Consider the following 72,089-nt stretch of genomic DNA (forward strand, 5'->3'; position numbering starts at 1 on the left):
AAATTATGACTTTTTATTATGTTCTCGGTAAAATACATATTTCAGATGTCGATAGCAAAATATGATATCATACAGAGGTACAGTTTAGTTTAAACATTTTATCGTAACAAAACTACATAACTGTATTATAAATAATAATAATAAAAAAAAGATTGGCCACTCAACATTAACGCTACTTCTACTTGTAAATAGACTTTTTCTGTAGCGCCTACACATGGGGGCAGTTGCCAGGTACTGACCGTAGGCCGGTGATTTTTCTCCGGGTACTCCGGCTTTCCTCCACCTCCAAAACCTGGCACGTCCTTAAATGACACTGGCTATTAACAGGACGTTAAACAAAAAACAAACAAAAACAAAAACAAAAACAAAAAAAACAACAAACAAAAAAACAAACAAACAAACAAACAAAAAAAACCCATAAAACAAAACAAAACAAAACCCAAGCAAACGGCAATATCCACAGTTTGATTTAAATTCGGTACCGACTCCGGTCGACATTATACACGTTCTTTACTCGCTGCGACTTGTCCATCACAATCATCCGCCTCCTTCTCATTACAAGGCATCCCATTGTTTTTCACTAATTGATTTAAAATATAGATATTAACTCGTGGCTTCCTCTGTAACCCTCTCCGGGTAAATGGCTTACTACTGTTATAGATAACATAAAACGTAAACAATTAACTTCCTTCTTAAAGAGATAGTGTGCTGCTGATCTTCACTGAGTCGTTCAGAAAAAGAATATAAAAAGAACGAAATAAAAAAAAAGTATGAAAATCGGTCAAGTGATTGCCGAGATATTAAAGATTGAATTCAGCTAATTCTAAAGGTATGTTTTTAATGGGTGTTACATTTATACCACATTTCTCAAAAACGTCACATCGCAAAAAAAAAATCTGCGTTTTCCAATATTTCAAATGGCATTTCAGTAACTTAATTTTAATTTTGCATCCATATTACACTACCTCTTTAAAAAATATCATAGTATTTTACGAAAAAAATCCTTTAGTGTCTTAACATGACAAATATATTCATTAATGCTATCTTATGGCACAGAGCTCTCGCTGCACATCTTCTCTCATTAAGATAATCTCAACTGAGGAATGCAATATTGCTTGATGCTGAAGTATTTACCACATAAAATGTGAAGTAATATTGCTTGTATATCAATATTTACTATGTTTGGACGCAAACGTAATTTTGTAGAAAGAATAAACACCTTCACACACCTATAAATTTGAGTCAAATTTGCCAAAATTTTCATTATTTGTCTAATGCATTAAAAAATCTCGTTCTTTGAAACAAAAATGATCAAAAGTAGATGATTTTGTATTCATAACAACAAAATGTTCCGTAATTTATTGTTTCAGATTGAAATTGGTTTGTGTTTATATTTTCCGCTGACAATGATGTAAAATATGCTTGAATGTACACATGTTTGACCTTTCAACCATGGCATCATGACCTTGTGAATACATTGCACCGATGATTAATGTAGCTTTAAAACAACTTAAGCAGTAATATACATGCACACCCGACATGAATCGCAATAAACAAAAAAGCATTTTAAGGTAAAGTCTGTGGTCCACGGCGAAGTACTGGTAAGCTGCATAGTAAGAAACATGTTATGTGTAATGGCCAAAACAGGTAGTCTGTCACAGGTAATGCACGGACCCCATTGTCCAGTCGGTGCCGTCATACACATTATGCTAATTAGGGGTTAATATCCGGATCTGGCTGGACGGTATTGTGCATACATTTAGATACTTCTGCATTGTGAGGTAGGACGCCCAGAGAGGAGGAACTCTGTAGTGAATTAGGAAGATCGGCACCAGAGTTGGAACAACGTATATACAGGTATGTACTAATATCATATTTACTTATTGTAGACATTTAACTATTAACATTAGCTGTAATTTTATTTTTGAGGATCCATTCACTTAATTAATAAAACTTTTTATCAAAGAAATACGTTATTACAATATCCTGCTGATTAATTCATGATTCTACCACGACATATTTCCTGATAAATACTTAAATCATATTTCTACAACTACACGATTTTTAAAGTAAAGATTATTCCTGCTATAGTCGTATTATTATTTGTTTTATTAAGATTTGTTTTCCGAAAATTCGGTATCTGTAAAATTGGATATATCTTATGGATATAGAGCCCGTTATTTTTATTTATTTAATTATTTTTTGTTTTGTTTTTGTTTTAATTATTTTTTTATTTATGAATTTATTTTTTTTGGTAAATTCTACAAAATATTTGCGATATATTAAAACACAAGTCGCATAATTAAAATTCAAGTTGATAAATAGTGAGAGAGAATGAATATTATTTGTCTTTTGAAATATGGTGTTTTCATTTGTTCATTTTCCTGGTGGCAAAAACAGACTGTGAGAAACTGAGAACTGGATTATAGTGGTTTTTTTTTTTTTTTTTACATATAATTGACAATCGATAGATTATATCTAATTACATATGTTAAAAGTAATATTTGTTATCAGACCTCGGAAGCTATCAATAAATATACATAAATAAGAAGACCTAAATGTATGTATGTATTGTAGATATATTGATTGTGGTAAATAAATGCTATCGTAACTTGTTTTAATAATGACGTCATTATCGGAGTCTACAGCATAATCATAAACATCTACATTTTTTTATTGACTTGGCCATGAATATGTTTACGTTATGTACAAAAAAAACGTTACATCAGTATATTTTAACATATGTTACTCTATAGACGTTTGATCGGAGATTTAAAATAAAAACGTTATATGCAGAAAACATGTTACAACCAGAACGTTATAAACATATTTTACTGTATAATCCTATGTAATAAAATGCGTATACAGCTGTATATACCACTTTATTTTAGTTATTAATGGTTTAAGTTTTAACGCAAAACAAATAATCGTAAAATATGGCAATATCCAGTAAATATTAATGGACTTATATTTTCTATACTGGTACAGACTTATAGATAAACTTAGATTTTATGTTTCACTATCGTCCGCATTTCAACTGACTTGACAATAAACTCTGTATAACTTCAGCTGAATAAGTATTACATTATAATTATATCTCAAAATTTGTTCTTTAAAATTGATGGCCAAACAATCGTCTAGATGGAAGAGCGGTGGCCGAGTGGTTAAGGTGTTCCGACACTTTATCACTAGCCCTCCACCTCTGGGTTGCGAGTTCGAAACCTACGTGGGGCAGTAGCCAGGTACTGACTGTAGGCCGGTGGTTTTTCTCCGGATACTCCGGCTTTCCTCCACCTCCAAAACCTGGCACGTCCTTAAATGACCCTGGCTGTTAATAGGACGTTAAACAAAAGCAAAAACCAAAGAGATTTAGAACTGAGAGGAGTAGCCGAGTAGACTTAGTCTTCTCAGCTCTAAAGATAGTTTAGTATCACTTAGTCATTGCTCTGCAATAAAACTTTATTTATTTAACACCGATTGGGAAAAAGAGTTATATAAACTTAATTAAATCACGTTTACTGGTCCATATTGAAGGCCGACAAGTGTTTTAATTTGAGAGGACCCGGGAGTACCCGTGGAAGCCCACGTGGTCGGGCAGGTGACCCTATACCTTTTCACGTCCGATCGGGGAATCGAACCCCGATCGCATAGGTAAACGACAAGCGCATTACCGCTGTGTCACCCGACCAACCCATTGCTCTGTTTAAATTTCTTCGCTGTATCTTTCCTCCCCAGATTAGATTTACTGACGCAAGATGCAGTTTTACGTACCGGTTCTTTTCCTGGTCCTCACTGTCCTCTGTCGCCCGACAGTTTCTGATCACGACAGCGGTGAGATAGATTTCGAGGACAGCGACACCAGTTTCTACAACCCGTATGAACACTACAGCCAAAGTAAGTCTTAATTAAGTCTTTAAATTAAAAACTGCAGCTGAAATAAACATTTTTTTCTAGACACATGTCTCTTTTTCTTAAAAAAAAACAACCGAAGAAATTTGCTTCTAAGATTTTTTCGAAGAATTTTACCTAAAATAAATAATTTACAAGATATCATTTTCTTCCATTATGAACAACACAGCAAATCTATTATTTAGAAGTATCGTGTTGATATATCAAAAATACAAGGTTTACGAGACACCCTTCTGATCAAACAGGCATTAGATTTTTCACCATTATGAACGATATCGGGTCAAGTTGGCGAAAATTTCAATAATTCGACACAGTGTGAACGCGACCATGAAAATAGAAAACAATCTATCTTTGGTGATATGCTGCATGCAATGAACTATAATGACAAAAACAGTCACCTTCGTCTCATTTTACGTTAAAATGTATTATTTTAAGATAAATGAAATGAAGATAAAAAGAATACCTGTTATTTTCGTTTGACTAACATCTTAAAACAAAATTAGATTATGTATAAAAAAGATATATTAAATTTTTATCTGATTGATCGCAAGACAATGAAAGAAAACAAATATAACTTTATATACTGAAATATGAAATAATGACGCATTTCACTAAAATAAAGCTGTTTTCACAACAACAACAAAACAACAACAAAAAAAGAAGAAACAAATCGCCAGAGGATCAGTTGTATTTATAAGCGACGCTTTAGTTGAATTGGTAAAAAACAAAATCAGTTAAAATCTGCTTCAGTGAATATTTTCGTCAGAACCTCCACTGACATGTTGTTATAGATTATTCAGGTAAACTAATAATGGGATACTTTGTAGATATTATGATTAACATTTGAAAAACAATGTTTTCCTGGGTTTTTTTTTCTCACCATTACTGTTTATTTTGATGTTTGTTTTAATGTCTTGTTAATATACTAATTACCTCCCATTAAATGTAGCTTAAGTTGTCTAATACAGTGGATGGTGTGTGATTGATATTCGGCTTTATATACTATGTTGTTAATATGTTTATCTGGTATTATTTTAAAGAAAAACATATTCTCCGCTGTAAAACGACACTGTTAGCTCTATAAAGGATGGTTAAAATCTTGAATTTATGACACAGATTTTCTACAATTAAATATCCTTGAAAATAAGCCGTCTCAGAAATAAGGAATGAAATTCCTAGAAAAAGAGTAACATCCGGGCTTATTTTCAAGATTTTAGGGCATACCGCTTATATTAATTAGTAAGTACATACATTTGTTATTTATTCAACTGATATTGGAAAAAGACAAAAAATGAGATTTATGTAACAACGATAGTTGAAAATGTGAATAGATATTATTGATCTGATAACATCTCCATTTACCTGTATTGCATACGTCATCATTACCACTAATTACAGGTGTACAGGTAACCCACACAGGTGTGTACGTAATCTGACATACGATAATTATTTTATGTTCCTAGATTCCTAGCAATGGTTATCTTTTATATATGTCATGACCTTGCGTTTACAGGTAAATTGACCGGTGGTCAGATGGGTGGTAGGACGATAAGCCCGAGTAGTGGTCAGTTCGTGGGTCAGTCTGATGATAAAGAAGATGTTCAATATGTCTACGTCAGTCCGTCCGGTGGTCAAATGATTGGTCAGAATACTGGCCAATTTAATAGTCAAACTTTAGGTAGCCCAGGGGGTCAGATAGTAAATAAGCAAGACGATTTAGATGACCAGTTCGTAACTATTGTCCAGCCAAATGGTCAAACGGGATGGCAAGTTAAGGGCAATACAGGGAAAACGGTATATACACCATCAGGGTTATTTACTAACCAGGACGGTAATCAGTTTGTCACTCAAACTGGTGGTCAATTACAAAGTCAGTCTGCTGGTCAGTTTGGAGTCCAGAACGTCCAGAACGTCCAGGCCTTTACTCATCCTGCTAATATGGCCGTAGCGATGGACAGTGACCAGTATGTACCGACAGGTCACATGGCCAGTCAGCATGCCAGTAGAAGTGTCATTCAGGCCACTAGTTTAAAATCTGGACACCCACAAAGCCAATCAGTTGGCGGTTTGGGTGGTAAGACTGCTGATGACCAATATGTATTTGTTGGTCAACAGACTGGTCAGAATATAGGTGTTTTCAATGGCAAACCGACTGGTCAGAATACTATATCTTATACTGTTCAAACAAGTGGCCAGTCAAACGATAAAAATGACGTAAACGATGACAGATATTTACCGGTTGGTTTGTTGGGTGGTCAAGCTGGCCTTGCTAATGGTCAGCCAGTAAGTCAGAATACTGTGTCATACACAATTCAGTCAACTAGTCCGTCAAAAGATAGAAATGTCTATAATGGCGAAAAATACGTCACTGTTGACCAGTTGAATCTTATGAATGGGCGGTCTGCTGGTCAAAATAATGTGCCACATTCAATTCAGTCAGCCGGTCTGTCAAACGATCAAAACGACAAGAGCGATGACAATTATTTAACTGCTGGTAATGTAGGTGGTCAAGCGGGTCTTTTCAATGGTCAGTTTTCAGGTCAGTTCGCTAGTTCAAATGTTATGCCGTATACCATTCAGACAAACGGTCAGACAATGGATAAAACGGACAAGAATGATGACAATTATTTAACTGCTGGTAATGTAGGTGGTCAAGCGGGTCTTTTCAATGGTCAGTTGAATGGTCCGTTTGCTAGTCCAAATGCTGTTCCGTATACCATTCAGACAAACGGTCAGACAATGGATAAAACCGACAAGAATGATGACAATTATCTTACTGCTAGTAATGTAGGTGGTCAAGCGGGTCTTTTCAATGGTCAGTTAAATGGTCCGTTTGCTAGTCCAAATGCTGTTCCGTACACCATTCAGACAAACGGTCAGACAATGGATAAAACCGACAAGAATGATGACAATTATCTTACTGCTAGTAATGTAGGTGGTCAAGCGGGTCTTTTCAATGGTCAGTTAAATGGTCCGTTTGCTAGTCCAAATGCTGTTCCGTACACCATTCAGACAAACGGTCAGACAATGGATAAAACCGACAAGAATGATGACAATTATCTTACTGCTAGTAATGTAGGTGGTCAAGCGGGTCTTTTCAATGGTCAGTTAAATGGTCAGTTTGCTAGTCCAAATGTTGTGCATACCATTCAGACAAACGGCCAGACAATGGCTAAAACGGACAAGAACGATGACAATTACTTGATTGCTAGTAATGTAGGTGGTCAAGCAGGTCTTTTCAATGGTCAGTTGAATGGCCAGTTTGCTAGTCCAAATGTTGTTCCGCATGCAATTCAAACAAACGGTCAGTCCAGTAGCAAAGTCGACCAGAATGATGACAACTACTTAATTGCTTCTAATGTAGGAAGTCAAACTGGTGTTTTCAATGGTCAGTTTTCCGGACAGAATGTAGTGCCGTATACCATTCAAACATCAGGTCAATCTGACGACATAAATGATGACCGCTTTGTATTTACCGGTCAATCTTTTACACAAACATCAGGTAATCCCGTTATATCTATAAATAGTGACGATGACGACGATGACGACGATGATGATGACGATTTCGTACGATTTGGTCAGTTAGGGGGACAGGTAGGTGGTCAGTTTTCTGGTCCATTAATTTCTCGGGGAGGTGGGAATCTACTTCCACAACAAAGCATTGTTCCTGCAACTGTGCATATTAGCGGAAGTAGCGGACAAAATGTTGTGCAGACGGTTGGTCAAAATCACCGGCACATTGTTGACCAACCTGTTGTTCAATCGGTGATACAAACATCTGGTCAGTTTGTATCTGGAGGCCGCGACAACTACCCTGTTAAGCCTGGTAGACTTTCTATTGGTCAGTATTCTGGACAACGAGATGACCATCCGGATTCAATGACCACATTCCCAACGCCTAGTTATCAGGAGAAAGACGGTACTACCGTAGTCCATAGCTGTGTACCCAATTATATATATATATATAGTGTTAGTATTGACGGTACTACAATATTACATAGATGTGTACCCAATTATATATATATATATATATATAGTGTTAGTATTGACGGTACTACAATAGTACATAGATGTGTACCCAATTATATATATATATTTATTTATATATATAGTGTTAGTATTGACGGTACTACCATAGTACATAGATATATATTTATAGCATATAAGAAAAAGAAATCTGTCCTTGCGAAGGTGAATGTATAAAAAATAACAAAACAAAAAACCAAGACTTTGCCGCAAGGCCCTTCTGCTCTCTCAGGCTTCTTCGGGCAAAACAAAAGTTCAGTCCGCCTGAAGAAGCCTGAGAAGGCAAAAGGGCCTTGCGGCAAAGTATTGTTTTTGGTTATTTTTTTTATATATTTATATATATAGTGTTAGTATTGACGGTACTATCCTAGTTCATAGCTGTGTACCTAATTATATATAGTGTTAGTATATAGAAACTGAAGAGGGTTGATATAACAAGAATACAAGTAGCATCATTCATCACCATTTGCCCAGTTGCTATTTTCTGTGTTGGTTGGTAGTAAAGAATGATACTTCTACACCAAACCTCATTAAAAGAAAACAAAATCGGAACCGTCCTGAATTTAGAATTGCGACTTGTTTTAAATAATCATAACGATTGGGTTGAAATAATTTATGAACCCTTCTCAATTGCATGCGCCTGCAGTAGCGTATACAAACTCAATATTTATTTGTAGAAATGTAGAATACAGGTTTCTCTTTCAATATGTACCCCCATTCTAAGATTTCTTCAGGTATATTTTAATAACCCACTTTGACACTGTTCCGTTTCAATATCTAACCCCATTCTAAGATCTCTCCAGGCATATTTTGATTACTGCCTTTGACCCTTTTCCCTTCCAATATGTACCCCGTTCTAAGGTCTCTCCAGGTGTATTTTGATCACCCCCTTTGATCCTTTCCCTTTACAATATGAACCCCCAACTCTCCAGGTATATTTTGATCACTGTCTTTAATCATTTCCCCTTTCAATCTGTACCTCCAATCTAAGATCCCTCCAGGTGTGTTTTGACCACTTTAATCCCTTTCTCTGTCGATATGTACTTCCGTTTAGGATCTCTTTAGTTGTGTTTTGATCACTGTCGTTGGTCATTTTGCTAGCTGTTTAAGTTCCAATATAACGTTTACACTGTAATTTGATGTTTATCTCTGATCAATCTATTACTACCTGTTTCTGGTTTTTGGTTAATTTCTTCTCCACCTTTGTGGTTTCCCCTCTGAGGATACGACTCAATATTTGTACACTGACGCTATCTTCACTGATGATACTATATTTATAAATACCCATGCCTCGTCTTCTCACTGATTCCACACCAATTGTTTTATTGGTTGAGTAATTTTTTTTATGTTTCCAGATTCTTTCTTTACGAATTTGTCACGGTTTTTGTTCTAAAATGTCATTTTCATTCCAGCGGCTTGTGATCCTTACAGGACAATATATATCGGTTATATATATAAAGATTTATATATTTAGCTGTATATTATAATGATATTTAGTGTAATCGTACGTAGCATATAATCATGCATGAATAAATGACATCATTATCGTACTCGTAGAAGCATGTAACATTTATATTTATATGTACATGTATATACTCCCCGAAATCAGCAAGTGTGATATTATCTATGTAGGTATGATTCAGTTTATTACAAAGACATACCGTGCAAATATTTTAACATAATCATATATGCGCTAAGAGATATATATATTAAGTAAGGAATATGCTTCAATTTGTGTTTACAAGTGATTCTTATTCTGTAGATTAAAACGATAATTATTCAATAAACTATTAAATATATAATATTGTATGGTCTGAAGGTAAGGAACGCAAACGAAATCTGCCAACTCATAAGGGTATGCCAAAACAGGGAGATAATAACCAATGACGTACACAAGCTTCTTTAAAACAAGTGTCCCTCTCTTTCTTGAATAAGTCCTGTATTTTGTTGTTTTACATGATATAGTTGATGCCGGAGGAATGTGTGACAACTACAAGACAAAGGGTGGCTGGGCATACCGACCAATCTATGGCTCGTGTAACCAATACCTCCAATGTAACAGCGATCACATGGCTTCGCTTCTGACATGCGCAGCCGGAACCTTCTATGACGGCACATCCTGTCGGCATTCAGCGGAAGTCTTCTGTCCATACGGTAATGTAGCATTGACGTTAACTTTCAAGTACTGATTAAACAGTTAAATATAGCTTTGTAGTTACTCAATTCTACTACATGTGTTTTTTGGAGGATCAAATTTTCGCGGTTAAAAAGTAGAGGCATTAGGTTTAAGGTGGACTATCTCTTTCCTATTTGATTTTTATTTTGCTTCTTGTCTTTTTTTCGCATGCCAATATCGCGAAAAAACTATTTTCTATATATAGTTTTATGGATAACTATTTAAAATCTGGTCTGTAGCTCTAGTTTGTAACACTGCGAAGATGTAAATACCACGAATAAGACCTTACATATAATCACTCTGTATCATGCTTCTGGGCGGATCTTCACCAGGAACTTAGTGATCCTCGCTCTAGCTAACATCATCTTTATTTTGGTTATCTTTAGGTCTATGGATTATCTTATAGTCATATCTAGTAGAGGGGACCATCCCTTCTTCTTTATGGTCCTCATCTTCATGGCTCCAATCATGTTTTCTTGTTAATTCTCTCCGTCACAACAAAGTGGCAATGCCTATTTGTTTTAATGAATTTGGTGATGTTTTATGCAGATCCGTGCCAGGCACGTGAACCAGGATTTAAGTACACGGACGGCCAGAGTTGCTATGGTTACTATAAATGCGTGAATGGCAAGTCTCGTTATCACACGTGTCCGGACGGCTTCTATTTCAACTCTCACAAACAGATCTGCATCTCGGACGATACCTGCCAGAAAAACAACCTCATCCACCGTAAGTATAATTACATTTAAGTATTATTTTCTCCAATGAATGAATTGGAATCGTACGACCAGAACACTGAATTGTCATTATGTTTTCTGAGGGCAACATAACTATAGAACTGCATATATTGCAAATATTTTTTCAAAAATGTTGAATTCATACAATAATACCAATAATTAAATTACTCAATTTTGAAAAAAAAATCAATTTCTTTAGAATTTCTATGACTCTCTAATATTGCTTTAACTGAATCTAGTGTTGCTTCATTAAAGTTATTTTTATGCTAGACAACATTGTGTTACAGAAAACTTTGTATATCTTTGTAGTTACTATGTTTTGACTATTTTCAAATTCTCATTAACTTCGTTAGAATACATATTAATGAAAAATGTCAAGCAATGCAACATAATTACGTTCTTTCACATAGCATGCTCCTATGGTACAACCTACCCATTCCCTGGACGTCCCGAGATGTTCTACCTTTACGATGGCAGGGAGGTCTTCTACCCCATGAAATGTCCCAGGGGATTATGGTATCGCCCAGATATCTGTACCTGTGATTGGATAGTCCCAGGCATCAGCAGTCACGAAGGTAAGGATGAGCCTCGCTTTGAGTCTCCCAATAGTGACTTGTCACTCTCTACCAGCCGTCACGATCACTACGATTGGAGACAGGTTCTCTGTTATGCGTTCCAAACAGTTGTACTAAGACTTGTGGTAACCGGTGCTTTTGAAATGTAGCGGCCACTTTGTGGAACAGTTTACCAACTGTTGACAGGAAGACGACGAAAACCCTGGCCAAATTCAAGGAGGATAAAACTCAACCGTTTACGGCTGCTTTTTAGAGTATCCCGTAGACGTCCTTTATAAATCACTAATTGCGCGAGTCGATATATGTTATGTAAATTGTGTAACACTTGAAATAAAATGTATCATTTTATCATGTAATGTGAAGCGCATTATAATTATAATTATTATTAGTGTTTAATAACTTAATAGTTCAATTTCTGTAACGTAAGTTGTTTATTACCTTCAGAGTGTAACGCCTTCTCACTATGTTCAGATAATGTCATTTGGGACCATTTGTAAAATGGTATATATTCCTATCCATCATGTCCATGTATTATGGTATTACAGTACAAGTTCCGTTTCTGCAATGTACCTTAGTTCATTGTTTGTTTGCCGAAGTTATTGTTGAATGATTTGCCATTTACGTGTTAAAATACAATGTTTACCTTTTTCATCTTCTTTGATGCATATGTGCATGTATTGTCCAATGCAATCACCGAATAAATTGTCGTTTTAGGATGCAAACCGATGTACCATTTCCAGTACAATGGAAACTTTCTTGAAGCTTACAACAGGATCCAACAGGTACCTAACACCGGGGTTGCTATCTACCGGAAGTCAGCACTCTTTAGCGAAGGAGGACAAATAATGGTATGGGCCATGAATAATATGAATCTGGACAAGGAGTTCGCGTTCTGCTTCGAGTTTATGGCAAAGGTCTACAACGGAGAAGTGGCGCTGCTGTCTAATGGCTACAAGGACCATGATTTCACGTACAAGATCACCTACATGCCAGCCCAGGCACTTGTCAAAGCCTATATTGAATTAGATGATGGTACCACGGCGCATCTTGTCGTCAATGGCGTGGTAAGTAATGTATGGTCGTGTTGATACCTTGGAATACACTTTACCGATATCTTGTACAAGAAATGTTTGCCTTCGTAATTCTTCGGTTATAGCTTTATTCTCTTAATATTGCAATTTTCAGTTTAAGGAAAAGCTCTATAAGACATGTAAACATATTAACAATCACATCAATCACGGACGTTTATCTTATTCATAAATATTTTTCGACAGTGATATGATTGATGCCTTTGTACGGTTGAGCTTTATAGCCGTTCTGATGTTGAATAATTCTGTCCATTTTAAGATCCCCCTCAAACCTCATTTTGTTCGTCTGGCTAAGTATGGCAGTAAGATCAAGCTTCGTATCGACAACCTCAAGGCGACCAGGGTGAAGACACGTACGTATCATATATTTATAAATCTCTAATTCACAATCTACTTTGTCACACCGTGTTGTATTGTTATGTGATGTTAGCGGACACACAGTAAGTGTTAACCTGTTCAGGAGCGAATGGAACATCCAATGTCTTCTGTTTAGAGGATAAAGGAAATACGCTTAAGCAACTCTGCTGTATTCACTGCAACATGTTGATTTGATATGAACGTACTTTATTGTTTAGACACAATTGGATTTGGCAAACATTTTTAGCAACTCTCCACAAAATTATTATATTACAAAGATTATGATAGCGACACAGTATTACTTATAATGATTTTAAAGAAAGAAAAGCAAAGAATGACAGGAAGAAAGACAGATATAGAGATATAAGAGTGAGATGAATGTTGCTACATTAGGATATATACAAATTAAGGTTCATTAACGATGTACACAATATATATATTTAGATACACTTAATTAAAACTAATTAAAAACTAATGCATGACACATTCTAGCTACACATCCAATACACGTTATTTATCGTTTGTCCACAAAAACACATTCCTTAAATCCTTCATCGGGTCACTCTTGAACTTTATAGGTTTCTTATTCATATGCCTTGCGTTAGAGGTTCATAATAAACTGTAAATGATATGCCTTCTATATGAACCAATCACAATATTATAATCAACAAATTGGTTTTGCTTATGGCTACCATTTTCTTCAGTCAAAGACCACTAACGTCAATCAAAAACTATTAGTAAATATTCAGTATATACACATTAAAAAATTGAGTAAAGTTCAAATGTTTAGAAATCACAAGAACCATTCAAACTAAAACTGGTACATAGGTTAACATTGTTTGCAAATCTGATCTTTTATTTGGGCAAAAACATGATATTGTTGTGGATTTGGAGAATCGGCGATAACCTATATAAAAAATGCGGTGCAGTAAATTTTGGACTTTTTTCATCATCATTGATTCTTTAAAAAATGCGGTCATGTTTTACGGGAGAAATCGCATTATAAGTTTTGAACTTATGTCTGATATCATTTGTATATTTACAAATAAAATATGTTTTAACCAAGGATATTCAAATTAATCGCTTTACGGACTAAAATTATTCACTGGAATTCTTTTGATGTTATTTCTAAAGTTTAGGGTTGGTAGGCTTATCTAGCGGTTAAATAACGAATTTCAAGAAAAAGATCAATTTCAAAATGTTTCTCTACTAGTTATCAAATAGTGAAAAAGAAGAACAAAAATATATAATCCTAAATGACTGAAATAGCCACGGATTCCGTCAACCCTCACGAGCTCTAGGAACATAAGGCCAAAATATGGGTTATTGAATTAACTGCTTTATAAATTTGTACTCCCTGAAATTACTTGAGCTTATATGCTAAACAGACCTTATTGCAGAGACACAACTCTAGTATAAATATAAAGCCGACTATTAAAACAAAGAAAGATAACTCATATTTTACTTACATCTAAAATATACACGACTGTTTACATATTTAATAAATGTATTATTCATTTGACGCTTTATATAACCTTCATGAATTATTTGCTGATAGTACGCCGTGTTTCTGATTTTTGTTATACTATCACACTCAGAAGATATGCATTCGCGAATTATTATTCTCTGTAATTCTTATGCTCGATCCTATTTCTCAGTAAATCGACTTCTAGATATAAACAATTTAAAAGTGATTAAGAAAGTTCTACGTTACAATATGAGCCAGATCGTGTATTCCCACAGTCAACATCGACTAACTACCCTCAATCCTATAAATTACTTGTAATTATCCTACAAGAACAGACAGCAATTAACACACATGTTTATGGGTAATTAATGAAATAGATACAAGGTGCCGCTTGTGACCTCGGTGACTACGGCGTGTGTTGACCTTTGGCCTCGGGCTAATGACAGGTCACCTTGTCATCGCTAATTATTATTTCCTGTTTCGGGCATATGAATATGTTCCTGTTATTAATTCCCAAGTCCCGTCATGCTGCACAGTCATTAGTACTTAGTGTTCAGTAGTTCACGTGCTAGACTACAAAGCGGTTAACGATAGGTTATAAACAGGGGACATGTTTGATAACTACAATATGCTTTTAAATACAATATACCCATATGATATCTTGTACCATTGTTATAACAAAAAACGTAGAGCTGTTACTTAGGATCTCAAAATAAAGTTTAGAAATTGTAAAACTGTATCTCCATGAATGAGTCATTTACGAATACAAAAGGACAAAAAAACGTGATAAAATTGAAAATTGATTACTTTTAAGGTGTAATTTATGGTATTATTGTTTGGGCTTATATAAACTAGTATATTTTATGCAATGATTGTTTAGACTTTTGTGTTATATGTATGTAATTAGAGTTGTTTAGACTTTTTTGTTATATATATTTAGTTATGATTGTTAGACTTTATGTAATATATATATAACTGTAATTGCTTAGACTTTTGTGTTATATATATATATCTACAATTGTTTAGACTTTTGTGTTATACATATATAACTACAATTGTTTAGACTTTTGTGTTATATATATAACTGTAATTGCTTAGACTTTTGTGTTATATATATATAACTGTAATTGCTTAGACTTTTGTGTTATATATATATAACTACAATTGTTTAGACTTTTGTGTTATATATATATAACTACAATTGTTTAGACTTTTGTGTTATATATATATAACTACAATTGTTTAGACTTTTGTGTTATATATATATAACTACAATTGTTTAGACTTTTGTGTTATACATATATAACTACAATTGTTTAGACTTATGTGTTATATATATATAACTACAATTGTTTAGACTTTTGTGTTATATATATAACTACAATTGTTTAGACTTTTGTGTTATATATATAACTGTAATTGCTTAGACTTTTGTGTTATATATATATAACTACAATTGTTTAGACTTTTGTGTTATATATATAACTACAATTGTTTAGACTTTTGTGTTATATATATAACTACAATTGTTTAGACTTTTGTGTTATATATATAACTACAATTGTTTAGACTTTTGTGTTATATATATATATAACTACAATTGTTTAGACTTTTGTGTTATATATATAACTACAATTGTTTAGACTTTTGTGTTATACATATATTACTATATCTGTTTCGACTTTTGTTGTATTTATCATACTACATTTATTTACCCGGTAGACATTTATATTTCATTTTATGCTAGTAATATCTATATTTCTTTATAACTTTATACTACCTACTGTCAAACCCTTACCAATTTTAACTTTATACTATCTACTCTCCAACCCTTACTTATTTTAACTTTACATTACCTATTTTACCCTACAGATGCCAACGTACAGACCTCTAATAGTCCTCTAGTAATAGGAGCCGCCAACGGCTGTAAAGGATTTGTCGGTCACTTCGACGAGGTTAGTAAGATAGTTTTACGACAAAGAGTAACATAAACAATGACTTATTGTTATTCTTGTATATAACAATAAAATGTATTATTACATATCGAATTGTTCAATTTTATATGATCCAATATAAATGAGTGATTTATATGGAATTGATTTCCTTAACAAATTGTTACAATTATATAAAAACGTTGATAATATTTTAGAACCATCCTCTCACAAAATCCTAATTTGATTACTGTAATTATTTGTTTCATTATTATTTCTTCATGTTGCAGTTCAAGTTCTTTAAGTGCGTACCAAATGACTTCTTCAATGACTATGCTGAAAAGAAGAAATGAATATCATCAAGCTTTGGCTAGACATTGATTTTTTTCTGCTTGAAATTGTGCCTATGTCTACAAACGGCGACGTTAATACACGTCCGGACACAAACGGACAATAGGGTACTTAAACGCACGGGTCGTTCACCAACAATTATAGCCAGTTTCTGAGAGGCTTCAAATTGGGCGCCGACCTTGTATTTATTCATTTGACCTTCATTCGATGTATTAAGATTGATGTAAAGTATTGACTTAAATCACGAACTATTTTTGTTATGTAATGTATAAAGTCCGATTTATGTATCTATAATAAGCCATGTTAAGTTTCTGTGCAGCATGTTAGTTTTCCTATTTTTTGCCAAAGAAACATTTAAAATTATTATTGGCAGAATTTGCTGGTACATGCTGATAATCATGTAAGTCATTTTATATTCAATAACATAATAGACAAAAAAAATGGAAATGAGTATACTTTTATTCATAGGGATTTTACCAATCACATTATCATGTTAAAATATACTTTGTACGTATATCACTTTAAATATGTTAATTTATATAAATGTATGTGTAGGTTTAGGACTGTGTCTCACGAAATGAGAGAGAGAGAGAGAGAGAGAGGGAGAGAGAGAGAGAGAGAGAGAGAGAGATGTTTACATTTATTTGTATGTTGAAGTATATTAAATATTGTCTTTTTTCCATGATGCAATAAAATTTCCAATTCACCTACTGCTACTTGATTTTTTTATGTTATTAATATTCAACAGTTAATATCGTATGAAACAATGTCGCATAAAACCACAAAACAGGAAAACAGTCAAAGAAGGGTTTTATTTACATTTTTAGATAAGAAGTTTTACATATGGTGATAACAATAAGTAATAAGTACACATTTTTATTTTCTACCTGTGAAAATGAAACTGGCAAATGTAAAAGTGTCATTTCATGTAAATGCAAATCGTATAGCTAGTATATATTATGAAAATATGGACGAATATGAAGACATTTTAACACCAGGGGAATGAAATAAAGATGCTACACCACAGACACTGTTTAACTGTATATCATACAAATACATCAATTGGCATACACCGTATAGAAATATAATTTACAAATAAATAAATAAATAAAGTAAATCGATAAAAAATAGTACCCTAAAATGAGCGCCTATCAGACCGAAAGATACATACTAAATATCGAGGCAGACAAAATTTATGCGGAATGCAATTAATTATTTATTCGTTTTAATTAAAAAGATAGAAAAAAATGTTTGTGTGATAATCTAATTAAATATGTAACTTCAGCAATGTATAAGATATACACCAACTTAAGTTTATTTTCAGTTTATCTTAATTATTTTAGTCGGAGATGTAGCACCTAGAAATCAACATCATAAAGAACCTTGACACTTACACAGATTACCTACACATATAATATTTATATCATGTATGATGATCTACAGGTGATTTGCATATTTGACTTTTTTTCTATCTTAATTATATTTGACAATTAATGAATTGAAAAGAAACAGAAACAAAGTTCGTGTTTACAATGACAACTTCGTGCAATGCTCTCCTCATTCTGATTTCAAGATGGCGGAGTTATTTACTTGTCTATGTAAGAAGTGAAACTAAGTTCATTCCGTTTAAATACTAGATAAGATTCCTGATTAATGAAACCATTTAATAAATCAATTAAAGAATTTGTTTCAAAATACAGATCTGCATCATTAGGTTTCAATCCTAATTATAGTTACACTACGACATCATGTCAACCGTATGTCCCGAAATTTATACAACATCAGACGACAGAGCTACAGACCTATTTACATATGTGACTAGTTCAGGGAAATATACAGATGATTGTCATCAGAGACCTGAAGAGCCCGAATAATGTTATTATTATATGAGTATACAATGAATGATACACATTTTACAATGTTTAACTCTATTGTAATAACGGTGTCAATATTCCCAATCAGGTTAGGTTAATCGTTCTGCTTTATTCATTTCAACATTCATAAAATGTTGCGTTACAAACATGAGCTATCACGTGACCAGTAATTTCTCCAATCAAATTCATCGGAGAAAATGCATAACCCATCCATGATACACCTGTTTCTCCGTTAACAGATCTAGAGCGACAGTCCGAGATAAGATTGCTTTCTCACAACTAAGTAAGCAGCATGAACATCCATTGTTCTTTAAATCATTGTAAACAAGCATTTACAGGTCGGGACTTAATAAAGTGGAATGTTTTTGCACAAGAAAATATACATTAAGAACAAATCAGCTCTGCGTGATGTAGACAGATGTCTCTTCGTAAATCACACCGAATTTCTCCACACTTAAATTTCCATTAATATTCGCTTTGTAATATTGAGATCATTGGATTATGCTATCACAAATGACACATTGAACGAAAGATGAAATGATGACGTCACCATATTCTGACATAGTAACGCTGTAAAAAGTGATGACGCGATGCGATTTTGAAGTAGTGATATTTTCTGTATTAATGTGCAGGTCATTTGCTTTTATCTAGATATGTAAGCAAAATGATATTAACAACATCAACAATTCATGGAAGAATAAGGGTTCTTTTTGTCCAATAGCATCAAGGCTGTACTAAAATATACTACAATGTCTCTCTCTCTCTCTCTCTCTCTCTCTCTCTCTCTCTCTCTCTCTCTCTCTCTCTCTCTCTCTCTCTCTCTACTTTTTTTATTTTTATTTTTTTGAAGTTTTCTAGTTGTTCATATATACTCACAATCACATTCTTTCTGCAAAATATGTCGAATTACCATTTGTTTCAGTTTTATGTAGTCTAATGTTATATCAGGCCAGAGGGACGTCTCACCGTTAGAAATGGTAGTCGTTAATGTACCGTTAGACGTTCTATTCCTGGCGACAGTAGACGAACCATTCACGCCATTTGTGACCAGTTCGGCGCGCGACTGTTTCTTAGCAACTCCATATCGCTTGGCTTCAAGTTTCGGTTTGTATCGATATAAATAGAATTCGAAGGCCAAACAGATGAGAGCGAGGCCCGTTCCCACGGCAATCACAAGGAACACGCCACCAATATTTTTGATGCTGATACCTTCACTCTCATCTTCAATATTTGGACATTCGATCTTTTCGGGATTGTCCGTCCACCATCGTGCCTTCAGCATTTCCAGGAAGCGTTCATTCAACAATTGTAAAATTCTGCAAAAATAACATGTTGCAGTAAATCAGAAATCGAAATGAATAAAGAAATAAATAAAAAATACATATCCCGTCAGCAAAAACTATCTAAGAAATATTAGAAGAGTATCATTTAACTGAAATTATTCTACTAATAACTGAACCATAAAGTCAGCTGATCAGTAACATAGTAGTAATACATAAACATCATTTGCTTCCTACGTCCTATGTCAAAGACTTATGGCCGCTACATTTTATCAAAACAGAAAAAATATCCTACGCGTTACTGATCTCGCTCCGGAGAGGTGAACCGTCCTGTACAGCAAAGGCGAAAGGTTTCCGACTAAACTCCTCCCCCACCGCCTCCACTTCACAGTTTGTCAGCGTCTGGTATTTGTTCTCTGCCGCGTCACCTTGTAAACAAATCATACAAACTCTCGTTTAAATAAATGTCTTCTATCATGATTAGGATGATATCTAGATTGATATTTTTTACCAAGAAATGTAACTTGCATTTCTTACTTATGTTTTGAACACCTAGGTAATTAATATGTATATCCTGCTATTTGATGAATTGTCAACATCATTAGCGATAATTAACTGTGTACTGACAACGGAGATATATGTAAACAATTTTGAAACTGGTGAAAAAAAATCGCATCGCATAGGTTGCCTTTTTAACATTGCTCCAAAGATGAGAGAATTCAACATCATGTCAAAAGACATTCCTAAGTAAGGAATCTGAAATTTGAAGTCGTAATAGCACTGTAGCACTCGAGCCAAATTATATTTCGTAGTTCTTCTCATATACAGACGTTTGATAATTTAAACCTGAATTTCACTGTACATAGGTATTGATTTACCTATATAAGCATATTCCCCTGACATGACTTGTTCGATGGATTCCTCGAGTGTGTTGGAAAAGCCATGCCCTTTCATCGTCTCCCAAAGCTTCGTATACTTGTTGCTGACTGGATAGTCCCACACAGCTAGTTTGGCGCGCTCCACGGCGTCCAGGCTGTCGTTCAGACTCATCTGCTTCCATATACTGAATTCACATAATTTGTATCATACATTTATGGCTTCAGAAGCTTTACCTCAGTAAATATTTATTATACAGACAGGAGGGTTACGCGTTTTTATTTTAATCTTTAAACCAGCCTTGGTGTTATCACAAATAATATTGTTTCCGTTTTTATTTTAGAAGTTTATGTTCATATATTATTTTATGGTAATTAAATCAGGATTATATGCAAAAGTGGTGATCATAGTCGGTCTTGTTATTTGATCTTAACATTTATTATAATTGCTATTATATCAGTAAACTAATTTGTATAGCATATTTGTCAATGTGACGGCTTCAAATAAGAGCGTACTCTTGTTGCCAGATCCCTGAACTTGAATTGTTGTATATAATGACCCATATGTTGTAAATATTTTGGTCATGAAATACTGTTTAAACGAAAGAAAAGTGAGTTGAGGGTAGGTATATATATCATACGGATTCATTGTTGATTTTAGTTGAAAGATAAATTGTATCGTTCAAATTGTCATTTTGACTGCAGTTTCAGTATAAGAGTATCTTAAACCAGCAAGATGCCTGTCCATATCCCCGCTACCTCCATCTCACCTGTAGAAACGTTCCTCAATTTCTGCCATCCGTTTGAAATAAACCATAGCAGCACTTCCGTTCCGTGGTCCATACTTGACCTTGTATTGAGCAGAAAGGTCATCCAGAGATTTGATCAACGTCTCCATCCGGGATACTGTAAGATGTGCCGCTAAGTTGGCAGTATACGTCGCGATGATGATAAACCCAAACAGCCACCAGGTGGCAGCTATCAATCGTCCTGACAACGCACGTGGAGCCTCACCACCACCTATGACAAGAAGTTAAAACATTAAAACATGAAACATGAAAGTTAATACATTTTATGTTGCATAAACAAAACAGTTATTTGAGTAACATATCCATTATCAATCTAAAGACTATTGGGAGCAATATTTTTCGTTGGTTTAAATTTTTGCGGCTTTATCAAAATTTGAGGTGAAAAAGATACATTTTCGCGGAAATTCTAATTGTCATATTTTTCTTAATTAGTTTTATTTTCAGTGTATCTGTTTTCCAGATTTTACTCTGTTTTCGAAAATACCGATTGAGAAAGTAGAAACACTAATAATAACAATACAGTAACATTTGATTGTGATATTTTAACGTCACAATAAAATGATGTCATTAGCATGTTTCCTGTTTGATGCATATTATGATAAAATGTTAATTTTCACGTTTTTCTCTCTATTTTACCTACAATAAAAAATTTCATTAGTAGCTCTTCTCATATCATATAATTTCTTTATGTAACAAACAACTTGGAAAAGCACTGGCATATGTTCTTCTAGGAATGGTATTTATCTGCAATCGTGTGCATGTCCGTTCAAATAATTCTTATGGAAATGTGACACTTTCTAAATACAGACTTACCTTGTGGTGTAAGGGACATCATGCAAAACCAGACACCTTCCTTTAACGTGAATATCCGGGGTTCCGGTCCGTGGCCTTTCCACAACTTTAAATTGTTCTGGTAACTGAATGGACTGAGTTTATCAAAAGCACACAAGAGGACACTAAAGAGAAAGTAGGCCGCGATGATACAGAGCCACACCTGGGGATGAAGTACTATCAGGAATTTAAACAGGAAGTATTCAAATTTCGGTTTCTTCATGAGGATGGTAAGTCCCACTAAATCGTAATACGGAACTGTAAAGTCGACCACGTTTTCTCGCTCCGCCATAACTGATATAGGTCCTACAGCTATATCGGCTCTCTGTGAAAAAACACAAATATTGATCACATAGCAGGTCTATTATCTAGTGAATTCGACCATGCAATAGTTTTGCATATGTCACTAGTGTAATATACCCCGTAGAAGTTTTCATTGGCTGTAGCAATCAAAAATAAATTGTGATGTCATAAAATGAAAATGATGTGACGTCATGGATATGGAAAGGCACAAAAATACCTATCCCCCTTTTAAATAGGCCATCCACATTTTGACTTTAAGACCTTTCAAAACGAAATTCGTTTGTGATGCTAAGGGCAAAACGTTTATAAATAATGGGAATCAAAATACATTTTGTAAGTCTAAATAAATGTTTAGGCATAGAAGGGTCGGTGCACTAACTCCATACTTCAATTGATTTCGTCAAGTTTGGACGTTGTATTATTTCCATTAAGTCCATACAGATTGTATTTAAGACATAAATATGATTACGTGTGTATAAAGATGACGAGGAATTTAAAATATAATTTAGTGTAATGGAAAACCAAAGGGTTTAACAGTTTACAAAGAAATTAAAAAAGTAAGTTGTAGGGAATATAACACGGGTTCTCATACTAAGTTGCATTAGTTCAGCGACGTTTATTAAAGTCTTTTGAATCGTACCTTTTTCAAAGTTTAATAAATTCCTTTGAAACAAACCGCTTTCAACATTTATTAAGTTCTTATATTTACAATTTCAACCGTTTCCGAATCGGAAATAAAAGTGGGTGCAACTGTTTATTTCTCAATAACTAGTTAGTGTTAGATAAAATTTGAAATAGACACTGAGAAGCATGCAGGCAAATATATTGTCAATGTTAAACATCTATCTAGTGGCGATCAACTTCTGACAATAGCGTGACGTCACATACATTTTATAGAGCTGTAATACCTAAAGTCCCGTAAACGATTGTTTTATATGATAACATGTAACAATATAGTCTACCTATAATCGGTAACTTTCACGGAAAGTAAGGTCCTAATTTGATCTTAGATTAAAGTCATGATTTGATCTTAGATTAAGGTCATGATTTGATCTTAGATTCCTGGTTTGATGTTAGATTAAGGTCCTGATTTGATCTTAGATTGAGGTACTGATTTGATCTTAGATTAAGGTCATGATTTGATCTTAGATTAAAGTCATGATTTGATCTTAGATTAAGATCATGATTTGATCTTAGATTAAGGTACTGCTTTGATCTTAGATCAAGGTTCTAGTTTGATCTTAGATTCCTGGTTTGATCGTAGATTAAGGTCCTAATTTGATCTTAGATTGAGGTACTGATTTGATCTTAGATTGAGGTCCTGATTTGATCTTAGATTATGTCCCCTACCTTTTGGATGAGTTCATTTATGACCCCATTCCAAGTACCATCGTCGGCCATAGCTCCTATTAGCCCATCAGGAGCCTCGTAAATGGTGTAATCGAAGCCGACAATTTTGGCGATCCTGTTGAGCAGGTCCAGGCAGTAGCCAGTGTACTTGGTGTCACTACTGTTTTTATTCTCGTACACAAACGGTGGGTACTACAGGTAAAAAACAAAATATCTTAGGTTAAGGTGTCAAAAAGGTAAGATAACAATATTTACTGAAGGTTAATTAACATTAATTATTTTAGTTTATCAAACGTACTAACATCTTAAAAAAACACACAAAAAACCCCCAAAAACCGCGAATATATCTTCATCGTTCGAGTATCTCATTAAACATCGTCTGTGTCAATTCTGGAGCAATACAATTGCTTACATAAACAACACACTAACAAAAGATAACTTTTCTATTATAAAGGAGAAGCAAAGCTCTTCGGGATTCGGATTCATTAAAAATATATGTACATGTATTTACCTACGTAGCCACTTAATAGCCCTGGAGACTCATTTGTCAATGTTAAAAGTAGGTAGTAATTTTAATGATACAGTAATTTTAATGATGTAATGATTTTAATGATGTAGTAATTTTAATGATGTTATAATTTTAATGATAGAGTAATTGTAATGATGTTGTAATTTTTTTTATCTATTTCCTTCTGACTTCTCTATGATATATAAATGAAAATTAAAAACTTAAATAAAAATATAATAAATGTTTACCTTTCCTGCGATGACGACTCTGAGGGTTCGCTTTGTCTGACTCTCAATAAGAGACTTCACTTTCAGTACAAGGCCGTTAGACTCTGTCCAGTTACCAAGCTTGTAATGTAAAAACAATATCAAGTCAGATTTTTTTGATATTTCCCCTTCCGTCCTCACACTTGTTCCCATATTTTCACACAAAATATGGAACACGATGAATGAAAATTTTATTACTGTACTCGAAATGTAGTAGGTAACACACCGTTTTTTCTACCTAAGAAACTAATTCATGGACACGTGAATGTCTATTAGATGGTTCCAGGAGATTCATGACAAAAGGAAATCTTCAATGATGAATGTTTTATTGTTTATTTTAAAATGTTTTTTTGAAAAATCAATACTCACACAATATCATTAAGCACCAGGCTTTCGGTACCATATACTATATTGACTGATATTTCTCAGTATCCATGTGTTTTGTTTGCCCCCCCCCCCCCCCACCCCCCAAAAAAACAAAAAAACAAAAAAAAAACAAAAACAAAAAAAACAAAAAAAAACAAACAAACAACAAAAACATAGGTTTTGTTGTTATTTACCTGATTTTCATTATTTCCCTTGTAATTTGAAAGCGTATTTTGCAATGGTGATCTTAACTCTTAAATCTAAAAGCTAAACATTCAGGTAAGCTGAGTTTGTTTTCCCCGAATATTTTCGGTAATCGTTTGAATTCCGATATTTGTTACCGGCGTGCCTCCCTGGGACTGTCCGTCCCTGAACGTCACGCGCTGGAGGGTTAACACCAACTTCTGTCGAAGCGAACCATTGGCGAAGGCTATCTCGCCGTACAAACCGTCTCTAGTTATCTAAAAATGTTTAATAAAAATATAATCAAATATGAGTATCAATCCACAAAGACATTGTTTATGAAGACAGGCTTCTAATATTAACGGTTTAATAACACAGTAAATACTAATGCCCACGTTGGCCATTATTATTTCCACGCGTTACAAAATTCGAAATGAGATATATACTGTACTTCAGAAAATATTAAGCAACACCTGAAGTGTCTAGTGAACACTGTTAATTACATTTTTATCAGTGAAATAAAAAATTACTAATTCTATAAAATTGAGATTTTTCACTATGTTTACTTTTTCTGATTTAACAAATCAAAGCACTGCTTACAAACAATGGAAGAACTTAAAGCTGCCCCGGTAGATTTTGCTAAAAAATGTAATAACAGAATATCTAACAGTAACTTCTGAAGTAGCAGAGTACAATAGCAACAAATTAATTAGATTTTTATCAAATTAGCAATATATATAAGTAAAAGAAATCTGTCCTTACGAAGATGAATGTATAAGAAATAATGAAAAACAAGACTTTGCCGCAAGGCCTTTCTGCCCTCTCAGGCTTCTTCAGGCGCCTGAAGAAGCCTGAGAGGGCAGAAAGGCCTTGCGGCAAAGTCTTGTGTTTTTTGTTATTACATATAATAATAAGCACCTCTTTGAAGGCAGCGATAATTCGCTTGCTCTGCTGGTACATTGCGTCTGTGGAGTTGCCGATGTTGTAGCAATCATCTTTCGGTACAGACACTGTTTCTGCCGGCTCTATTCTCTTCAGAACCTCGCCAAGCAGCATTTGAAAGTCATAGTAAAACACATTGTCCAGCTTGCAAAATAAACGAAGTCATAGTAAGCTAAATAATCCAGCTAGCAAAATGGAAAATCTTTCTCAGAACCACACCAGTATAATATGCCTGTCAATAACAAAAACAAACTTCGAAGTGATTTGTCGATGCTTAAAAATATCTTATGTTCTGTACAATGTGCATGTCAATAAATTATTAAAAAAAAAATTACAAGAAAGTATTTTGCGATTGTTGAAAGTTTCATGATCTGTCAAAAATACTTTTAAAGTTTCTCTTAGAAAATAATTTAATTCTCCCTCAAACATAGTGAGCTAAAAATGTCGACAATTTATTAGTGACTTGCTGGGGAAAATACATACATCGAAAACAGTTTGTCATTGAATTGGTATTGATCCCTCTACATCAGTTCCGTATTCCATAACGCTTAATGATTTAGTAACTATCTCCATTGTAAAGAGCTCAAAAGGTGTCAGGAGACTGACGTGAATGTATGAAGCTTTTATATTAAAAGTAAAAAAATATATATGGTGTAGGTTCATTTTTACAAGCTAGTGTTATGAAGACGCTTATTTTTCGAACTAAAAGCCAAAGTTATCGTGACGTTATGAATAGAAATCTTGAAATATACACATGTCTCCGACCTCTAAGCAATGGTCTAAATGAATGTTCTATGCAATTTTTATTTAATTCATAATTTATCAATTTTTTTTTCTTTCCAACAGTATGAGATACGGTTGTTTTCCATAAAATGTCCATTTTGGTACGATTCTCTTTATAATAGGGACACATGAAGAAATTATTTTTAGAATTTTACGTTGTTTTTAATCTACAAAATAGCCAATTATTACCAATAAGATACTGAATGTCAGCGAATTGACGGATTGGTACTCGTAAAATACAATTAAATACTTTGTGAAAATTACCTCAATGTTTTGCAGGTTATTTCCGATGGCCTGGATATAGTGTGCCCACTTCTCAAAATTATGCTGGCCATTGATCCGTATGACACTTCCGGTTTTACACTTATAACAGTTGAGACTGGATCTCTGTAATAAGTAGAAAATATGAGAGATATTTAGATTGATATGGGAAGATAGGCTCGATCTCTGTAAGGAGTAGAGAATATGATAGATATTTAGTTTTCTATGGGAAGATATGATGGATATCTTTATAGAGAGCGGTTAGGAGCGACAGAAAACATAAAACCTTATTTATGAAAATTGCGATACAATCGATACTAATCATTCTTCTGTCCGGGGATCCTACTGTGGAAGGAAACTGGAGTACCCGGGGGAAACCCACGTGGTGGGTCATGTGACCCACCTACCTTTTCACGCCTGATTGGAAGGCGAGTGTGATATCACTGCGCCGTCTGACCGTCCAAATATCGTATGGGACGATTAACTGGATCTTTGTATTGACGAGGGATTTAGACATTTAGTTTATTTTGATAGGTGTATGTGGAATCAGAGGCTTAGTAAAGGAATTGTTACACTAAGCTGGGACATTGCTCAGAGAAAGGATATTGTAGGCAAACAGGTCAAAGAGTACGATGAGACAGGTAGGGTGTTTCTATAGAAACATTGTATAGATTCCGGTGAGGCTGGTTGACTCTCTCTATAGGCCATTTGTACACCTCGGTGAGACATAGTTTGTCTATAGAGACATTTGTACACCCCGGTAAGCCAGATAGTGTGTCTCTATAGGCCATTTGTACACCTCGGTGAGACATAGTTTGTCTATAGAGACATTTGTACACATCGGTGAGACATAGTTTGTTTATAGAGACGTTTGTACACCCCGGTAAGCCAGATAGTGTGTCGATAGGACATTTGTACACCTCGGTGAGACATAGTTTGTCTATAGAGACATTTGTTCACCTCGGTGAGACATAGTTTGTCTATAGAGACATCTGTACACCTCGGTGAGACATAGTTTGTCTATAGAGACATTTGTACACCTCGGTAAGCCAGATAAAGTGTCTCTATAGGACATTTGTACACCCCGGTGAGACATAGTTTGTCTATAGAGACATTTGTACACCTCGATGAGACATAGTGTGTCTCTATAGGACATTTGTACACCTCGGTGAGACATAGTTTGTCTATAGAGACATTTGTACACCTCGGTGAGACATAGTTTGTCTATAGAGACATTTGTACACCTCGGTGAGACATAGTTTGTCTATAGAGACATTTGTACACCTCGGTGAGACATAGTTTGTCTATAGAGACATTTGTACACCTCGGTGAGACATAGTTTGTCTATAGAGACATTTGTACACCTCGGTGAGACATAGTTTGTCTATAGAGACATCTGTACACATCGGTGAGACATAGTTTGTCTATAGAGACATTTGTACACCCCGGTAAGCCAGATAGTGTGTCTCTATAGGACATTTGTACACCTCGGTGAGACATAGTTTGTCTATAGAGACATTTGTACACCTCGGTGAGACATAATTTGTCTATAGAGACATTTATACACCTCGGTGAGACATAGTTTGTCTATAGAGACATTTGTACACCTCGGTGAGACATAGTTTGTCTATAGAGACATTTGTACACCTCGGTGAGACATAGTTTGTCTATAGAGACATTTGTACACCTCGGTGAGACATAGTTTGTCTATAGAGACATTTGTACACCTCGGTGAGACATAGTTTGTCTATAGAGACATTTGTACACCTCGGTGAGACATAGTTTGTCTATAGAGACATTTGTACACCTCGGTAAGCCAGATAGTGTGTCTCTATAGGACATTTGTACACCTCGGTGAGACATAGTTTGTCTTTAGGACATTTGTACACCTCGGTGAGACATAGTTTGTCTATAGAGACATTTGTACACCCCGGTAAGCCAGATAAAGTGTCTCTATAGAGACATTGTTTACATTCTGGCGTGATAACAAACAAAGTAAATACAAACAATAATCTCCAATCCAGGGTATTCACATCAGCTCATATTTGTTCATGTACTGTTGGCATTCATTCAATGTGAGTGGAAGTATGACCTGAATCCCCCTCGGTACGGGTCAACTGAAGTGGAATAAATACAGTAACATTCTGACATGTGACACAACACCCTGACATGTGACACAACACCCTGACATGTGACACAACATCCTGACATGTGACACAACACCCTGACATGTGACACAACACCCTGACATGTCACACTGGACACAACACCCTGACATGTCACACTGGACACAACACCCTGACATGTCACACTGGACACAACACCCTGACATGTGACACAACACCCTGACATGTGACACAACACCCTGACATGTGACACTGGACACAACACCCTGACATGTGACACTGGACACAACACCCTGACATGTGACACAACACCCTGACATGTGACACTGGACACAACACCCTGACATGTGACACTGGACACAACACCCTGACATGTGACACAACACCCTGACATGTCACACAACACCCTGACATGTCACACAACACCCTGACATGTCACACTGGACACAACACCCTGACATGTCACACAACACCCTGACATGTGACACTGGACACAACACTCTGACATGTGACACAACACCCTGACATGTCACACTGGACACAACACCCTGACATGTCACACTGGACACAACACCCTGACATGTGACACAACACCCTGACATGTGACACAACACCCTGACATGTAACACAACATCCTGACATGTGACACAACACCCTGACATGTGACACAACAACCTGACATGTGACACAACAACCTGACATGTGAACACTGGACACAACACCCTGACATGTGACACTGGACACAACACCCTGACATGTGACACTGGACACAACACCCTGACATGTGACACAACACCCTGACATGTGACACTGGACACAACACCCTGACATGTGAACACTGGACACAACACCCTGGCATGTGACACTGGACACAACACCCTGACATGTGACACTGGACACAACACCCTGACATGTGAACACTGGACACAACACCCTGACATGTGACACTGGACACAACACCCTGACATGTGACACAACACCCTGACATGTGACACTGGACACAACACCCTGACATGTGACACTGGACACAACACCCTGACATGTGACACAACACCCTGACATGTGACACTGGACACAACACCCTGACATGTGAACACTGGACACAACACCCTGACATGTGACACTGGACACAACACCCTGACATGTGACACTGGACACAACACCCTGACATGTGACACAACACCCTGACATGTGACACGGGACACAACATCCTGACATGTGACACTGGACACAACACCCTGACATGTGAACACTGGACACAACACCCTGACATGTGACACTGGACACAACACCCTGACATGTGACACAACACCCTGACATGTGACACTGGACACAACAACCTGACATGTGACACTGGACACAACACCCTGACATGTGACACCGGACACAACACCCTGACATGTGACACTGGACACAACACCCTGACATGTGACACTGGACACAACACCCTGACATGTGACACAACATCCTGACATGTGACACTGGACACAACACCCTGACATGTGACACTGGACACAACACCCTGACATATGAGCACTGGACACAACACCCTGACATGTGACACTGGACACAACACCCTGACATGTGACACTGTACACAACACCCTGACATGTGACACAACACCCTGACATGTGACACTGGACACAACACCCTGACATGTGAACACTAGACACAACACCCTGGCATGTGGCACTCGACACAACACCCTGACATGTGAACACTGGACACAACACCCTGACATGTGACACTAGACACAACACCCTGACATATGAACACTTGACACAACACCCTGACATGTGACACTGGACACAACACCCTGACATGTGACACAACACCCTGACATGTGACACTGGACACAACACCCTGACATGTGACACAACACTCTGACATGTGACACTGGACACAACACCCTGACATGTGACACAACACCCTGACATGTAACACAACATCCTGACATGTGACACAACACCCTGACATGTGACACAACACCCTGACATGTGACACAACACCCTGACATGTGACACTGGACACAACACCCTGACATGTGACACTGGACACAACACCCTGACATGTGACACAACACCCTGACATGTGACACTGGACACAACACCCTGACATGTGAACACTGGACACAACACCCTGACATGTGACACTGGACACAACACCCTGACATGTGAACACTGGACACAACACCCTGACATGTGACACTGGACACAACACCCTGACATGTGACACTGGACACAACACCCTGACATGTGACACAACACCCTGACATGTGACACTGGACACAACACCCTGACATGTGACACTGGACACAACACCCTGACATGTGACACTGGACACAACACCCTGACATGTGACACTGGACACAACACCCTGACATGTGACACAACACCCTGACATGTGACACTGGACACAACACCCTGACATGTGAACACTGGACACAACACCCTGACATGTGACACTGGACACAACACCCTGACATGTGAACACTGGACACAACACCCTGACATGTGACACTGGACACAACACCCTGACATGTGACACTGGACACAACACCCTGACATGTGACACAACACCCTGACATGTGACACTGGACACAACACCCTGACATGTGACACAACACCCTGACATGTGACACTGGACACAACACCCTGACATGTAACATAACACCCTGACATGTGACACTGGACACAACACCCTGACATGTGACACTGGACACAACACCCTGACATGTGACACAACACCCTGACATGTGACACTGGACACAACACCCTGACATGTGACACTGGACACAACACCCTGACATGTGAGCACTGGACACAACACCCTGACATGTGACACTGGACACAACACCCTGACATATGAACACTGGACACAACACCCTGACATGTGACACTGGCCACAACACCCTGACATGTGACACTGGACACAACACCCTGACATGTGACACTGGCCACAACACCCTGACATGTGACACAACACCCTGACATGTGACACTGGACACAACACCCTGACATGTGACCACTGGACACAACACCCTGACATATGACACTGGACACAACACCCTGACATGTGACACTGGCCACAACACCCTGACATGTGACACTGGACACAACACCCTGACATGTGACACTGGACACAACACCCTGACATGTGACACTGGACACAACACCCTGACATGTGACACTGGACACAACACCATGACATGTGAACACTGGACAGTTCAGATACACAGCGCGGAGAATACTCAGTTTATGACTAATATTGGGATCGTGGAATACTCGGTTATAACTAATTCTCGACCACATCATTTTGAAGCATGCGATCCTTTTTTCCAGAGCTTATCTGGAATGTTCAAAGCGAAATCTAATACAATATGACAATCTACAACAATGAAAATTTAACGATTAATAGAAAATTTTAAAACCATAATGGAATAGTTAATAGAAATTTGACAGATGTAAAAAACAAAGTGAAATGTTGTATAATAAAACACTCTACAACAATGGAACTTTAATGATTAATAGAAATTTTCACTAACATGAAAGAAAACTGAAAAGAAATTTGACAATTGAAAAAACAAAGAGAATGTACTGCTATGAGGTCCGATGAGTTCAATTGATACGGTTGAATTGGTGTATGGAAAGGTTTATAAATAATATACGTCTTGAGAGACCTCATCGCTGGTGGATGTATTACTATAATTGTTTGGATACAGATCCACGTGACATTTAATATGTACATCTCCACATCAACGTGTCATGGGGGAAATGGCTGGTTGACGCAAGTATATGTTGAAGACGAGTTTATAACTACACACATATTGATTTTTATATTGCAAATATTACTAAATACTTCAAACTTGATTGTAAATTAAAATATCGATGAACATTTCAAACAAATGAAACGGCTGGTTTTGAGAATGATTGACATTGTTGATAAACCTGTCCTATTGATGAGAAAATCGATATTTTACAGACAAAAATGAAACCCATATTTAAACATTATTACTAGATTAAGCTAAGTTGTACAGCTATTTTGTCTTGCTGTGTCTCATCACGATGTACAGGACTAAACATATGGAAATTCATCAGGGGGGAAAAAACCAAAAACCCACAAAAAAGAAAAAAAGAAAAAAAAAAGAAAAGAAAAAAAAAAAGAGAGAAAAAAAACCTGTCAATAACCTATACATGTTGAAGGGATTAATAACCTTTTAAAATCAATTTCGGAATTGTTCGATCTTGTTTGTTTTAAAGCATACATGATTTACAAAACACGTTGCATTTTTAAATATGAATTAGTAATAAATACAGTTCAAGCCGAATAATGGATTCTGAAACGGTACCACTATTTTAAATAATTTAGATTTAGTCTGGAAAATTATAAACCACGTTACCGTGTCATCAGGTATATATATACATGTATATATAGACCCAGCCACACTGAGCGGCCATTGTGTGACGTCATTGATTCTATCTGGTTGGCGTTAACACCGTAGTGATTTACAACATATAGCCCAACCTTGTCCAAACAAACACATCCAAACACACACACACACCCTACCCGATTTCTTATTTTACCAATCGTTCGCCGGGGTTCACTTTAAATGTCGATAATGAACGTACTCTGACGCTTCGTGTTAATTTCAGATCGTGCTCTACTACACGGGTGTTTTGATTGATTTCAATAGTATGCTCAGACCACGGTTGTGAATGCTGTTCATTGATTCATACACGGTGTTACACTGTCGCCCTAGCTACTAGTCATAATACGTTATTCGGGTTCAGAGACTGTCAGTGTTAAGTACTTAGTGACCATGATAATCATCGGCCAGCTTTTATAACTGTCTAAATTCTTGTTCTAAGCACAAAATTGAAAAAAAAACAAAAAAAAAACAACAACAAAAATCAAAACAAAACAAGAGCAAAAAAAAAAAAAAATAATAATAAAAAAAAAAAAAAAAAATAAAATAAAATAAAATAAACTTTTGTTTCTACTGATGAAATATACCATAACTTATCAGTTCGATAAGCACTTCAGATATACGACATGTACTACTTTTATCTCCCGTAAAAACGTGGTGTCAGAGGTAATGTAATGCTAGTAGTAGCATATCATACTCTACTAAGATCAAACAAGTGTTTTATGACAACATAATGCTACTTATCACATACTTGGCATGTAGTCTAGTTTATCCACCCATGTTATATATTTGCATATGTCACTAGTATAATATACAATCGAACGTTTAAACGTCGATAGTTTAGAGTACATGCCCAATAAACCAGAAACTTATCCACGTCATAACTTTCATACGCTACCAACATCAAGAACAAGACCAGGTGGTCCGACAGAGTTAGCGTCTTCTGCTTCATTATCGACTGTTCAAGGCTAAGTCAAATATGGGTCAGGTTTAATGCTCAAAATGGGATCTAGAATGGTGACAAATAAACGACTAGTCATTACAAAAGTATCAAACAAGTCTGGCTTCTATCGCAAAAAAAAAAAAAAAAAAAAAAAAATCAAAAATCAAATGAAGTTAGGATGTAAACCATCAATCTTTCTCATGGTATTCTGCAATTAGCAGTGTTTAAGACTTTGCATTGCAATTCCATTGATTAAAGAAAATAAAATAATATACAAAGATTAAGCAGAAAAGAAAACTTTTCATAAGACATTGTTTTAAAGTGGTTACAAGCACAATATATATATAATTACATGGGTGTGACGTCATACCTTGCTGAGGATGAACCAGTTATACTTTTCCTCGAACATATTCAGGGAATGGACCTGCAACATAAACCGCCAAAATTTGAAATTCCAATATGCGTCATTTCAAAAATCAAAACAATTAACGAAAAGACCGAACATGAAACATGATTAAATATGTATTGATTTTTTTTTTTAAATTGATAGAAAGTGTTATCTAGCCAAATAACCAAAACTGAAAGGGAAAAATGCATTATAAGCCAATTTCATTGTTTTTACTGCAATGTATTTATATACAACCGCTGTTGTTCTGCACCAGTCTATAATGACCTAGAGATAACACTCTTAAGTTCATGAATATTCTACCATGTCAGCGATGTAACGACGTCTTTCATTGGTTGGTAACCATAGGGAAATACAGCATATGTATGGATTGTAAGTATCGAGCTCTTCTCAATTCCTCCCTCGAATTGCATTTGAAAAAGAGTTGTGCAAAACTACATCAAATTCAGCAATATCTTTTGAAATGAATTCTTGTACTCTTACTTGCGAGCCTGTGTCTATGTAAAATAATCTATATATCTACTTTATGTTTATTCCAATGATGTTATTTCAATGATTTCATGTAATATACTTGTATGTTGGGAGAGGGCGTCCATCAGTTGAAAAAAAAACTTGTGCCTAATTATTTGTCACAATTAAATTGGCAATAAAATATGTTTAAAATCAAACACACATGCTCTCTCTTAAACAAACTTTTGATGCGAATTAGTGAAGGTGTATATCTCTATATGTATAAGTTCAATCCATTACCGATGCTATAATGTCAATAAATTATTACATTGTGACACTGGAGAACTCCTTGACAAATATTGTACAAGCAAAGGAAAATCGTTATTAACATACAATGTAGTATGGCGGTCTGTGCCCCGCTGCCTTATGGGAAATGAATAAAAAAGAAAGTAAAGTCTTTGTTATTCTAGAGAATGGATTCACCACAAAACGGGAGAAATTATTAACTAAAAGCCCACCATCAGTTGTTATTTCCCCTCTTTATTCGATTTTTTAAGTGCTTTATTTTACTTTTTTAATGTTCGATCAGCAGACAACATGCCATCCAATAACGTTATCAGATAGCATTTTTGAGCGATGGCTCATTTCAAGTTAACAAAAATGCTTGTAAACATATGCATATGTCCATTACCGTGCCAAGCAGTGCTGTGATCGTGGTTGAATCACTAAGCACAAAGAAGACTTTGATTTCAAGGTCTTTTAGACGCTTTAACTGGGAAAACAGTGCGTCTTCGTCGCTGGAAATCTCTTGATACAAATGTTGAGTGGGTACTCCCGTCAAAATCCTTTTCGGCATCACGTGTAGGTCTGTGGATGTAGATATATAGATATATTGGTGTCATTTAATAATATATAGCACAGATTAAAATCAATAAACGTCTAACTCTCCTATGGGGAATGTCGATATCGAACGGAACGAAATTAATCATTCACAGTGAAACTTGATGTTTGCATTACTGCAGTCAGAGACCATATATAGAATTAATAGTTACCCAACCCCTACAACAAACTGTATGAAATGTGATACGCCCTGTACATTCAATAATCTATATTGAATATAATTAATTTACCTTATGCACAGAGCTGATATTTACACTTGTATGTTAACAGTATACTAGTTGTGAGGAAAACACATACCCCATTCAGATATTACATATAATATATCGTGTTCGCGTTCCCTGATGTACATCGGCCTGAATATTTAAGTAGTTGAAATGCAGTGTGTTATCTATAGACGAAATTGAATCTAACCAGCTGTGACGTGTCACCAGGCTGGCGCATCCTACGTGAAGTAAATTATGCATTTAGTAAATGTATCGTTTTTAAAATAAATAACGGATTCGTCTTACAGAATGGCTAGTCATAACACACATACTTTATCATGTATGTTATGCATTTGCAGGATTGAATAATATTTCCATACAAATTCAGAGTCAAATACAGTTGGGATAAAAATGAATTACTGCTGTTTCGTTCTTCTATGACTCCTTAGGGGATCATATTGCGTAAAGTGTTGATAGATAGGCGACTACAGAAGAAAAGAAATAAAATAGGTCAAAGACTATATAAAAAAACTAGATAAGTCGGTGCAATAACACCATTATTCATAAATGGCGCCAAATATATACTTATATACATGATTTTAAAATTACGGAAGGATTTGACACCTAAAAACACTAGATTATAGTGTTGATATGAAGCTGGTTTTTATATTTATCCAGTGACTAGACACACAATAGAGAACTAAAGCACATATTCTCTATTATGTAGATTTTTGTGTACTTTAAAATATGTAGATAATTTTATGATTACCGAAAGATTCGTCATACAAAATGGCGACTTTCGTGAGATTTTCGTGCTTGACGATGTCTGGTATGATATGGAACATGGTGGACCCGGGAGGTTCTACCGCCAGATGGAGCTCTGGATGGAAATCCACCGGAAGTAGCGTTGATTGGTCAACCAATGTGACGTAGGCCATGCCGAGTGTCCGAGCAAATGAGCGAATGAGAGGACCGACGGCCGGAGCAGTAGCATCCATCATGGCGATCCCGCCAGTATTCATAACCTTACAAACTGTGAAATATAAAAGATATTTCGACATGATAAATTGTTATTGAAAACAGGCATAGACTGGCTTTAACTCATCCAGAAAATGTAATTCTGTCAAATACAAATTAATGGTGAAACGCTCTAATGCATCTTCTTGTTATGCCTATTAAATATTCAAAAGGTTCTATTTTTCACTGAGGATATATGTTTACACACAGAGCCATGTGTATGGTCGGGTGGCACAGTGGCAACACACTTGTCTTTCACCTAGGCGGCCGGGGTAAGATTTCCCGATCGGACGGGAAAAAATATTGGGTCCGACCACGTGGTTTTTCTCCGGGTACTCCGGTTTCCTCCCACAGTAAGATCCGTCGGGCACTTTCATCCGGGCCAACATGAGTGATTAATATAAATCGATATAACCGAATTCGTAAATGTTGGGGAATAAACAAAGTCTAGATTTACACATAGAATAAAATCGCTGAAAAATAATTACCAATTTATAGTTTCTGATTTTAAAGATAAAGTTCGAAAGGCGGGGGAAATGCAATTTCTGACTATAGCTGACTGTACGATGTATTTCTGAGAATAGTGACACTTGGAATCGTTTTACATGAAAGCGGATAAAAAGACATGCGTATACTGTGAATTTGACCTCTCCCCTCCCGAAAATATCATATTTATTTAACAGTGTCACAATAATAGATACAGTAGCAATCTTAGTGGTCGGGTATCACATTGATAACACACCTGCCTTTCACCTAGGCGGCCGGGGTTCGATTCCCCGATCGGACGTGAAAAGGTATGGGGTCACCGGCCCGACCACGTGGGTTTTCCCCGGGTACTCTGGATTCCTGCCAAAGTAAGACCCCTCCGCGCACTTCCATCCGGGCCAACAAGCATGATTAATATAAGTTAATGATATAATTTATTTCGCAATTGTTTTAAAATAAATAAAGTTTACAACTCTCCCAGACCATTCTCTAAATTTATAATTTCTCGCGCCACTGTTTGGATAGTAAATACGTAACTTTTAAGGACCATTTAATATGTGTTTACATTATAAATCGGTATCATTGTCCATACATAACTTAAAACTTGATATTAAGAGACGTGGCAAACCTCCTAGACATAAATGGACCTAAATGAACACAACTGAGACCAAAACCGTGGTTTTAACCCAAAAGCTATATATAACTTTAATTAAGGCCCGAATAATTAAAATATTGTAATTAAATTTAATCCATCATTAACATAGATTTATGATTAAATCGTAGTATCAGCGTTGTCATGTTGGACATATAATTGATTTATTGACAATGACATGATTGGAAACTCATTAATTTATAAAATGATGATGCGTCCTACGGCTCACCTTGGTCCAGTGTGTCTATGGAGTTGTTATTATCGGCTGGGATCACAGTGACGTCATAGGTGGGGTTCTCCAGGGGGATCCGTGAATTCAGTATAGAATTCACTACTGGGTTGTCTTTCTCTTTGTCAATGACAGCCACTACAATTAGACATTAAATAAACCATGTAACAACACGCCATTGTTCTTGGTTCACATTTCCCAACTGTTAAATATCCATTCTTCCCTTACCTAAGATGTTCACATTTCCCCATCTTTACAACATCCTACTTCCCTTACCTATGGTTTCACATTTCCCAATTGTTACTCATCCATACTTCTCTTACCTATTGGATTCACATTTCCCAATCGTTACAACATTCATACTTCCTTTAATGATTTGATTTACCACAAAAAAAAATATAAAAAAACAAAACAAAAAACAAAACAAAAAAACACAAAAAACAACAACAAAAACAACAAAAAACAAAACAAAAACAAAACAAAAAACAACAACAAAAAACAACAACAAAAAACAATATTTTCACAAAAAGACGACCTGACCTTAAACATGATGAAGTTGAAATAACTTGAGTGGAAATCCACATTGAGTCACATAAATATCTTCTATCTTGTCTGTATCGACCAGAATCACCAGTTAGGTATTGGGACATTTTAGAATCCTTACCCATAAAATCCACATATCCCAATTGATTCGGTATTCAAGGAGTTGTTCTAATTACCGGGGGTATGTTGATTTTTGTGACAGATGGCGAATACTGATAAATTAAGATAAAACACAGATTTTCGAGAGATCATGCCTGATAAAGACCACGGGCAATTATTTGAATGACATCATGATTTCAGAGGGAAATTGTCTATTTCCTTAAGTCAGACGTGTGTGATGTTTGTTGATATACCTGGTGGTTCCGTTATCACCATCATAGTCTCTCATTTGACGATGTGACGTAACCCCTATCTGACCTAGATTTACACGTGTTTTCAATGAAGTAGAGACGCTTGCCCTCATGGAACCCCTGGTCTTATTTGCCTTATACGTCTTCTAGGGACACCATGTATATTCCGTTCGTGTTTACCTCTCTTTTTAATTTAAGTTTTTAGCTTTAATGTTGGTATTTTTTGTAAAACAAACAAACAAACCGAAACGAATCATCTGAGGACGGTTTATGTCTGTCGAGGAAATGGCCTGATTAATGGGAAAACCAAACAACGTCTATGATTGAAAATAACGAATCCAAGTGATTATTTTTCATTGTTGATCTTTTATATCTAATCCAATGTCTGATTGCTGCTCGTAATGTCCTCGTTTATGCCTGATCCATTACGGAGGACCAGAACAAACTAGCTGGCCGACCGTATATATATAACGAAATGGATAAAATCTCAACCATCAAGACATCAAACGAGACCGGCATTAAAACGTTCGTTATCAAACAATCGATAACCGGGTACATCAGACTTAATTGGCAGACATGCTTTTCTTATTTCATGTTGTGCTTGTATTGCAAATAGCGGATTCAACCGAGAAATCAATTTTGTCGAAGTGAAATGGTAAACAAATTATATAACTGTGTCGACACGCAAAATATTACTATATAAAATAGCATTTCCGCTGCAACGTCATTTGTTACGTCAAAATGACGTGCATGTAATTGGTGATATCAACCATGTTACTATATTTAGAAATAGAAAGTAGATGTTTTATAACGCATTTTCATTTCTGATGTCACAATGTCAAATATAATTCTTAGGGATTCTTAGGTTCTATTTTGTTAATAATGGAAATGATATGCTTTTATATCTAATAAAAATAAAACACAATGTATGTGGTTCTATATAAACCACTTAACATCAATATACAACTTACAATACAACCAACATATTCATATAGAAAGGCAAGCTATGAATTATAAATTTGACATTTTTTGATAACATAGACTTGTTATAAGATAGATTTGTCAGAAGTCGTCTGTTAATTTGACCTACTCTTACTTTTCTGTGTTACCAGGTTGGGTAATATTTTAGCCTAGAACCATTGATGTAAGTGTTTTGTTTACTTTGAGTGATTTTTGTTACGTCGCAAGGGAACTTTTCATGAATTATAGCAGTCGGCCACGGCAAATCAAACAGAGGATTGGCAGTGAATGTTGATTTACAGTACAGAACCAGCTGTGTGGTTCACCAACCGAACCTACTGTCATTCAGGTAAATATAGGTGTTTAATTAAACTGGGTGTCTACTCTGTATTAACCCCGCATAGGGTAACTACGGTATAGTCAACATTAGGACGTACTACGGTATAGTTAACATTAGGATACACTACGGTATAGTCAACATTAGGACATACTACGGTATAGTCAACATTAGGACATACTACGGTATAGTCAACATTAGGACATACTACGACATAGTCAACATTAGGACATACTACGGTATAGTCAACATTAGGATATACTACGGTATAGTCAACATTAGGACATACTACGGTATAGTCAACATTAGGACATACTACGGTATAGTCAACATTAGGACATACTACGGTATAGTCAATATTAGGACATACTACGGTATAGTCAACATTAGGACATACTACGGTATAGTTAACATTAGGACATACTACGGTATAGTCTACATTAGGACATACTACGGTATAGTCAACATTAGGACATACTACGGTATAGTTAACATTAGGACATACTACGGTATAGTTAACATTAGGACATACTACGGTATAGTCAACATTAGGACACACTACGGTATAGTCAACATTAGGACATACTACGGTATAGTCAACATTAGGACATACTACGGTATAGTCAACATTAGGATATACTACGGTATAGTCAACATTAGGATATACTACGGTATAGTCAACATTAGGACATACTACGGTATAGTCAACATTAGGACACACTACGGTATAGTCTACATTAAGACATACTACAGTATAGTTAACATTAGGACATACTACGGTATAGTCAACATTAGGATATACTACGGTATAGTCAACATTAGGACATACTACGGTATAGTCAACATTAGGACATACTACGGTATAGTCAACATTAGGACATACTAGGTATAGTTAACATTAGGACATACTACGGTATAGTCAACATTAGGACATACTACGGTATAGTTAACATTAGGACATACTACGGTATAGTCAACATTAGGACATACTACGGTAAAGTCAACATTAGGACATACTAGGTATAGTTAACATTAGGACATACTACGGTATAGTCAACATTAGGACATACTATGGTATAGTAAACATTAGGACATACTACGGTATAGTCAACATTAGGACATACTACGGTATAGTCAACATTAGGATATACTACGGTATAGTCAACATTAGGACATACTACGGTATAGTCTTCATTACATTAGGACATACTACGGTATAGTCAACATTAGGACATACTACGGTATAGTCAACATTAGGACAAACTACGGTATAGTCAACATTAGGACATACTACGGTATTGTCAACATTAGGACATACTACGGTATGGTCAACATTAGGACATACTACGGTATAGTCTACATTAGGACATACTACGGTATAGTCAACATTAGGATAAACTACGGTATAGTTAACATTAGGACATACTACGGTATAGTTAACATTAGGACACACTACGGTATTGTCAACATTAGGATATACTACGGTATAGTCAATATTAGGACATACTACGGTATAGTCAATATTAGGACATACTACGGTATTGTCAACATTAGGACATACTACGGTTTAGTCAACATTAGGACATACTACGGTATAGTCAACATTAGGACATACTACGGTATAGTTAACATTAGGACATACTACGGTATAGTCAACATTAGGACATACTACGGTATAGTCAACATTAGGAAATACTACGGTATAGTATACATTAGGATATATTACGGTATAGTCAACATTAGGACATACTACGGTATAGTCAACATTAGGACATACTACGGTATAGTCAACATTAGGACATACTACGGTATGGTCAACATTAGGACATACTACGGTATAGTCAACATTAGGACATACTACGGTATAGTCTTCATTACATTAGGACATACTACGGTATAGTCAACATTAGGACATACTACGGTATAGTCAACATTAGGACAAACTACGGTATAGTCAACATTAGGACATACTACGGTATTGTCAACATTAGGACATACTACGGTATGGTCAACATTAGGACATACTACGGTATAGTCTACATTAGGACATACTACGGTATAGTCAACATTAGGATATACTACGGTATAGTTAACATTAGGACATACTACGGTATAGTTAACATTAGGACACACTACGGTATTGTCAACATTAGGATATACTACGGTATAGTCAATATTAGGACATACTACGGTATAGTCAATATTAGGACATACTACGGTATTGTCAACATTAGGACATACTACGGTTTAGTCAACATTAGGACATACTACGGTATAGTCAACATTAGGACATACTACGGTATAGTTAACATTAGGACATACTACAGTATAGTTAACATTAGGACATACTACGGTATAGTCAACATTAGGACATACTACGGTATAGTCTACATTAGGACATACTACGGTATAGTCAACAGTAGGACATACTACGGTATAGTTAACATTAGGACATACTACGGTATAGTCAACATTAGGACATACTACGGTATAGTCAACATTAGGAAATACTACGGTATAGTATACATTAGGATATATTACGGTATAGTCAACATTAGGACATACTACGGTATAGTCAACATTAGGACATACTACGGTATAGTCAACATTAGGACATACTACGGTATAGTCTACATTAGGACATACTACGGTATAGTCAACATTACGACATACTACGGTATAGTCAACATTAGGACATACTACGGTATAGTCAACATTAGGACATACTACGGTATAGTTAACATTAGGACATACTACGGTATAGTTAACATTAGGACATACTACGGTATAGTCAACAGTAGGACATACTACGGTATAGTTAACATTAGGACATACTACGGTATAGTCAACATTAGGACATACTACGGTATAGTCAACAGTAGGACATACTACGGTATAGTTAACATTAGGACATACTACGGTATAGTCAACATTAGGACATACTACGGTATAGTTAACATTACATTAGGACATATTACGGTATAGTCTACATTAGGACATACTACGGTATAGTCAACATTAGGACATACTACGGTATAGTCAACATTAGGACATACTACGGTATAGTTAACATTACATTAGGACATACTACGGTATAGTTAACATTAGGACACACTACGGTATAGTCAACATTAGGATATACTACGGTATAGTCAACATCAGGACATACTACGGTATTGTCAACATTAGGATATACTACGGTATAGTCAACATTAGGACATACTACGGTATAGTCAACATTAGGACATATTACGGTATAGTCTACATTAGGACATACTACGGTAAAGTTAACATTAGGACACACTACGATATAATCAACATTAGGACATACTACGATATAGTCAACATTAGGACATACTACGGTATAGTTAACATTACATTAGGACATATTACGGTATAGTCCACATTAGGACATACTACGGTATAGTCAACATTAGGATATACTACGGTATAGTTAACATAAGGATATACTACGGTATAGTCAACATTAGGACATACTACGGTATAGTTAACATTAGGACATACTACGGTATAGTCAACATTAGGACATACTACGGTATAGTCTACATTAGGATATACTACGGTATAGTCAACATTAGGACATACTAGGTATAGTTAACATTAGGACATACTACGGTATAGTCTACATTAGGACATACTACGATATAGTCAACATTAGGATATACTACGGTATAGTCAACATTACATTAGGACATACTACGGTATAGTCAACATTAGGACATACTACGGTATAGTCAACATTAGGATATACTACGGTATAGTCAACATTAGGACATACTAGGTATAGTTAACATTAGGACATACTACGGTATAGTCAACAGTAGGACATACTACGGTATAGTTAACATTAGGACATACTACGGTATAGTCAACATTAGGACATACTACGGTATAGTTAACATTACATTAGGACATATTACGGTATAGTCCACATTAGGACATACTACGGTATAGTCTACATTAGGATATACTACGGTATAGTTAACATAAGGATATACTACGGTATAGTCAACATTAGGACATACTACGGTATAGTCAATATTAGGACATACTACGGTATAGTCAACATTAGGACATACTACGGTATAGTCAATATTAGGACATACTACGGTATAGTTAACATTAGGACATACTACGGTATAGTTAACATTAGGACATACTACGGTATAGTCAATATTAGGATATACAACGGTATAGTGAACATTAGGATATACTACGGTATAGTGAACATTAGGATATACTACGGTATAGTGAACATTAGGATATACTACGGTATAGTCAACATTAGGACACACTACGGTATAGTCTACATTAGGACATACTACGGTATAGTCATGTGATATTTATTTATTCGACATGTTATTGACAAAATGTTTAGTCAATAAATATAATGACTTTTATTAATATTTGTGAAGTATTTTTGTGATAATTGTAAATAGAAAAAAATCGTATCTCCCATCAAACCCCAATAGTTCGATGTGATAAGGAAATTTTTTCTGAATAAACAAGAAATGTCAACAAGTCGATCACGTTTCAATTATTAAGACTGTCTATATTGAACTCGGGCGTTTCTGGGAATGGATGTTCGGAACAATGTTTGATGTTTATTACTCAGGGGGAAAAGTGCACGACAAAAGAGGTTAACTATCGGAAAATATAATGGACGTGTTTTTTCAGCTTATTAATCAAAATTTTCGTTAATGGAAATTGAAAAACTGGATCAATGAGATTGAATAATGATTATCATGCGAACAATGGGAGAACAAGGTGTAAAGGTCTTCTTGGCATATAACAATACCCATATATATATATAACAATACCCATATCTATATATAACAATACCCATATCTATATATAACAATACCCATATCTATATATAACAATACCTATATCTATATATAACAATACCTATATCTATATATAACAATACCCATATCTACATATAACAATACCCATATCTACATATAACAATACCCATATCTATATATAACAATACCTATATCTATATATAACAATAACTATATCTATATATAACAATACCCATATCTACATATAACAATACCCATATCTACATATAACAATACCCATATCTATATATAACAATACCCATATCTGTATATAACAATACCCATATCTATATATAACAATACCCATATCTATATATAAAAATACCCATATCTATATATAACAATACCCATATCTATATATCACAATACCCATATCTACATATAACAATACACATATATATATATAAATACCCATATCTATATATAACAATACCCATATCTATATATCACAATACCCATATCTATATATAACAATACCCATATATACATATAACAATACCCATATCTATATATAACAATACCCATATCTACATATAACAATACCCATATATATATAATACCCATATCTATATATAACAATACCCATATCTATATATAACAATACCCATATCTATATATAACAATACCCATATCTATATATAACAATACCCATATCTACATATAACAATACCCATATCTATATATAACAATACCCATATCTATATAAAATAATACCCATATCTACATATAACAATACCCATATCTACATATAACAATACCCATATCTACATATAACAATACCCATATATATATATAACAATACCCATATCTATATATAACAATACCCATATCTACATATAACAATACCCATATATAACAATACCCATATCTATATATAACAATACCCATATCTATATAACACAATACCAATATCTACATATAACAATACCCATATATAACAATACCCATATATAACAATACCCATATCTACATATAACAATACCCATATCTACATATAACAATACCCATATCTACATATAACAATACCCATATATATATATAACAATACCCATATCTATATATAACAATACCCATATCTACATATAACAATACCCATATATAACAATACCCATATCTATATCTAACAATACCCATATCTATATATAACAATACCCATATCTACATATAACAATACCCATATATACATATAACAATACCCATATATACATATAACAATACCCATATCTATATATAACAATACCCATATCTATATATAACAATACCCATATCTATATATAACAATACCCATATCTACATATAACAATACCCATATCTATATATAACAATACCCATATCTATATATAACAATACACATATCTATATATAACAATACCCATATCTATATATAACAATACCCATATCTATATATAACAATTCCCATATCTATATATAACAATACCCATATCTATATATAACAATACCCATATCTATATATAACAATACCCATATCTATATATAACAATACCCATATCTATATATAACAATACCCATATCTATATATAACAATACCCATATCTATATATAACAATACCCATATCTACATATATCAATACCCATATCTATATATAACAATACCCATATCTATATATAACAATACCCATATCTATATATAACAATACCCATATATATATATAACAATACCCATATCTACATATAACAATACCCATATCTATATAACAATACCCATATCCTTATATAACAATACCCATATCTACATATAACAATACCCATATGTATATATAACAATACCCATATCTATTATATAACAAAACCCATATCTACATATAACAATACCCATATGTATATATAACAATACCCATATCTATATATAACAATACCCATATCTACATATATCAATACCCATATCTATATATAACAATACCCATATCTATATATAACAATACCCATATCTATATATAACAATACCCATATATATATATAACAATACCCATATCTACATATAACAATACCCATATCTATATAACAATACCCATATCCTTATATAACAATACCCATATCTACATATAACAATACCCATATCTACATATAACAATACCCCTATGTATATATAACAATACCCATATATATATATAACAATACCCATATCTATATATAACAGTACCCATATCTATATATAACAATACCCATATCTTTATATAACAATACCCATATCTATATATAACAATACCCATATCTACATATAACAATACCCATATCTATATATAACAATACCCATATATAACAATACCCATATCTATATATAACAATACCCATATCTATATATAACAATACCCATATCTATATATAACAATACCCATATCTATATATAACAATACCGATATCTACATATAACAATACCCATATCTACATATAACAATACCTATATCTATATATAACAATACCCATATCTATATATAACAATACCCATATCTATATATAACAATACCCATATCTATATATAACAATACCCATATCTATATATAACAATACCCATATCTATATATAACAATACCCATATCTACATATAACAATACCCATATCTATATATAACAATACCCATATCTACATATAACAATACAGTTTCGTCGAGAATAGATCGCCTAGAAACCTCTATTCATTACAACGACAAACTCAAAGAGGACTGACAACCGGAAGCCACAGAACAACTTAATAACACGTCTGGGGTCACGTTTAAGATACATTCCGCTCTGTAATTAAATTGATATGAACCATATTGACAATAATTCATAGATTCATTCATTTTTGTTACGAAACCTTCTCATCTCACCTGTAACCAGTTAAAACCCTTGATTTAAGATAATTATATAAGCGAGCGACAAACAGAGCCATGTGAAGCCGTAGTTCATGAAAACAAACATATAGCTTACCGATCTGGGCCGAGGTCGGAGAGATACTTGTCGCTATCTGCAACAGAAGCAGCATTATTCCGGGTAGGGATGCTGAGTCCATCAGAACAAACATCTTCATATTTTATCGAGTACTCAAGAGATAAAATCCTCGTTCCATTAAGTGTTTATTAAGGCTTTAACCCGTAAACATCTATCCGCTGGTGTAATCACCATTTCCATCCCGTACTCGGAACACCTGGACCACAACCGTATTGATCTGAGTGACGTATCTGATGTCATCGCCAGGTAGGAGCCAGGTAAAACAGCCTCAACACGGTTGCTGCAGCCTCCCGAGCCCTACAATGTTTACCTGCTGTCGTGTATGGATAAAGTAACGCCAAGCAGAGAATATATCGATAATCATAATTGGCTTCTCTTCGTTAGAAATAATGACCATCAGTAATTGTAGGATTGGGCTAGATAATCAGTGTTTTATCTTTAATTGACACGGTCTTTGTGTTAAACAGTCGTTGTCAATGTTGTAGTTTGATCAATGACATTCCATGGATACTTTTATTTATTGAAGGTAACAATGTAAAGCGTTGCTTAAAATAACCATTTCCTATTAATATTTAAAAAGTTGTTATTCTATCATTTTTCTGCTTAAAGATACTATATGGTTAAAAAAAACACTATCAGAAAAGGATATAAAACGTCATATTTTCTATGAGTATGTTACAAAACTAACATTTTCTATTAATTACAAAAATTAAGTCACTGCAACCATTTATGATAGATATCTAAAAAATGCCCACTATTCCCATTGGTAGAAGGTTGGACCAAATATCGAGATCAGTCCAGTATAACTATACCTAGGTATGGTCAGGGTACGAGATCAGTCAAGTATAACTATACCTAGGTATGACCAGGGTACGAGATCAGTCCAGTATAACTATACCTAGGTATGACCAGGGTACGAGATCAGTCCAGTATAACTATACCTAGATATGGCCAGGGTACGAGATCAGTCCAGTATAACTATACCCAGGTATGGTCAGGGTACGAGATCAGTCCAGTATAACTATACCCAGGTATGGCCAGGGTACGAGATCAGTCCAGTATAACTATACCCAGGTATGGCCAGGGTACGAGATCAGTCCAGTATAACTATACCTAGGTATGGTCAGGGTACGAGATCAGTCCAGTATACCTAGGTATGGTCAGGGTACGAGATCAGTCCAGTATAACTATACCTAGGTATGACCAGGGTACGAGATCAGTCCAGTATAACTATACCTAGGTATGGTCAGGGTACGAGATCAGTCCAGTATAACTATACCTAGGTATGACCAGGGTACGAGATCAGTCCACTATACCTAGGTATGACCAGGGTACGAGATCAGTCCAGTATAACTAGGTATGGTCAGGGTACGAGATCAGTCCAGTATAACTATACCTAGGTATGACCAGGGTACGAGATCAGTCCAGTATAACTATACCTAGGTATGGTCAGGGTACGAGATCAGTCCAGTATAACTATACCTAGGTATGACCAGGGTACGAGATCAGTCCAGTATAACTATACCTAGGTATGGCCAGGGTACGAGATCAGTCCAGTATAACTATACCTAGGTATGGCCAGGGTACGAGATCAGTCCAGTACAACTATACCTAGGTATGACCAGGGTACGAGATCAGTCCAGTATAACTATACCTAGGTATGACCAGGGTACGAGATCAGTCCAGTATAACTATACCTAGGTATGGCCAGGGTACGAGATCAGTCCACTATACCTAGGTATGGTCAGGGTACGAGATCAGTCCAGTATAACTATACCTAGGTATGGTCAGGGTACGAGATCAGTCCAGTATAGCTATACCTAGGTACGGTCAGCGTACGAGATCAGTCCAGTATAACTATACCTAGGTATGGTCAGGGTACGAGATCAGTCCAGTATAACTATACCTAGGTATGGCCAGGGTACGAGATCAGTCCAGTATAACTATACCTAGGTATGGTCAGGGTACGAGATCAGTCCAGTATAACTATACCTAGGTATGGCCAGGTTACGAGATCAGTCCAGTATAACTATACCTAGGTATGACCAGGGTACGAGATCAGTCTTTTTTTTATTTATATATTTACAGTGTATGAGAAGTTATAGCAGAGACCTTTGATAATCTCGGATGTTGTTATTTTGCATGTACATTTGTCATCTTTCTCATTGGCAAATATCTTATACATGTATGTGACTTATTTCTTTCAAGCAATTTAAACTTGTAACTTGCATTTTGCTATGCCCAAAATGAAAATAGGTTTTCTTAATGTAACATATATCTGTCCGTGAAACTGGAGAGAAATACTGCAGTCAGTATGCAGCTAACTGAGGCGAACCTTTTATCTCGAGAATGCTTACAGTGCATATCGTCACACATAGAGGAGATGAAGTGTGTTTGCATCCGTGTCTGATCTGTCGTATGTATTGTTATTGATGTTAAAGATGTCAGCAAAGCTAATGGAAGCTAAAATAGGAATTTTATATAATCTATAAAACTTAGACATATTATTGTAGCTCACGGTTTAACAACACCAGATAATAAATGGCAGAACTCAAGTTGTCGAGGGTATAGAATCACGGAGCTAATTTCGCATAACATATCGAACGTTCACCCAACACGCGTAGCGGGCAACGCTGCCAGTATGGGGAAAGCTTACCCCATGTTACGGAAATCACACACCTAGCCACAGCGAGAACTTGATAAAGGGGTCTACTGCCAAGCCAGGTCATATGTCCTTGTCCAAGTAGAACTTCTCACCCTAAGTGAACAAACAACCAAACACCCTATTCAGCGACAATAAATTGTATAGTATACAGTTACTACGGTAGGCCGACCATACTCAATGGCTGGTGACAAGGAACACTTCAACTCTGAAACACGACAAGTCTATCATGCTTAATAAACATAATATATAATATATGATTTTTGATATGATATATTATGATAATATATAAATGATATTATGTATGATATGATGTATTATTATATATGATTCGATATGATATATCATATGATACATGATATGGTTCGATATTATATAGTACATGTATATGGTATATGATTTGATATATTATGATATTATATATGATATGATATATTATATGGTATATGATATGATGATATATTATGATAAATATGATATGATATATTATATGGTATATGATATGACATGATATATTATGATATTATATATAATATGATATATCACATGGTATCTATATATGATATGGTATGACATATGACATGATATATTATGATATTATACATCTATGTGTAAAACGCCATCGATTTCCGTACATTATACAATATTGAAAAGAAATAGACATAACAGAGTTTTTCATCGAACTAGTTCACGTTTTGTGAATGCGAGGCGTATCGTCCATAAATCTTCCTCTTTCGGAACGCCTGGTTTTATTCTCCTTGTACCTTTTCAATGGTCTTTATACAAATCTAATTTTTTGTTCAGTTTTTGCACTCGTTTTACCGGTTTTGCGGTAGAATTACGGTTTCGTTATCATGTCGGTATTCTTAATTTCAGGTTGAAAATATTGTACTATTTGAGCGGCATATATACAGTGATAATACAGCCTCTTTTCCAAACTACAAAAATCAATAAATAAATAAAAAAAAAAAAATAGAAGAAAAATTTATCAAATTAACAGAACAGTGGGTATATATGATATGTGTTTTGTCTCTTTCTGCGTGGTCTTTGTATAAAATACCTACATTGCTGAAAACAAATGAATGTCTATAACAAGTTCTGTGTCAATATTGTAACGATAACTGTGTACATTCGGCAGTGGAATTTCCAATACAATCTTTAGAGTTCTACTCAGTAATACATTTAGTTAATATGGGTTAAGTCCTATTAAAACACATTCTCGGAGTTTTACACTTAGTTGAAAGTCAACAATTACTTTATACTCTACACGGCTCTTAAAGTTTAAATGTATAACCAGCTGATTCATTGGCGGAGAGTACCTTCTCCATTCATATATATATATAAATAGAAATGAAGTTAGCTGGTCACGTGATGACTGGTTAACCACAACACATCGGCTTTTAAAATCCTCGATTTAAAATGACACTTAAGCCAGCGAGGACAGTTTTTTACACTCGCCGTTCCATTTCTCTGCACAGTTATTAGGTTGAAAGCAGGCCTAATTAAGGTATAGAGAATATAAATAGTCTAAGACACAATTGGTCGAGTCGGTGCAGTATTGTGAGTGAGCAATATTTGTTCTGGGTTAATGGAGTTTGTGGACTTTTGTATTTATGACGTCATTTTGTATAACCTGTGACCTTTGACATTCGCGGTTGATCTGTTGATCAAATATATTATAAAACGTATTGTGTGTGGTTTCGTTTTACCAAAGTCATTAAAAAAGTTATGAAAGAATTCATTCTCACAGCAGTGCGTTTGTATACATAATATAGGCCATTTCACCATCGAATCCAATGAAGCGCAAACTTAAAGCTAAATCACTAACTAGTCTGACCCATCATGGACAGTAAAAAAATACCTTGACAATTTTAAAAATAAAGGTGCCATAATTTCTCCTGAAAACATGCTTCTATTTGGTCAATGCTTTTGTGAAGTTTTGGAAAATTTGAAATTTCGAAAAGCATAATCTTAAGATCTAGGACGACTGGTTATATAAAAGACACATTCAAGTAAATATGATTAATTATGAATAAAGAAATAAAGAAATATACATGATACAACTATTTCGTCCTTCAAAGTCACATCAAGTTCTAAAATAAGTCACTTGGTAGCGACAGAGAAACCGGTATACATCTTATTACGAGGAAAAGACGTTCACCTTTCAATTCACGTAAGAAGTTGATTATCATTAAATAGTGAAAGCACTGGTTCAGTCTTAATTTCAAGATTTTCAAGATTTTTATTGATACACTCAGACACATGAATATGTGTAACATGAGGACATTTGTGACAAACAATAGAAATAAGCATGACAAGATGGATACATACAGTGCATAATACAAGTAACTGCACATGTAAATATAGATTATACATTCAAATCAAAAGCATCACCTTTCTTAGAAACAGTGCTTGTTTGTTCATAATTTGGATATTGCAATTTTTCAGCAGACGTTCTAATTTCGGCAAAGTTGGATTTTTGAGAAAGTAGTTAGGTACATGTTTTTTTCCTAATACAAGTGATTTCTTCATTTTGACATTTAAACAGATAGTGAAATTCGTCCCCGATACTACTAAAACATAAATTACACACCCTATTTTCCCTTGGAATACCATGCCATCGTCCAGTTTCAATGGGGAATTTGATATTTGAAGTACGCAATTTTGTGAAAGTGATTCTATTCTGAACTGACAGCTTTGTTAAATAACTTTCAAATGTAAATTCTTTTTTTTATTTGTGAATAAAACTGACCTTTTGAATAAACCGTGTGGTACAGAACTTGGCGTTACGTTCGAAATCTAGGAGACATATTTATAACATGCTTTACTCCAGATTACGTGCGTCATAAATATGAGAGTTATAAAGGGGACCTATCTGATTACCAGCCCATTAAGTGTAAACATTCAAGATGTCGTCTGTTGACATAAAACTCTGAAATGTCTAGTCTCGGATAGACCGCCATTATCCGGCTTTGGTTGTGTGACAAGTAGCACGTATTTGTAAATTTTTCCAAAATAGTGATTTCGTAAGTATCCACGAAAATGTTATTCTGCAGTCTCGGACATTTCTGTATTTATTAACAGCAGTGTGCATGTGGTAACTATCGTCGGAGTAAACAAAATACAAGTTATTTTTAGCCTGAAATCGTGACTACTGCCTTTGTGCAATCTACACCCTGAATTTCGTAATGGTGTATCGAAAGAAATAGAGCGTTTCATGTTGTAAATTAATATATTATCTGATTATGAATGAAGCATTAAACTAACTATATATAGTGTATGATCGATTTAAATGCCAGAGCTTTGCAGACAAACATCAAATTGTGCGCTGTCATTTAACTCTGCCCTATATACAATTTTTTTTTTGTATTTATACCATATCAAGTCATTTTAATTAATGTTTATCAGAGTCTCTGTTTTTAAAATAAAGGATGTGCAAATAAAATTCAATTTGTAGTTAAAAATCCCCGCCTTGTTGACACAACAGCCTGTAGTCGCGTGCAGATTGGTAAACAAAACATTGCAAGAAAGTAGTAAAAGTAACATAATTCATTATGAACAAAATCATGTTACTTTTTCTTGCGTTTCATTGACCAACGTTTCGAAATGTCGTTTGAGTTAGCGAAGAAACATGCTGTGAAGTTGTTCATCTAAACATATATGTACAAAAATGCAATAGGCAAGTTTGTGCCCCAGTGATAGATCTTAAACGACCGAAAAGAAGATGTTGTTTTTGTGTTTGGATATAAACATTGAAATATCGCTTCTCGAAATTTCGATCTTTCAAATACTGAATGGCTGTGTTGCGCGTAAATGAAATATATTCATACGCACGGAGGATGTAAATTTCGGGTTGTCAATCATGCTGTCATAGACTTCGAATATGCCTACTTAGTTTTAACATGGCTTTGCCATCCATATCAATGAATATCGGGATATCCATAATGTGGTCTACAACACATAGTTCATAAGTTAAGAAGCGCACGTAAACAATCTACTCCAAACAAATCAGAAATCATATCTTGCCAGCAGTTTGTTTGTTTGTTTATATCTGTCTCTAAGACCAGGTAAACAGACGCTCATTATGTGTCGTAAAGTCTCGACCAAGCACTCCCACACCTTGGGGGACATACCGTGTCAAGGACGCAACAATTGTTCGCTCACACAATAGTGTACAGCAAGGTATTGTGAAATTCGGTTTATTATCGTCACGGACTATAAACGAATGCCAATCGCTACCATCGCTGCACAATAAACAAACTTTGAATGGAGTGATTTTAAACAAAGGGTTTTTATTAACGGCTTATTGGTACCCTGAATAACTATAACAGTTATATAAATATAGCAAAACAAAGGGGCCCAAAAGACCTGTAGCTGGAAAAGATTGAAATTCAGTCAAGCTAATACATCGGAAGAAGAATACATTTCTGACTTGCAAAGATGGTTTTACATGGAGTTTATCGATGACGTATTACATGGAATTAATTGATGACGTATTACATGGAATTTATTGATGACGTATTACTTGGAATTAATTGATGACGTATTACATGGAATTTATTGATGACGTATTACATGGAATTAATTGATGACGTATTACATGGAATTTATTGATGACGTATTACTTGGAATTAATTGATGACGTATTACATGAAATTTATTGATGACGTATTACATGGAATTAATTGATGACGTATTACAGAATTTATTGATGACGCAGATAGCGTGTTTACACTTCTGGAACACCTTTATATTTATACTAATTCAAGGGTTTCCGTCTCCACCTAAATTTGGTTGATATTTCCCCCTCGTTTTACGTGATAGTTTCCCTCATTTTACCTGATATTTTGCCCTCGTTTTGCCTGATATTTTGCCCTCGTTTTAACTGATAGTTTGCCCTCGTTTTAAGTGATATTTTGCCCTTGTTTCAAGTGATATTTTGCCCTTGTTTCAAGTGATATTTTGCCCTCGTTTTACCTGATATTTTGCCCTCGCTTTTAGTGATATTTTGCCCTCGTTTTAACTGATAGTTTGCCCTCGTTTTAACTGATATTTTGCCCTCGTTTCAAGTGATATTATGCCCTTGTTTCAAGTGATATTTTGCCCTCGTTTTACCTGATATTTTGCCCTCGCTTTTAGTGATATTTGGCACTCGTTTCATGTATTTTGCTGATGCAATGAAGCTTCGTTTCCATTTCAGTATATCTTTGGATTCAACAATCGATCTCTGAAATACAAAATCTAAAGATATTTATTCCTAACCTTTCTGTGAGGACCAGAATTATATTGTATGTTTTATACAGCCACTGCCGCAAATTAATTTATAATTAAAGGCCACGCTGTCAACGTTACATTTGGAGGAGACCTGGTTGACACGAAGACAATTAAGTAAGGTCAGAACCATTGACAGTGGACATATTTCAGACAAATATATTGTTGTTCCAAACAATTTGTCTTAAGATGTTGAACATTTCAGCGAATGGAATTGCATGAAATGATTCATGATATTATTCTTAGTTAGCTTTGCTGGTAGTTTTATTAATTTTATTCGTTTTGACGTCTATAAAAGAGGAAAGATTTTATGATTAGCTATACCAATATATTTGGGGTAATTTATGAAAGGTGGAATAGTTTATAAACAAGATATGTTTGCCTCAAAGCAGACAGAGATTTGTTCAAGCGTTATGATGTGAAACGAAAGACATAGTCAATCCTTTATCGAAACTTAATGAATTTGATGTAAAGTGAAGTTATTGATGTTAAAATTGGGTTTAATAAAGTTTGACAATAGTAAATGAAAACCTCATAACAGCTATTAGTTTAAATTAGACTCGTATCTGCCATCTTTGCATAAATCTTTATAAAAGATAATATATTTCATTTGCGTCCCGTGATTTTTTCTTAACGAGAAATCGATTTACGGGCTTAGCGTTATAACATGATTTTAAGCCTCTCGGTTTCTTATTCACATTGAATAAATTTATTGACGGTGCGGAAAAAAATATGAAGTCGATTCCGCTACAAATTTAAGAAAACAGGCTAATGATAAAATTAAACATAGGTATAATTAAGGATTGCACCTCATTTTAATTGCGTATACGGTAGTAACCCGCAGTTGGCAATGAGCATTTCCTATGGTTAGCGCTCCATAGGATATGTTTGTTGCCAACTGCGCGCTCCATATATGTTCGTTGCCAACTGCGCGCTCCACTGTAGCACGTGTATAAAGACACGAGACAATATGGCGACGGATACACTTTAAAAACTGTGACGTATCATATCGGACACTCGAAAGATGGATGGTGGTTTGGTGTCCGACTTTCAAGAATAACGGCACTGAGAACACCTTCGAAAACAGAAATAGCTTGATCGGTTAGGGAATTAGCCATCGGAATCTCAGATCAGTGAACTGGAAACAACAGATCATGCCAAACAACAAAATAATATTATTGTCTTAGATTATACCGGAGTTGTTTGGGACATATGAATAATGAAACCGTCCGTTACGTGTCATCTACGACAAAGTACACAGTTGATCTTTGGTGGTAATTTTGTCAGATGGTAGTGACTGGGTACATAGCGTGTAAACAGGGACTTGAGATTTTTTCTACAGTCTACATGTATTTGGACCTCCCGTAAAGTACATTTTCAAACGTTTTGGGTGGCAAGATTAAAATTCGGTAAAAATGACACCCCCCAGAGTTCATTATAATTAACGGATTTTAATCCAGCCCCCAAAAACGTCTGAAAATGTGCTATACACACTAGGTGAGGTCCAAATACCTGTAGACTGTAATAATTCTCAAGTCCCTGTGATCGGGTCCGTGTCGCCGAAACGTCACAGTCGGCGCCTTAAAGGTATCTACCCCAGATCACAGACGGAATATGCATGACTGGATGACTAGATATTTTTAAAGTGGTTATGTTAAGCAGTTTTTTTTTTTATTATTTATGATTTGGGAGAGCTAATTGAAGTAGATATATGTGTTAGTAGGTAATTGTGTATATCCATAGAGATCGTCTATACCTATATCCATAGAGATAGTCTATACCTATATCCATAGAGATAGTCTATACCTATATCCATAGAGATAGTCTATACCTATATCCATAGAGATCGTCTATACCTACATCCATAGAGATCGTCTATACCTATATCCATAGAGATGGTCTATACCTACATCCATAGAGATAGTCTATACCTATATCCATAGAGATGGTCTATACATATATCCATAGAGATGGTATATACCTATATCCATAGAGATAGTCTATACCTACATCCATAGAGATCGTCTATACCTATATCCATATATATAGTCTATACCTATATCCATAGAGATCGTATATACCTACACCCATAGAGATCGTCAATACCTATATCCATAGAGGTCGTCTATACCTATATCCATAGAGATGGTCTATACCTATATCCATAGAGATGGTCTATACCTATATCCATAGAGATCGTCTATACCTATATCCATAGAGGTGGTCTATACCTATATCCATAGAGATCGTCTATACCTATATCCATAGAGATAGTCTATACCTATATCCATAGTGATCGTCTATACCTATATCCATAGAGATGGTCTATACCTATATCCATAGAGATGGTCTATACCTATATCCATAGAGATGGTCTATACCTACATCCATAGAGATCGTCTATACCTATATCCATATATATACTCTATACATTTATCCATAGAGATGGTATATACCTATATCCATAGAGATCGTCAATACCTACATCCATAGAGATCGTCTATACCTATATCCATAGAGATAGTCTATACATTTATCCATAGAGAGCGTCTATACATTTATCCATAGAGATGGTCTATACCTATATCCATAGAGATGGTATATACCTATATCCATAGAGATGGTCTATACCTACATCCATAGAGAGCGTCTATACATTTATCCATATATATATAGTCTATACCTATATCCATAGAGATGGTATATACCTATATCCATAGAGGTCATCTATACCTATATCCATAGAGATGGTCTATACATTTATCCATATATATAGTATATACATATATCCATAGAGATGGTCTATACCTATATCCATAGAGATGGTCTATACCTATATCCATAGAGGTCGTTTATACATATATCCATAGATATGGTCTATACCTATATCCATAGAGATCGTCTATACCTATATCCATAGAGATGGTCTATACATTTATCCATATATATAGTATATACCTATATCCATAGAGATGGTCTATACCTATATCCATAGAGATGATCTATACCTACATCCATAGAGATCGTCTATTCCTACATCCATAGAGATCGTCTATACCTACATCCATAGAGATCGTCTATACCTATATCCATAGAGATGGTCTATACCTATATCCATAGAGGTTGTTTATACATATATCCATATACAGACACTAAACATATATCCATATAATCTATACCTATATCCATAGAGATAGTCCATAAATTTATACATATACAGATATTTCACCTCTGTGACACGTTTTTTTGATACAGAGAGAATAAAATCGCTGCTAACTGTGAAGTCCAGTATGCTTGAAACGATCTAGTTAGGAAATCAATGCCGGCCGCCAATCGAATGGAACCGTACAGGTAGGACAGTTCAAAGTCGGGTGTGTGTGACTGTCCAACTAGTGGAGAGTATTTCTATACCCGTATATAGCGTGTCCACGCCCGCGACGCCTTCACCTCGGCTGGAACACAGGGTATCCAAAATAAACACAGACGAAGCGTGAATACGTACCGGATCGTGAACCGTGTAGTATCAGCGTGGCAAGAAGAAAGGGGTAAGTGTTTTAACGTGATTTACATGTATTTCTGACCACTATTAACATAGGAAATGTTTATAGATTTACTGTTTACACGGACGCTGATCCATAATTGATTTTGTATAATTATGAACATCACAAGTGCAAAGGATCTGTAGTATTGGGATGTGAAAGTTTGGACCGCGATGAATCGGCCGGCGGTGTGTTCTATCTATAAGCGGGTGGCTGGTAATACAATGTAATATGTGCTGTTTTCCACGTAACCTTAGGAACGCTGTTGTGGAAATCGGTGAATGTTTAACCACACTTTCTCCATAACAGGTTTGTAGTTCCTCCATCAATATCGATTTAGCATGTCCGGTAAATGTCATGAAGTGGGACACCGGTAGATTGGCTTACATAAGAACAATACCGTCATATATATAACATATCTAAATCTTCTCAATACAGATACTGTGGTTTCTCCATCATTACCGATTTAGCATATCCGGTAAATGTCATTAAATAGGACGCAGGTGAAAAAGCTTACATAAGGACAAAACCCGCCTTAACCAACAGCTAATATAGATTTACACCATATCGTGCGGGTGAGGCATTCGACCAACGTGTGTGCATTATATGTAGGTATGTAGGTATCTATGAAGTATCTTGTCATAAATTTTCGCAATTGACGCTTATATTTTCATCTTATTTTAAATTTTTGTTATCACATTGAAAGTAGTCATATTTTAAGGTTGCTGAACAGTTATTGATAATAGTTGAGTATTTGTGTCAATAATGAAAATAGAGAAATCTATGAATTACGTGTATATTTTCATATTACTTATAATATTTGAATATAAACGGCATAACATGTGCATAACTAAAAAAACGTAAGAAATCAAATGCTTATTTTCTTCAATTGAAACGAGAACTGTTTGTTGTATAAGTCAAATTGATTGATGGGCCCGTTGTCCATTTCTCTTCATATTTTAATATCCTATTTTATTTCAATGTCCGTATTTTGTAACAAGGTCCAGTTTAATTTTATTCTATGTTGGTCATGTGATAAACTGGTCATGATCTTATAAGCTCGTGACAATGAGACCCTTTTTACGTATTGCGACATCTGACGTATGTACACTCGCTGTGTGTGTACACTAAAGATATTCGATTATGGCTGGAGACACGTGCGCGGTATATTGTTGTAAGTAAATACGTCATATCCGGTTTCCACTGCTTCAATTAGGTGTCCTTATCGAGATTATGAAGTGACTTTTCAAACTGAAAACTATATTTCGATATGATATAAATATTGTATGTTAAAAGCTGTGTTTGTTTCTCAACAAAATATACCAAGCCTGAACAAGTACTGTGTATAGTTTACTTGTTAGAGGGATTTAATTATAAACTAATTTAATGTTGTAGTAATAAACAGATTATCTTATGAAAAAATGCCATACTGTTTAAAACCATTAGTCTATCGGTCTGTTGTTATATAATGAGATGTAATTTTCATCAATAGTTGTACGTCATTCGTAAAATGTATAAGTCAATAATTTACTTGTCGCCACGGCATTTTTCTATACAGTTGGTAGGAATGCCTGAATGGCGGCGATACGTTGCCGACATTTCTATACAGCAATGTTGATCAAGTGTGTTACATATTTGTTTAGAAAAATATCCAATTTACTTGTGAAATTTTTTAATGATTTTGCATTTGATCTCGTACATCTAACAACAGTTGCACGCTATGTTTTGATAAAAGAAATGACAATATTACAGTCATTTAAACGAATGTAAATATTGCAATCCAGAGATATGAATAAGAGATGTTTATGATACGGTTAAATAATGCAACACATTTTGTTTTGACACGGAGATATAACACAACCTGTTTATAACACGGGGATACAGCACAACCTGTTTATAACACGGAGATATAACACAACCTGTTTATAACACAACCTGTTTATAACACGGAGATATAACACAACCTGTTTATAACACGGGGATACAACACAACCTGTTTATAACAAGGAGATACAACACAACCTGTTTATAACACGGAGATACAACACAACCTGTTTATAACACGGGGATACAACACAACCTGTTTATAACACAGAGATACAACACAACCTGTTAATAACACAGATACAACACAACCTGTTTATAACACGAGGATACAACACAACCTGTTTATAACACGGAGATACAACATAACCTGTTTATAACACGAGGATACAACACAACCTGTTTATAACACGGGGATACAACACAATATGTTTATAACACGTGATACAACACAATCTGTTTATAACACGGGGATACAACACAACCTGTTAATAACACAGAGATACAACACAACCTGTTTATAACACGAGGATACAACACAACCTGTTTATAACACGGAGATACAACACAACCTGTTTATAACACGAGGATACAACACAACCTGTTTATAACACGGGGATACAACACAATATGTTTATAACACGTGATACAACACAATCTGTTTATAACACGGGGATACAACACAACCTGTTAATAACACAGAGATACAACACAACCTGTTTATAACACGAGGATACAACACAACCTGTTTATAACACGGAGATATAACACAACCTGTTTATAACACGAGGATACAACACAACCTGTTTATAACACGGGGATACAACACAACCTGTTTATAACACGGGGATACAACACAACCTGTTAACACGGAGATATAACACAACCTGTTTATAACACGGGGATACAACACAACCTGTTTATAACACGGAGATACAACACAACCTGTTTATAACACGGGGATACAACACAACCTGTTGATAACACGTGATACAACACAACCTGTTTATAACACGGGGATACAACACAACCTGTTTATAACACGGGGATACAACACAACCTGTTTATAACACGGAGATACAACACAACCTGTTTATAACACGGAGATACAACACAACCTGTTTATAACACGGGAGATACAACACAACCTGTTTATAACACGGGATACAACACAACCTGTTTATAACACGGAGATACAACATAATCTGTTTATAACACACGGAGATACAACACAACCTGTTTATAACACGGAGATACAACACAACCTGTTTATAACACGTGATACAACACAACCTGTTTATAACACGGAGATACAACACATCCTGTTTATAACACGGAGATACAACACAACCTGTTATAACACGGGATACAACACAACCTGTTTATAACACGGAGATATAACACAACCTGTTTATAACACGTGATACAACACAACCTGTTTATAACACGTGATACAACACAACCTGTTTATAACACGGAATACAACACAACCTGTTTATAACACGGGATACAACACAACCTGTTTATAACACGGAGATACAACACAACCTGTTTATAACACGGGGATACAACACAACCTGTTTATAACACGGAGATACAACACAACCTGTTTATAACACGGAGATACAACACAACCTGTTTATAACACGGAGATACAACACAACCTGTTTATAACACGGGGATACAAACACAACCTGTTTATAACACGGAGATACAACACAACCTGTTTATAACACGGGATACAACACAACCTGTTTATAACACGGGATACAACACAACCTGTTTATAACACGGAGATACAACACAACCTGTTTATAACACGGAGATACAACACAACCTGTTTATAACACGGAGATACAACACAACCTGTTATAACACGGGAGATACAACACAACCTGTTTATAACACGGGGATACAACACAACCTGTTTATAACACGGGGATACAACATAACCTGTTGATATCACGGGGATACAACATAACCTGTTGATAACACGGAGATACAACACAACCTGTTTATAACACGGAGATACAACACAACCTGTTTATAACACGTGATACAACACAACCTGTTTATAACACGGAGATACAACACAACCTGTTGATAACATGGGGATACAACACAACCTGTTTATAACACGGAGATACAACACAACCTGTTTATAACACGGGGATACAACACAACCTGTTTATAACACGGGGATACAACACAATCCTGTTTATAACACGGAGATACAACACAACCTGTTTATAACACGGAGATACAACACAACCTGTTTATAACACCGAGATACAACACAACCTGTTTATAACACGGAGATACAACACAACCTGTTAATAACACGGATATACAACACAACCTGTTTATAACACGGGGATACAACACAACCTGTTTATAACACGGGGAAACAACACAACCTGTTTATAACACGGGGATACAACACAACCTGTTGATAACACGGGGATACAACACAACCTGTTGATAACACGGAGATACGACACAACCTGTTTATAACACGGGGATACAACACAACCTGTTATAACACGGAGATACAACACAACCTGTTTATAACACGGAGATACAACACAACCTGTTTATAACACGGAGATACAACACAACCTGTTTATAACACGGAGATACAACACAACCTGTTTATAACACGGAGATACAACACAACCTGTTTATAACACGGGGATACAACACAACCTGTTTATAACACGTGATACGACACAACCTGTTTATAACACGGAGATATAACACAACCTGTTTATAACACGGGGATACAACACAACCTGTTTATAACACGGAGATATAACACAACCTGTTGATAACACGGGGATACAACACAACCTGTTTATAACACGGAGATACAACACAACCTGTTTATAACACGGGGATACAACACAACCTGTTTATAACACAGAGATATAACACAACCTGTTTATAACACGGATATACAACACAACCTGTTAATAACACGGAGATACAACACAACCTGTTTATAACACGAGGATACAACACAACCTGTTTATAACACGGATATACAACACAACCTGTTAATAACACAGAGATACAACACAACCTGTTTATAACACGGAGATACAACACAACCTGTTAATAACACGGAGATAAAACACAACCTGTTTATAACACGGATATACAACACAACCTGTTTATAACACGGGGATACGACACAACCTGTTTATAACACGGGGATACAACACAACCTGTTTATAACACGGGGATACAACACAACCTGTTTATAACACGGGGATACAACACAACCTGTTTATAACACGGGGATACAACACACTGTTTATAACACGGGGATACAACACAACCTGTTTATAACCCGGAGATACAACACACTGTTTATAACACGGGGATACAACACACTCTGTTTATAACACAGGGGTACCACACAACCTATTTATAACACGTGATACAACACAACCTGTTTATAACACGGGGATACCACACAACCTGTTTATAACACGTGATACAACACAACCTGTTTATAACACGGGGATACCACACAACCTATTTATAACACGTGATACAACACAACCTGTTTATAACACGGGGATACAACACAACCTGTTTATAACACGTGATACAACACAACTTGTTTATAACACGGGGATACAACACAACCTGTTTATAACACAGAGATACAACACAACCTGTTTATAACACAGAGATACAACACAACCTGTTTATAACACGGAGATATAACACAACCTGTATGTAACACGGATATACAACACAATCTGTTTATAACACGGAGATACAACACAACCTGTTAATAACACGGGGATACAACACAACCTGTTTATAACACGGAGATACAACACAACCTGTTTATAACACGAGGATACAACACAACCTGTTTATAACACGGGGATACAACACAACCTGTTTATAACACGGAGATACAACACAACCTGTTTATAACACGGGGATACAACACAACCTGTTTATAACACGGGGATACAACACAACCTGTTTATAACACGGAGATACAACACAACCTGTTTATAACACGGAGATACAACACAACCTGTTTATAACACGGAGATACAACACAACCTGTTTATAACACGGGATACAACACAACCTGTTTATAACACGGGATACAACACAACCTGTTTATAACACGGGATACAACACAACCTGTTTATAACACGGAGATACAACACAACCTGTTTATAACACGGAGATACAACACAACCTGTTTATAACACGGGATACAACACAACCTGTTTATAACACGGAGATACAACACAACCTGTTTATAACACGGGATACAACACAACCTGTTTATAACACGGGGATACAACACAACCTGTTTATAACACGGAGATACAACACAACCTGTTTATAACACGGAGATACAACACAACCTGTTTATAACACGGAGATATAACACAACCTGTTTGTAACACGGATATACAACACAACCTGTTAATAACACGGGGATACAACACAACCTGTTTATAACACGGGGATACAACACAACCTGTTTATAACACAGAGATACAACACAACCTGTTTATAACACGGGGATGCAACACAACCTGTTGATATCACGGGGATACAACACAACCTGTTTATAACACGGATATACAACACAACCTATTTGTAGCACGGATATACAACACAATCTGTTGATAACACGGAGATACAACACAACCTGTTAATAACACGGGGATAAAACACAACCTGTTAATAACACAGAGATACAACACAACCTGTTTATAACACAGAGATACAACACAACCTGTTTATAACACGGAGATATAACACAACCTGTTTGTAACTCGGATATACAACACAACCTGTTAATAACACGGGGATACAACACAACCTGTTTATAACACGGGGATACAACACAACCTGTTTATAACACAGAGATACAACACAACCTGTTTATAACACGGGGATACAACACAACCTGTTTATAACACGGGGATACAACACAACCTGTTTATAACACGGAGATACAACACAACCTGTTTATAACACGGGGATACAACACAACCTGTTTATAACACGGGGATACAACACAACCTGTTTATAACACGGGGATACAACACAACCTGTTTATAACACGGAGATACAACGCAACCTGTTTATAACACGGAGATACAACACAACCTGTTTATAACACGGGGATACAACACAACCTGTTTATAACACGGAGATACAACACAACCTGTTTATAACACGGATATACAACACAACCTGTTTATAACACGGGGATACAACACAACCTGTTTATAACACGGGGATACAACACAACCTGTTTATAACACGGGATACAACACAACCTGTTTATAACACGGGGATACAACACAACCTGTTTATAACACGGGGATACAACACAACCTGTTTATAACACGGAGATACAACACAACCTGTTTATAACACGGAGATACAACACAACCTGTTTATAACACGGAGATACAACACAACCTGTTTATAACACGGAGATACAACACAACCTGTTTATAACACGGAGATACAACACAACCTGTTTATAACACGGGGATACAACACAACCTGTTTATAACACGGAGATACAACACAACCTGTTTATAACACGGAGATACAACACAACCTGTTTATAACACGGAGATACAACACAACCTGTTTATAACACGGAGATATAACACAACCTGTTTATAACACGGAGATACAACACAACCTGTTTATAACACGGAGATACAACACAACCTGTTTATAACACGGAGATACAACACAACCTGTTTATAACACGGAGATACAACACAACCTGTTTATAACACGGAGATACAACACAACCTGTTTATAACACGGAGATACAACACAACCTGTTTATAACACGGAGATACAACACAACCTGTTTATAACACGGAGATACAACACAACCTGTTTATAACACGGGGATATAACACAACCTGTTTATAACACAACCTGTTAATAACACGGGGATACAACATAACCTGTTTATAACACGGAGATACAACACAACCTGTTTATAACACGGGGATACAACACAACCTGTTTATAACACGGGGATACAACACAACCTGTTTATAGCACGGGGATACAACACAACCTGTTTATAACACGGGGATACAACACAACCTGTTTATATCACGGGGATACAACACAACCTGTTTATAACACGGATATACAACACAACCTGTTTATAACACGGGGATACAACACAACCTGTTTATAACACGGGGATACAACACAACCTGTTTATATCACGGGGATACAACACAACCTGTTTATAACACGGATATACAACACAACCTGTTTATAACACAAGGATACAACACATTCTATGTTTAACTCGTTGAAATTATGTAACACATCTTGTTCATAATGTGGAAGCAAATTCCTTGACGAGGACAATATCAATCTTTGTTTAAAGAGACACGTTCTACCGGTTTGGGTTACATACTTGAATGCAAAATGAGTCAGGAACTGAGGATTTTCCATAAAAAAATCTATGGGATATTGATAGTCACGTCACCAGGAACAATATCAAATTCATAGACGGACGTATTTGAGAAGTTGTAAACTAACGAGCCATGATTTCACGACCCTATCCACTACACCTGCTAGCCCGAGTTTCCTCTGGCCCTGGCAAAACGTGGAATTATCAGACACCGTTTGGTGTCGCTAAGAATTTGATGCAAATACAATAAAATCGGGTGTGACATAACACCTACCTTACCTATATGGATAAATGAGATATTTATTATTTGAAATTTTGACAAGCCTAAAGCGAGGGTCTATACGGACGGAATAAAACACCTAGACGGGACTAAATGGGTGTTATGGGGTAGATAAATATATCATTTATCCATATATGTAAGGTAGGTGTTATGTCACACCCGATTTTATTGTATTTGCACCAAATTCTTAGCGACACAAAGCGGTGTCGGATAAAGTAGTGCGCTCTGGCCCTACACCAGACATGGTGTCAGGGCCAGAGGAAACTCGGGCTATACACCTGTATGTTTCGTATTAAGCAAACTTTGTTAGACACATTCTTGACGGTATTGATAAGATCTGGTGTCGTATATTATATCGGTATGTTATTTATATTGTAGATACAATACAATGGCTATACAGTGGCTGACCAAGTTTGGCAGCCTAGGACTGCGCATGACAACTGATGAAGAAGAATGGGTTTACACAGAGGAGCCACATTCTCCACGACGACAGGAAATCCTGAAAAAATATCCACAAATTAAAAAGCTGATGGGATATGATCCTAAAATCGCGTACATCGTGACAGCTGAAGTGCTGGTACAGATTGTGGCTGCGTGGATGGTCCGGGATGCATCCTGGGTAACAATAGCTGTCTTAGCATACTGCTTTGGTGGAGTTCTCAATCACTCTCTAGGAAGTGCTATTCACGAAATAGGTCATAATTTAGCTTTCGGACATAGCCATCCTAAATTAAACAGGATGTTGAGTCTATGGTGTAACCTCCCAATTGTGGCCCCTATGGCGATCAGCTACCGGAAGTACCACGCAGACCATCATCGTTACCTTGGCGAGGAAAACAAGGATGTGGATATCCCAACACGACTTGAAAGTTATTTGTTCCGTCATCCAATTACTAAAATATTCTGGCTTATGGTTCATCCAATCATCCACGCCATTCGTCCATTCTACAAGAGCCCTAAGCCAATCACAGGCTGGGAAATCATCAACACCATTGTTCAGATGACCTTCAACGTGATCATAGTGATGACCTTTGGGGTCAAATCTATTGTGTATCTTCTGTTGGGGACATTGATGGCGCTCGGGTTCCATCCTCTTGCCGGCCATTTTATTTCCGAACATTACCTCTTCAACAATAACGAAACTCAGGGAACGACGTCATATTATGGCCCTCTGAATTTCGTGTTGTTCAATGTCGGGTATCACATTGAACACCATGACTTTCCCTACATCCCTTATAACAAGCTTCCGGAACTGAAAAAGATCGCACCCGAATATTACGATTACCCTTACCATACGTCATGGGTCAAGGTCGTTTGGGACTTTATCTTTGACAAAAGATCAGGCCCACAAGCCAGAAGTGTCGGCTACCGGAAAGAGGACATTAAGATGAACGGTCAAAGCAACGGTCACGTGACCCGTCAAAAGGAGGATTAAGTTCTTGCATAATAATTGTTAACTTATTTATTATATTATTTCTTGTTAATTTTCAGTTCAATACTGTTTTTTAGATCTTAATTTATTTTTTTCTTTTTGTGTATTTGTAGATATATACAAAATATTTTACTTGCAGCTAGATATGTTCCAATATATTACATTACTACATAGCTAGCTTGATTTTAGAAGGTGAAACATCTTCGAGGATGACAGTAAAAGTACTCTGCCGATATTTTTTCTCGTGTAATAAAACCAGGTACTTATTCCACCAAAAAGCAATGATTGTGTATTAATTGATATGCGAGTCTGTCTGCATGATCAATGTTATTATACCAAGGTGTGAAATATATATGTATGAGTGAAATAGTTAAAGACGCAATGTATCCACAAATTTAATGAACTGCGAAGCAGTTCATGTTGAATTTGTCTCAAGAGCAACTCAATTCATGACCCCATTAAATTTTTAAATTTTTTAAATTTTTTAAATAAAAAAGTCGGTCTAGATATTAATGTCTCGAAGCTTGTGCAAGTCCAAATGCGGAAAAGCCCGAGGAGTTCCGGATTGTGCATGTCTAGTCGGTCGAGTAAAATAGTCCGCAATGTTAGGATTAAAAACAGCATTATTTTGTCAAAATAGAAGTATCTAGCATATATGGTCTTTCATAAAATACAAGAATACATTATAAATTTGATAATTTTAATAATTATTCCATGTTTATAACAACAACGTAAAAAAGTGAAATCGTTCCGCGGAAGGATTTTAACCATGTATTCATACGCACTGATCAGTGTTAATCTGGTCAAATTCATGAGCAAATGAAACAAATTAAGTTTGGTAGTTTCATTGAGTCCAACTTGAGTAGAAATTGAAATATTACATCATATGGCCGGGTGGCTTAGTGATGAAACACTCGCCATTAACCTATAGGTGCTTTTTCACGTACTCTGGTTTTCGCTCACAGTAAAAACATTCACGTTAATTAAGTTGGTATAACTTGTGTCGTAATTGTTGTAAAAAGGTTTACATCTTTTAAAGATAACACTCTCTAATATACTTTGTTATTTTTCTGTTGATTTCTCAAAAATAGTTCATACGGGCACCAGCAGTGACGTATACTCTTTATTTGGCGAAGTTACATCTTAAAGGGACATTCCTTTGTTCAGACATCAGAAACATTTCTAAAATTTCTATTGATAAAACCTATATCCGAACGATGATTATATGAGTGTTTGTGCCTACAAGTAATGAAATTAACGCCGAAATGTACAGGAAAAAAGGGCGTATTGTATACAAATACCGTATGTCTTTATGGTAATTAGTGATACTTCGGGTCGAATTAAGAATTTTCAGGATTTGATACTCGAAAGAATTTTGGTTCATCTTGAGAGTAAAATTTCCTTATTAATGTTAAGACTATAAGTTTTACTACTTGGAAAAAAATACATATTTTCCAGTAAGTTTAATTTTGACGACCTAAACTTTATTCAAACGACGGAATGTCCCTTTAAGGAAAATAAAGGAAATATTTGTGAT

At 35.5% G+C, this 72,089-nt stretch overlaps 3 protein-coding genes across 4 annotated transcripts; 2 read left to right on the forward strand and 1 right to left on the reverse strand.

Annotated features, from left to right (window-relative positions):
• Positions 1-1,737: 1,737 nt before the first annotated feature.
• Positions 1,738-17,324, forward strand: LOC117339258. The gene is made up of 10 exons (XM_033900740.1): positions 1,738-1,857; positions 3,741-3,894; positions 5,423-7,828; positions 9,901-10,089; positions 10,661-10,840; positions 11,259-11,423; positions 12,138-12,487; positions 12,771-12,864; positions 16,209-16,291; positions 16,558-17,324. Exons 2-10 carry the CDS (start codon positions 3,756-3,758, stop codon positions 16,618-16,620), a joined length of 3,669 nt encoding a protein of 1,222 aa, XP_033756631.1. The 5' UTR covers positions 1,738-1,857; positions 3,741-3,755; the 3' UTR covers positions 16,621-17,324.
• Positions 17,325-17,412: 88 nt separating this feature from the next.
• On the reverse strand, positions 17,413-49,339 carry LOC117339259 (ionotropic receptor 25a-like). Its single transcript, XM_033900741.1, has 15 exons — positions 49,073-49,339; positions 39,088-39,225; positions 37,473-37,736; positions 36,292-36,467; positions 35,115-35,168; positions 27,253-27,375; positions 26,182-26,349; positions 25,422-25,541; positions 24,697-24,795; positions 23,941-24,132; positions 22,270-22,612; positions 21,418-21,667; positions 20,651-20,835; positions 20,068-20,200; positions 17,413-19,808 (listed from the first exon to the last, which is right to left on the reverse strand). Exons 1-15 carry the CDS (start codon positions 49,170-49,172, stop codon positions 19,355-19,357), a joined length of 2,799 nt encoding a protein of 932 aa, XP_033756632.1. The 5' UTR covers positions 49,173-49,339; the 3' UTR covers positions 17,413-19,354.
• An 11,103-nt stretch (positions 49,340-60,442) lies between these two features.
• On the forward strand, positions 60,443-71,038 carry LOC117339260 (sphingolipid delta(4)-desaturase/C4-monooxygenase DES2-like). 2 transcript variants are annotated; one of them, XM_033900742.1, is made up of 2 exons: positions 60,443-60,571; positions 69,499-71,037. In XM_033900742.1, exon 2 carries the CDS (start codon positions 69,509-69,511, stop codon positions 70,553-70,555), a length of 1,047 nt encoding a protein of 348 aa, XP_033756633.1. In that variant the 5' UTR covers positions 60,443-60,571; positions 69,499-69,508; the 3' UTR covers positions 70,556-71,037. The 2 variants fall into 2 exon arrangements, with proteins under 2 accessions (XP_033756633.1, XP_033756634.1); XM_033900743.1 differs by lacking the exon at positions 60,443-60,571 and adding an exon at positions 60,800-60,874 and having other exon boundaries at positions 69,499-71,038.
• Positions 71,039-72,089: the final 1,051 nt, after the last annotated feature.

The sequence above is a fragment of the Pecten maximus genome, chromosome 12 (assembly GCF_902652985.1).
Source record: "Pecten maximus chromosome 12, xPecMax1.1, whole genome shotgun sequence".
In the NCBI taxonomy this organism is placed as follows: Eukaryota; Metazoa; Mollusca; class Bivalvia; order Pectinida; family Pectinidae; genus Pecten; species Pecten maximus.

What these genes read in the sequence shown, in the direction of transcription:
- LOC117339260 (XM_033900742.1), top strand. Translation starts at nt 69,509, where the DNA reads ATGGCTATACAGTGGCTGACCAAGTTTGGCAGCCTAGGACTGCGCATG.
- LOC117339259 (XM_033900741.1), bottom strand. Translation starts at nt 49,172, where the DNA reads ATGAAGATGTTTGTTCTGATGGACTCAGCATCCCTACCCGGAATAATG. An exon ending in CATAGACACACTGGACCAAG is followed by an intron (nt 37,737 to 39,087) that starts GTGAGCCGTAGG and finishes TATATTTCACAG; the next exon opens with TTTGTAAGGTTATGAATACT. An exon ending in TTATCGCTGCCTTCAAAGAG is followed by an intron (nt 25,542 to 26,181) that starts GTGCTTATTATT and finishes AAACATTTTTAG; the next exon opens with ATAACTAGAGACGGTTTGTA.
- LOC117339258 (XM_033900740.1), top strand. Translation starts at nt 3,756, where the DNA reads ATGCAGTTTTACGTACCGGTTCTTTTCCTGGTCCTCACTGTCCTCTGT. An exon ending in GAAAAACAACCTCATCCACC is followed by an intron (nt 10,841 to 11,258) that starts GTAAGTATAATT and finishes TCTTTCACATAG; the next exon opens with CATGCTCCTATGGTACAACC. An exon ending in TTGTCGGTCACTTCGACGAG is followed by an intron (nt 16,292 to 16,557) that starts GTTAGTAAGATA and finishes TTCATGTTGCAG; the next exon opens with TTCAAGTTCTTTAAGTGCGT.